Source organism: Herpailurus yagouaroundi, unplaced genomic scaffold, assembly GCF_014898765.1.
Source record: "Herpailurus yagouaroundi ecotype Mexico unplaced genomic scaffold, PumYag 29, whole genome shotgun sequence".
NCBI classification, from domain to species: Eukaryota; Metazoa; Chordata; class Mammalia; order Carnivora; family Felidae; genus Herpailurus; species Herpailurus yagouaroundi.
Genome location: NW_024412377.1, coordinates 104,197,112 through 104,268,641, shown reverse-complemented (window position 1 = coordinate 104,268,641; position 71,530 = coordinate 104,197,112). Strand labels below are relative to the sequence as shown.

The 71,530-nt window shown below is 38.6% G+C and overlaps 3 protein-coding genes across 4 annotated transcripts in view; all 3 read left to right on the top strand.

The window, feature by feature from the left end:
• The window catches only part of SLC30A5 (solute carrier family 30 member 5), a 35,581-nt gene extending 24,087 nt beyond the window's left edge, over window positions 1–11,494 (top strand). The window contains exons 9-16 of the mRNA XM_040451597.1: window positions 1–110; window positions 287–495; window positions 1,035–1,192; window positions 2,477–2,606; window positions 4,994–5,195; window positions 5,853–6,079; window positions 9,459–9,587; window positions 10,654–11,494. The exon at window positions 1–110 is cut by the window's left edge and continues 179 nt beyond it. Coding sequence (XP_040307531.1) covers window positions 1–110; window positions 287–495; window positions 1,035–1,192; window positions 2,477–2,606; window positions 4,994–5,195; window positions 5,853–6,079; window positions 9,459–9,587; window positions 10,654–10,824 — 1,336 coding nt within the window. The 3' untranslated portion in view covers window positions 10,825–11,494. The remainder of the gene's footprint in view (window positions 111–286; window positions 496–1,034; window positions 1,193–2,476; window positions 2,607–4,993; window positions 5,196–5,852; window positions 6,080–9,458; window positions 9,588–10,653) is intronic.
• A 13,365-nt stretch (window positions 11,495–24,859) lies between these two features.
• Window positions 24,860–34,625, top strand: CCNB1 (cyclin B1). Its single transcript, XM_040451596.1, has 9 exons — window positions 24,860–25,037; window positions 25,653–25,823; window positions 25,921–26,073; window positions 29,307–29,489; window positions 30,964–31,122; window positions 31,341–31,577; window positions 32,082–32,222; window positions 32,841–32,951; window positions 33,354–34,625. The coding sequence occupies exons 1-9, from the start codon at window positions 25,017–25,019 to the stop codon at window positions 33,459–33,461; spliced, it is 1,284 nt and encodes a 427-aa protein (XP_040307530.1). The 5' UTR covers window positions 24,860–25,016; the 3' UTR covers window positions 33,462–34,625.
• A 6,165-nt stretch (window positions 34,626–40,790) lies between these two features.
• On the top strand, window positions 40,791–66,073 carry CENPH (centromere protein H). Of its 2 annotated transcripts, XM_040451572.1 has the most exons (9): window positions 40,791–41,018; window positions 51,900–51,955; window positions 56,758–56,806; window positions 57,417–57,491; window positions 59,097–59,153; window positions 61,642–61,705; window positions 62,051–62,102; window positions 64,097–64,260; window positions 65,792–66,073. In XM_040451572.1, the coding sequence occupies exons 1-9, from the start codon at window positions 40,891–40,893 to the stop codon at window positions 65,885–65,887; spliced, it is 741 nt and encodes a 246-aa protein (XP_040307506.1). In that variant the 5' UTR covers window positions 40,791–40,890; the 3' UTR covers window positions 65,888–66,073. The 2 variants fall into 2 exon arrangements, with proteins under 2 accessions (XP_040307506.1, XP_040307510.1); XM_040451576.1 differs by lacking the exons at window positions 51,900–51,955; window positions 56,758–56,806.
• Window positions 66,074–71,530: the final 5,457 nt, after the last annotated feature.

The window sequence follows — 71,530 nt, the reverse complement described above, 5'->3', positions numbered from 1 at the left end:
ACATCCAATAACAGACCAGCTTCGAGCTATGAACAGAGCAGCACACCAGGAAAGCACTGAACACGTCCTGTCCGGAGGAGTGGTAGTGAGCGCTATATTCTTCATTTTGTGTGAGCACTTTTCCCCTTAGGAAATTTCATCTTATGGATTCTGGTGTGGAAGTCATTTACTTAATTTGGGAATTTGTTCAGTGCTTGCATTTAGTGCTGACAGGTACGGTGTTGGTTTGGTAGCTTAAGCTTTTAAAGCTTTTATAATGTTCATGGGTTTTTTTTCCTTTTTTTAGCTGCCAACATCTTATCATCTCCTTCTAAGAGAGGACAGAAAGGCACTCTAATTGGATATTCTCCTGAAGGAACACCTCTTTATAACTTCATGGGTGATGCTTTTCAGCATAGCTCCCAATCGATCCCTAGGTTTATTAAGGAATCACTAAAACAAATTCTTGAGGAAAATGACTCTAGGCAGATCTTTTACTTCTTGTGCTTGAATCTGGTAAGATTTTTAAATATTAATGACATACCTTAAAAAGTTTAATCTTTTAATTTTGATATTTCTGGTAGAATTTTAGTAATTACCAAAATTTTGATCATCAGGGGCTAAAACTATATTTTCTGTAAGTAATAGGAAGATTAAAGGATCATATTCAGACTACTTATGCAACTTTTGAGGCATTTTAGTTGCATCAGTTTAGTGTACTATTTCAAATCAGTAAATATAGTATCCTGTAAAGATTTTTATCTACTTCTTACAGGATCTCACTACAGACCACAGTGCTAACATTTTTGTAGCCTAGTTTATTGAGTTCTACAGTCATATAAATGAAACTGTCTCCTTTTAAATGATGTGTAAGATGAACCTATCTGATTTAGTATCTTAACAGTTTATATGAAATGAAATAAAATAGCAGTTATATCATCAAGTAAGGTTTGTGTAATAAACGGTTAAAATTGTCATGATTGCATTCTGATAAATGTATTGAAACAGTATTTCCCAACACATTCCTCCCCTATTTGTCTTTAAACATATTTTAGCTTTTTACCTTTGTGGAATTATTCTATGGAGTGTTGACCAATAGTCTGGGTCTGATCTCAGATGGATTTCACATGCTCTTTGACTGCTCTGCTTTGGTCATGGGACTTTTTGCAGCCCTGATGAGTAGATGGAAAGCTACTCGGATTTTCTCCTATGGGTAGGTACCTTGACCATCAAGGTGATGTAACAAAATGAAAAAATTCTCAGGGCAAATTCCATCTTAGGAAATAAAATTAAAAAAAAATTTTTTTCTAATTTATTTTGAAAGGGAGAGAGAATATGCCTGCATGCGTGAGTGGAGGAGGGGCAGAGAGAGGGGGAGAGAGAGAATCCCAAACAGGCTCCATGCTGTTAGCACAGAGCCTGATGAGATCATTACCTGAGCTGAAATCAAGAGTTGGCCCCCCATGCACTGAGCCACCCAGGCACCCCAGAAAATACAATTATATTACTTTTAATACAAATAATTTTTCAGAGCTTTTTTTTCTTTAATTTGAATTAAGAGGAAATAAACCAAGCATGATACTGAATGGCAGTGAGCTCAAGATTATACTCTCTGCCAAATCCATCTTACATGGAGGTAGCAAAAATTAGTTAGATTTTGAGCTCTTTGCCTAACAGTTTCTTTGAGACAATGGAATGTGCATGGTCATTCACATCTTTGCTGTTATAAACAGTATTCAAACTTTGAAGTGGCTATGCATGAAATGCCCTTTCATTAACTGAATTCATTTCAACTGAATTCATTTCAACAAATACTAAAATCCCTGATTTATATGATGAATTTTGATAAGACCCTAAATAGATTGATAAATTCAGCTCTTTTCAACTGTTTATATTCTGAAAGAGGGGCCAAAGATACAAATAATTTTGGTACAAAGCAGAATCTGTGTGTTGTGACAGAGGTACAGAGCCCATCAAAGGCTTAAAGGAGAGAGAAGTAACTTCTTGCTAATAAATTTAGGCAAGGCCTTGTATAAGAGAGAACATTGAAGAAGGACTTTGATAAATATTTAAAATTTTAACAAACATATACAGAAAGACTCTTTCAGCATTGGTGTGGTGTTTAAAATCTTGATAATTTTCTAGTCTTACTGATTATGTACATAATTGAAGATCTAGACTTATATATCCTCTTTTGTAACATAATAATGTTTATGCTTTAAAAATATTTGTAGGGGCGTCTGGGTGGGTTGAGCGGCCTACTTTGGCTGAGGTCATGATCTCACCATTTGTGAGTTCGAGCCCCACATCAGGCCCTGTGCTGATGGCTCGGAACCTGGAGCCTTCTTTGGATTCTGTGTCTCCCTCTCTCTCAGCCCCTCCCCTGCTCGCACCCTGTCTCTCTCAAAAATAAATAAACATTAAAAATTTAAATAAATAAAAATAAAATAAAAATATTTGTCATTTTCCTTTCTGAAAATATTTTTTACATTTCTAGGTATGGCCGAATAGAAATTCTCTCTGGATTTATTAATGGACTTTTTCTAATGGTAATAGCTTTTTTTGTGTTTATGGAGTCAGTGGCTAGATTAATTGATCCTCCGGAATTAGACACACACATGTTAACAGTAAGTCTCTTTTTTTCCTGTTTGATTTTCTACTCATAACCCCTTTAGCTTTCTCCATGCTAAAGTTTAACTACCTGTAATTATTGATGTAGGAAGGTTTTACTTTATTTTTATAATTTAAATTAACATAAGCTCTTGACCCTGTATTTACATTTACACTGCTGACTCTTAGAAATTAATCCTTTTCTCTCATATTTTAGCAGTCAGAATATTAGATGACATTCTAATACATAACAGATATCTTTCTGACTTATCCAGTGTTTTTGTATGAAGATGTGCTTTTATTTTTTTTTTTAATGTTTATTTATTTTGAAAGGGAGCAAGCATGGATGGGGGAGGGGCAGAGAGAGGAAGAGAGAAAATTGCAAGCAGGCTCTGGCTGTCAGAGCAGAGCCCGACGTGCGGCTTGATCTCACAAACCGCGACATATGACCTGAGCCAAAATCAAAAGTTCCACACTTGCGAGTCACCCAGGTGCCCCAAGATGTGCTTTTAAATACCTGAGGAAATTTGCAAAATGTTAGCAAATCAGAAAAATACTATCATTTTAAAGGCTTTATCTTACAGATTATTTACTGTTAGAAATTTTTAATGTTCTCCCTGTATTGCCATACCTTTATATGTGCTGTTTCTTGAAGCTGGCATGCCCTTCCCTCACATCTGCCTTTCCACCTTCCTCAAGACTTTGCTTGTTGTCTCAAGTGAGAGATTTTCCCTTAACTCCTGTCTTCCTTCCTCAGTTTCTTAGATTTCCCTTTCTCACTATTCGCATTGTATCTTGCTTTTTTTTTTTTTTTTTTAAGCAACATCGAGTTAACTCCTTTGTCATTCTTCCACAATTAAAGATGTAAGTGAAGTATCTTGGGGACCTGAATGGTTTATTATTAAGTGTTAAATTCTAGCACCTGGTTTGTAGTTATGAATCTGGTTGGTGGAAGTATATGTTAGTAAAATGCTTTGGATTACAGTTTGGAAATATATTTTGAATTTTAAATGCTCACATCCTTTAACCTTTAATATTTATTACAGAAATACTTGCACAGGTGTGTAAAGGTGCATGATTCATTGTGCCATTGTTCATTATGGCAAAAAAAAATCAATAAAAAGACTAATTAAATAAAGATGTTGTTTATAGAAAACTAGGTGCCCAGTAAGAAGAATGAGGCACATCTGTATATACAGGCATGAAAAATATTTGTAAGCTGTACTAAGTTAAAAAAAATTTTCCAAAGCAGTATTATAACATGATGCTATTATTGGTTTAAAAGGGGATTGATGTATGTATTTTAGTACATGCATAGAGTGTACACTATTCTCTTAGTGACTAACTCAGGGTTAGAATTATATGGGGGATTATACTTTCTATGTTGTTTTTTTTTTTCTGGTGAAATCTATACAAATGAAGTATTTATCATTAGAGGACAAGTAGTTGAGCTGATGGGGATCTCTTTATGCAGTATTTGATTTAATTCAAAGTTCAGTAACCATCTTCAAGCTCATAAAGCTAACTAAAATTTTAAAGTCTGACAAACAAATGAACCACAATAAGAAATACATAGTTTCCATATATGATTACTAAAGTAAATCTCTTCTCTTACATCCTTTGGAAATTGATTAGAATTATCTGTACCCGTTATTTTTATATATTCTTTTTATAAATCAAATGAATTTCTCTGAAGGAGAAATTGTAGACGTACATAAATTAAATAACACCCTTAACTATTACCCAAAATCATTTTGTAAGGATAATCAAGGATAAGTAACTTTATGTATCCTTTAGGATGTTGTTGTGGCATTATTAAATCCAGACAATGCCATTTATATCTTTGCTTTTCCATTATACTTTTTTTTTTTACTTTGGCAAATTTTACTGTATTTAAGACACAATAAGACTGTATGTATTTGGAATCTACTAGTTAGTAAATTATAATCATTGCCTTACAAACTGAAATTTACCTAGTAATATAAATGATATTTCAACTACAGTGTATACTTAAGCAGTACTTTCAAACTCTATTTAAATAAACAAAACAAAACTTTAGCATAATTATTTATTCATAAACCATGAACCAGGTGCATATTATTCTTAATCACTTGCTTAAAGCAAGTCCAAATCCTTCTACTTGCCAAAACTTTGGTTTTGGGAAGTTAAAAATGTTTCTTCTAAAATACTCAAAAATCTGATTTTTAAAAATTTTGGATTTCCAAACAAAACTACATTAATAAGTAAATAAAATTTCTGAATTTCCTTATTGAACTTTGTGAGGTTTTACCATAAATACTTTTAAAACCATAAACAGAAGAACATTTAGATCTGTAGTAACTTTTAAGTAACAAATTTATTTTTTTAACTACAAATTGAAGGTTTTCTTTTCTCCTTTTACTAGCCAGTCTCAGTTGGAGGGCTGATAGTAAACCTTATTGGTATCTGTGCCTTTAGCCATGCCCATAACCATAACCATGGAGCTTCTCAGGGAAGCTGTCATTCATCTGATCACAGCCATTCCCACCATATGCATGGACACAGTGACCACGGACATGGTCACAGCCACGGATCTGCAGGCAGAGGCATGAATGCTAACATGAGGGGTGAGTCCTTGCCAAATATTGTCCTACCTTTCAGTTGTGTTCTGAATTGACACTGTCTTACTTGTATTAAGTATTAGGCTTCTGGTACAGCTTTATTTTTGTAAAACAATCCGTGGTTAAAAAATAAATAAAGTCATCTGTTGTAGAAAATGCTCACATTGGTTCATAAATGTCAATTTTTAAACAGATTATTATAGAGTCCTTTTCCTGTGACATTTGCATAAATATTATTTGGAACGGGAACACTGAGTGTGTCATTATGAACTTTCACTACAAAAGAACCAGGAAATTTTTATTGTATTATAAATATACATGGGGGAATTTTTATCACTTACTGTGTTAAATTATATATTCTGATGGTTTAATAGAAGTAATTTGCATAATGTCAAAACTTGGCTCATGTGTGATTTCTAGGAAAACCACACCATCATAAAACTTAACACTCTCTGTTACCGTTGCCTACATTTTCCCTTTACCACTGGTCTGTGAATTGTTTGAGAGCAGTGACCTTGTTTTTGGTTGGTTTTTTTTTTTAAGTACCATCCCCTAGCAGAATTTCTGGTGCATAGTAGATACCCAGTATTGTTTATAAAATGGATAAAAGAACTAAATTAGATGTGCTTTAATTTTTAATGTTTTCATGTGTTTTACTTGCAGGTGTATTTCTACATGTTTTGGCAGACACGCTTGGCAGTATTGGTGTGATCGTATCCACAGTTCTTATAGAGCAGTTTGGATGGTTCATTGCTGATCCCCTCTGTTCTCTTTTTATTGCCGTATTAATATTTCTCAGTGTTGTTCCACTGATTAAAGATGCCTGTCAGGTTCTACTTTTGAGATTGCCACCAGAATGTGAAAAAGAACTACATGTTGCTTTAGAAAAGGTACCGTGTGTAATTTCTTTACTATATTTTTTCCTTTTATTGTTATTTTTTAATGTTTTGTTTTATTTTTGAGAGAGAGCATGTGCACGCATGCAAACAGGTGGAGGGGCAGAGAGAGGGAAAGAGAGGATTCGAAGTGGGGTCTGCCCTGACAGCAGAGAGCCCAATGCGGGGCTCAAACTCACAAATGGTGAGATCATGACCTGAGCTGAAAATGAACACCGACTGAGCCACCCTGGTGCCCCTATTTTTTCCTTTTAAAATAGCATTTGAAATTGAGTAAGTTGACCCAACTAGGAATGTGAAAAATATGAATGAAGAAAATACAGTCTTATTTAAAGGACATAAAAATAAGTACTGAATAAATGGAGACATTTTTCTTGGATGGGAAACAGTATTGTAAAGATGTTGCATTTCTTGTATTTAAATCTCAGTGCAGTTGCCTTTCCTTGGGATTTTTGGGTTTTTTTCCTTTTGTTTGTTTGTTTTATTTTGTTATCCAGTATTACTTGGAAGCTTATTTGGAAGAGTTAATGCTTGAGAATAACAAAAAAAACCCATAAATTACAGAATTAACTAATAGGATGCTGTTTGGTGATTATAAAGTTACGGAATTATCCAACACAAATAATAGTTTTGTTTTTGCACAACAGTAAACACATAAATCAATTTTTTTTTAATTGGTGGTCCAGAAACAGACTCAGGAATTTATGGAATTCAGTACGTAGCAAAGCTTGGCATTTTAGATCAGTGGGGAGAAAGGGTGGACCTAATTAATATTTCTACTTAGTGGAATATAAAAAGCTGTATCTCTTTACCACCAAATATCAAAATGTATTTCCAATGTACTGGATATGTAAAAGATAAAAAATAATGAAGGTACTAAAATAAAATAGAAGAATACTTTCAGGGCTACAGAGGTAGAGAAAGCCTTTTTAATAAGTTCGAATTAAAACCAGAAGCCAAAAAAGGACAGAAAAAAATCTATAGATTGGAGCAGTTAAAAATTGTTGATTGGCAAAAGACTCCATTAACAAATAAGAAATACAGAAGGCAGACAAGAGAAAAATATTTGCAGCACATATAAGCAACCAGAGACTTACTGTGCATAATTTTTTAAATTAAGAGAGTCTTGGGGCGCCTGGGTGCCTCAGTTGGTTGGGTAGCTGACTTCAGCTCAGGTCATGATCTCACAGCTTATGGGTTCAAGTCCTACATTCAGCTTGGAGCCTGGAGCCTGCTTCAGATTCTATGACTCCCTCTCTCTCTGCCCCTCCCCTACTCACATTCTGTGTCTCTCAAAAAATAAATAAACACTAAAAAATTAAAAATTAAAAAAAAAAAATCAAGAGAGTCTTGAGGCGCCTGGGTGGCTCAGTGGGTTGAGCTCCAGCTTCAGCTCAGGTCATGATCTCACAGTTCGTGAGTTTGAGCTCCATATCAGGTTCTGTGCTGACAGCTCAGAGCCTAGAGCCTGCTTCAGATTCTGTATCTCCCTCTCTCTGCCCTTACCCCTCTCATTCTCATTCTCTCTCTCTCTCTGTTAAAAATAAAAAAAATATTTTTATAAAACAAATTTGTTTAAAAAAGAAAGTCTTGTAAGAAAATGGACTAGAATATAAATCAGCAATTCACAGAAAAAACAAATACAAAAGAAATTTTTTTCAGCTTGTGGTTTGCCATATCATATTTTCTTTTAAAGGAGGCCTTACCCATTGTGGGGCTCAAACTCACTCAAGATAAGAGCCACATGCTCTACCAACTGAGCCAACCAGGCACCCTTGCCATATCACATTAAATCAGGATCTGCTGATGAAAAGTTGGCATCTTGAATATTAAAGGAATAGCATCTTAACCCACTGTTTTCATAAATAAAATTAGTACCCTCACCTTCTTGTTATTAGTGATTACATTATTCTAAAAGTGAAAAAAAGTTTTATTTCAAAATAATGTATGTCCATTATGGGAAAAGGAAAACTTCAAAATACAGAAAAGCACACACACACAAAATCACATATAATTCTACCACCTAGAAAGAAACCTCTTTATATTTTATTTTATTTTATTTTATTTTATTTTATTTTATTTTATTTTAATTTTATTTTAGTAATCTCTGCCACCAATGTGGAGCTCAAACTCATGATCAAGAGTTGCATGGTCTAGGGGTGCCTGGGTGGCACAGTTGGTTAAACGTCCAACTCTTGGTTTCAGCTCAGGTCATGATCTCACGTTTCAGGAGTTCAAGCCCCACATCAGATTCTAAGCTGACAGCACAGAGCCTGCTTGGGTTCTCTCTCTCTCTCTCTCTCTCTCTCTCTCTCTCTCTCTCTGCCCCTCCCCATTTGTGCTGTCTCTGTCTCTCTCTAAGTAAATTAAAAAAATATATTTAAAAAAAAAAAAGGGGGCACCTGGGTGGCTCAGGTGGTTAAGTGTCCAACTTCGGCTCAGATCATGATCTCACAGTTTGTGAGTTCGAGCCCCACGTCAGGCTCTGTGCTGACAGGTCGGAGCCTGGAGCCTGCTTCTGATTGTGTGTCTCCTCTCTCTGTCCCTCCCCTGTTCACGCTCTGTCTCTCACTCTCTCTAAAAATAAAATAAAATAACATTTAAAAAGAAAAGAGTTGCATGCTCTACCAACTGAGCCAGCCAGGTGCCCCTGGAAAGAAGCACTTTTAAAAATTGTTTTTCTATATTTTAGGTATTTTGAACATGGCAAAAAACTATTTTGTGCTACTTTGTAAATTTTTCCCCATTTAATTATGTCATATTGATAAATGCCTTTAATACATTTTTGATGACAGTGTCCTATTACATTATATGTGTTGTCTGTTTTTAACCAGTTCTCCATTACTAAGCATAAAGGATATCTTTTGAACATGTTTCTATACTAAATAATATGTGAATGTATGTATCAACATGAGGAAACCATTTAGTCCATTGAATGTATCCCAAAGTTTAGCATCGGTAAAGTACCTCTTCAAGAAGTGAAAATGGGTGTGCAACTATTATTCACTTCCCATGAATGATGGGAAGTGAATAATCATTCACTTCCCATGAATGATGCTGTCTTCCTCGGCATCACTCTGTTGGAAATATTTTACTTCAAGCGAGTTGTCCCTTTCCTTTCTCACTTCCTTGCTCTCCTTATTATCTTTTTTTTTCTTCTTAAGAGAGGGAGAGAGAGGATCCCAAGCAGGCTCCACACTTGTCAGCACAGAGCCTGATGTGGGGATCGATCCCACGAACCTTGAGATCATGACGTGAGCTGAAATCGAGAGTCAGACACTTAATCATCTGGTTCCTGGACCAAAAAGATTGCTTTGTGTTAAGTAAATTAGGCTTTATGTCCATTTATATCACCTCTTTTTTTATCTTACAGATACAGAAAATTGAAGGATTAATATCATACCGAGACCCTCATTTTTGGCGTCATTCAGCCAGTGTTGTGGCAGGAACAGTTCATATACAGGTGGCATCCGATGTGCTGGAGCAAAGAATAGTACAGCAGGTGATCAGCTTTTCTTTTTAAAGTAATTTCAGTTGAGTTAATTCATGCATAAATTTGCACACATCATAAATTACACAGTTCAGTAATCATTTGACTGTTCAAAAACATCAATCTTTTGGCTGTCTAAAGATAATATACCTTATTTTTTACATCTAGATTTGTTTTCTGCCCAAAAATGGTAAAAATTAAGTTTCAGTATTTAGAGCACAAGCTTAAGGTAATGTTAAAATATCACTTGTGATCCACCTTGGTTCCCAATAGGTTATCTAGAAATTAATTATTATAAATATAGCTCTAGATTAATAATAATCACAATAAAGTTGGCAAGGTATATGCTATGGTTGGAGGTAAGAATCAAAATAGTTTTTGTTTTTTTTTTTCAACGTTTATTTATTTTTGGGACAGAGAGAGACAGAGCATGAACGGGGGAGGGGCAGAGAGAGAGGGAGACACAGAATCTGAGACAGGCTCCAGGCTCTGAGCCATCAGCCCAGAGCCTGACGCGGGGCTCGAACTCACGGACCGCGAGATCGTGACCTGGCTGAAGTCGGACGCTTAACCGACTGTGCCACCCAGGCGCCCCTCAAAATAGTTTTAATATCCCTTTTCTAAACATACCAAATTGGAAACAAAAGCTGTTTTTCTTTTCAAATTGGAATGTCAGGTCAGTAATTTACAGGTCTTCTAAAAGATTATATTTAACATTTTACCAAGTAAATGATAAACATTACTTTGAGGATTATCTTTTTTTTTTTTTTATGTTTATTTATATTTGAGAGAGAGCATGGGCAGGGGAGGGGCAGAGAGAGAGACAGAGACAGAATAATGAAGCAGGCTCCAGACTCTGAGCTGTCATCACAGAGCCTGATGTAGGGCTCAGACTCACGAGCTGTGAGATCATGACCTGAGCCGAAATCAGATACTCAACTGACTGAGCCACCCAGGTGCCCCGGGGATTATCTTTGACTATCTGTGGCTATGAAAAAAATGTCCTATCAGATATTTGAGACATATGTACTAAATGCACTAATCTAAATGCTTTAAAATGTATGGGTTTTTATAACAGGTTACAGGAATACTTAAAGATGCTGGAGTAAACAATTTAACCATTCAAGTGGAAAAAGAGGCATACTTTCAACATATGTCTGGCCTAAGTACTGGATTTCATGATGTTCTAGCTATGACCAAACAAATGGAGTCCATGAAATACTACAAAGATGGTACTTACATCATGTGAGATAACTCAAGGATTACCTCTGGGGTATGGACAATGAAGATGAAATTGCTCGGTATTTATAATATTGCCAGAAGGAAGAAAATTGCACATAATTGTACAGAAACATTTTGCTGTATTTGAGACAAATTCTAAAGTTCCCTACTATTGGATCAAGGAATCTTTCATAAAGGAAATTTAAATACAGAATGAAGCATTAATTGTACAAGTAAAATAATTACTTGAATTACGTGTATAATGAGAATTTTAAAATTTGAACATGTGTCACATCATCTTCGAAAATGAACATATAATGATGGATTCTGGTGAAGACCAAAATTACTTCTGTGTGTTTACTTTCTGTCATAAAATATCTCCATTGTAAATAATGTATTTACATGTTTATTACAAAGACCCAAATGAAAAATTTTTAGTCAATTTTTTGCATAGCCCTAGGATAAAATAGGAATAAAAGTTCTATATTTATGGATTTTCTGTATATAAAACTGGTTTCTAATTATAACTTAAATCCATTACGTAAAAGCTGTATTGCCACTTTAAATGTAAACTAAATTATTTAGGAGAAACCAACCACTGAAATGAGACAAGCTGAAATGAGAATAGGGAATTAAAACATTATTGATGTATTGAAAACCAACCACTCTGTAAAATAAATTTTTTTTACTTTTGGTAATATTTGCAAATGAATAATTACTTTATTAGGGTAAAGAGTTTTACCAAGTTGTGTGCATATTATTCGATCACTTGTCTTCTTCCTCTGTAGTAGAATGTTCCATTTCTTGTAATGCATCTGCCATTCCAAGTTGCTTATCAAGCTGGTATCCACGCAGTGCTAGGGTTTTCATCTATTCAGTTAGCTCCATATTTTGTGGAATAGCCAGTTGAGAGAATCATAGATAATTGTCAATTCATGTTTGAATTTTCAGCCTTTAGACTAACGTAATTTTTTTTTTAAGTTCTGGAACATGTAGATCTATAAGAAATATCAAAGAAAAGGTAGTTATTTTAAAGTTTAGTAGGTAAATCTTGTCCACAAGTATTTGGGCACCATGACATCAAAATACTTACCCTGTAACTATTTTCTATAGCAATATCTAATTTATATTTTTTCATTTCCAGTTTAAAATGAATTTATAGTCTGAAAAGACTGTATGATAAATATATTATAATATATGCCGTTTTATGAACACCAAAGAATGTTGTTCAAAAGACACTTTTGAATACCTATTTATAAACAGGTGAATATTTTCATTCTTATAATAGGAATTTTGATAAGTAGGATGAATTAATTTTAGTATGGTTACTATTTTCTTATCTATACCATAATGGCAAACATGTATTGTAAATCATATTTTTATCTTACCAATTTTAATATGTGAGAGGTTTTAGAAATTTGTTATAAGTTATTTTGATATTCTTTGTCTTATCTTTACACATTTTCTGGTCCAGAATCTTCAATACATATTAAAATTTTTGAGTGGTGGGAAAATAATCGCATATCGATGTTTTAATGCAATTTTGGTTTGTTAAAAAAAAATTTTAAATAGATAGGTACAATAAATATTGCACCATTATCAAAATTGTCATTTCCCTTTGGAGGCATATAAACAGCAGGAAAGTTAAATTACTGTGATGACAGATAAGGTGAGAGAGAGGGCAGGGGCTGAAGGTTAAGGGATTGCAGATGGAAAGTAGCACCAGTGTTAAGAACACCAGGGTACTAGGTCTAGCTCATACAAAACCATGTGATTTGAGGTAAATTAGCTTCTCTCAGTATCTTTTTTTTCCTTATACGTAAAGTCAGAATAAAATTTCAAAATCGTAGGGTTATGAGGAGCAAAAGGAATAATGTATGAACAAATAATGTAAGGAAAAAATTTTCTTAATGAATTGAAAGTTGAAAAGGGTTAAATAAAGTTGAGGTTTTCTTACTATTTTAAATCTGCCTTTAAAGGTAGCTTTCAATTTGTCTGTTTTTTTCTATTAAAATCAGCATCCCAAGAGATTAACTACATGTTAAATGTATGAATAAGTTCAAAATAATACCCCAAACAGTAGCCTGTAACAGTTCATTTGCACCAAGAAGAATGGTTATGGTGGTTTACCACACCTACTAATTTTTTTCCCCTTCCCTTTATTCCAAGCATTGTTTTCCCTTATTACCAACTTGGGAGCTCATGATTTCCACTTAGAATTAACTTTACATCTGTTATAGTATAGATTTATTGTTCCTTTTACATAATAATTGATAAAACTTTTGGGGGCGCCTGGGTGGCATCCGACTTCAGCTCGGATCATGATCTCGTCGTATGAGAGTTCAAGCCCTGCATCAGGCTCTCTGCTTTAAGCACAGAGCCCACTTGAGATTCTCTGTCTCCTTATCTCCCTGCTCACTCTCTGTTTCTTAAAAATAAAAATAAAACATTTAAAAAAATAATTTAAAAAATTAACAAACTTTACATTTTTCTAATCATAATAGAATAATGAAGCTCTATATATAATTAAATATCTGTAACATAGGATTCGTTTTACTTTAAATTTAGATTATCATTCTCCCCTAAAATTTTAATGCAGAGATGTTTGTTTTTATTAGTTAATGGTCACATTGTTCAAAATTAAAGAGTGAATGGCAAAAAGCTTCACACCTGTCACTCAGATACACAGCTCTCCCTCCTCTCTAGAAATTACCACACTTGGGGCACCTGGGTGACACAGTTGGTTAAGTGACTCTTGGTTTTGGCTCAGGTCGTGATCTCACAGTTCATGAGTTCAAGCCCCATGCTGGGATCTGTGCTGACAACCCAGAGATGCAGAGCCTGCTTAGGATTCTGTCTCCCTCCTTCTCTTCCCCTCCCCGGCTGGCTTGCTCTCTTGCTCTCTCAAAAATAAATAAATACTAAAAAAAAAAAAAAAAAAGAAATTACCACTTTTCAGTTTCTAGTATATCCTTCCAAATACCTTATGAATGTGCAAATATATGTATGTATTATTTTTCCCTTAGAAATTATTCCATACTTGAAACATTAAGTAGCATCCCCACTTTTTTCCTCAGCTGTGTAGCAACCCTGTGATTTAGCAACCCTGCATTTTTTTAGATTGGTTCAAATGTTTTGCTATTACAGACTGCTGATATGAGTAGCTTTGCATGAATATTGTGCATATGAGCAAGTAAATATGTAGAATGTATTCCAACATGCAGGAGTTCAAGGTCAAAGGGTTTAGAGCTTGTATAAATGTGAAAAATATTACTAAATTGTACTCCATAGAGATTGTAACAGCTTACCCTTCCATCAGCAATGTTAGAGGTCTTAAAATATTTTAAGACCAGGGGTCCCTGGCTGGCTCAGTTTGTAGGGCATGTGACTCTTGATCTCAGGGTGGTGAATTTGAGCCCCATGTTGGGCATAGATATTATAAGTAAACAAACAAATAAATAAATCTCACCTAATAAGAATTCTAACAGTTAAAAAAAAGAATTTTAAGACAATAAAATTCTTAAAAATTTAAGAATTTGGGGGCAAACATTTCTTATAGCCCTAATTCATGTGCAAGTTAAATATGCAGAGATTATATATAGATGCTAAACTGAATTCGATTATAAAACCACTAGTGTTCATTTTTCAGAGTGACCTTTCAGAAGGAAAATTTTCTAGTAAATAATGTATAATAAAATTAAAATGGTAAAGTTGTATTTTTTTAATCAAATTTATTCTATGACTTACTTGTTCCTTATATCCACAGTACCGTTTCTGAGACAGATGATATTATATTGTCTGCATATACAAATACAGTGTTCTGTTGCATGTTTTTCTTTTCTGATATATTTGTTGAGGTACACTTAGGTACACAATGAAATACACAGATTTTAAGTGCTCAGTCCAGTGAGCTCACTCGAGGCAAGTGGGAGGGAACCTGAAACATGCAGCCGCTTTGGAGAACTGTTTGCCAATTTCTTTTAAAGTTAAACATATATCTCCCCTGTGACCCAGCAGTTCTGTTCGTGGGTATTTACCCAATTTACCCGAGAAATGGAAAGGTGTGTCCACAAAAAGACTTGTATAAGAATGTACCTAGTCATGATATCCAAATACCAGAAACAACCCAAATAGCCGTCAACAAGAAGATGGATAAATAAACTGAGGTCTATTCATAGTAGAACAGTACTAGCAGTTAAAAAAAAATTACTGTTCTAAAAATGTAGGTAAATCTCAAAAACATTATGTCAAGTGAAAGAAGCCAGATTCAAAAGAGTTCTTACTTTATGATTACCTGTATATGAAATCCAAGAGCATCTGGGAGAATCTGTTTCCTTGCTCATTCAGATTGTTGACTGAATTCAGTGCTTGTAGTTGTAGGACTGAGGTCCCTGTTTCTTTGTTGGTATCCCAGCTTCTAGAGGCCACCTGCATTCCTTGGCTTCCTCCACCTTCAAACCCAGTACCATGGGTCATATGCTCCTCACCTCAAATCTCTCGTTTCCTCTCCTACTGTTGTATCTTTCTCGGACCTATTTTTCTGCCTTTCTCTTCTACTTCTAAGGACTCATGTGGTTACACCAGGCCCATCCATGAAACATATTCAAAGGTATGTTCATATTCTCAGGTTGTAGCAAGGAAGTTTCTTTAATTTTTTATTTATTTACTTTTTTTTTTTTTTTTTTTTTTTTTTTGAGAGAGAGAGAGAGCAAGGGAGCATGAGCAAAGGAGGGGCAGAGGTAAAGGGAGAGAGAGAATCTTAAGCAGGCTCCATGCCCAGCACAGAGCCCAACGCCAGGCTGGATCTCACAACCATGAAATCCTGACCTGAGCTGAAACCAAGAGTCAGACACTTAACCAACTGAGTCACTCAGGTGTCCCAGCAAGGACATCTTAAAGGGGAGTGGCTCATTCTGCCTACCACATGGTTGGCTTGGGGAGACAGAATTTATTGAAAAAGGGGCAATGGGGCATCTTTTTGAAGTAATGGAAATGTTCTATATCTAGATCTAACATAGGTGTATATAATTGGCAAAATCCTTTAATTATAACTTCTATATTATTGCACTTTTGCAAGTGTACCTATAATTTGGTAGTGAGTATTCATTTAGAAGCTACTATATGCTAGGCACTGTCTAAACAGTTTACATAATCATCTCTGCATTTTTTTCTCCTCATACTCTGGTGTTATCATATACTAAGTTTGCTTTAACTGATCTAGTTCAATAATGCAGCCTGGTGGAGAAGATTTTTTCAGGTACATTTTGTTCCACTTTATTGCCATTTTCCACTTGAATTTAAAGACCAAGGAGATTTCCCCCTGCAACAAAGTATAGTACACACATCTATCAATGTTAATACCCACCTAGTTATAGGAAACATAAGAAAATAATAAATTCAATGGTTTATGGCTTTTTAGACATTCACTAAATTCATTCATACTCAACAAGAATTTGTGGGAGTCCTTCTTACCAAGACACAGCTATAGGGATAAAGTCATAAGCGAAACAAAGTCCTGCTGTAATGGAGCTGACTTTCTAATCGAGGAGACAGACCAATATGTGAAAAATAGTTTGTGATAGTTGAGAAAAGCAATAACTTACTGGCCTCTTATCGTGTATCAGATGGGCAATGTTCCAAGCAACAAATACAGAATTACCCCCACTTTCTTGATGAGGAAACTAAGGCAGGAAAAGGTTAATTTAGCTTGCCCCAAGTCATACACCTAGTAAGTGGTAAAGTCAACTTTTCAAACCAGGCACTCCGGTTTCAGGACTAACACTCCACTGGAGCACAACACAAGGATAGAGAGTAACATGGTGCTGGAGAACGGCCAAAGAGGATCTCCATGGAAGAAAACCTGAGAACCTGATTTAAGTAAGGAGGCAAACAATATCTAGGATTCTAGACTGTTCTACCCATACCCAGTGTTCTAGACTGAGCATCAAATGCAAGGCATCTGGGGCAGGAGGTGCTTAACATGCTAGAAGAAGAGCAGGAAAACCAGTGTAAAAGCAAATCAGGCAGGTGGTGTGGTCAGGACATGGAAAGCCTGTAGAGGGCTTGGAGGAAGGGACTTACTGAGCTGATAGGTTTCAAGAGGATCAGCGTGGGAGAGTGACAGTGCAACCTTGAGGAGAGTTAGAAGGCTCTTGCCCAAGCCCCAGTGAGAGAGGATGGTGATTTGAACTATGTGACATGTTCATTGCCTCATATTTGTAAGTTTGCCATTTAAAGTAAAAAAAAAAAAAAAAAAATCAGACACAAACCCTTTCTTCAACACACTCGTTACAGCAGAGAAGATAAGATGAAAATAACTATAATTCAAGATTTGGAGAGATTTGGTGCCACAAGGGAGTGGTAAAATTCAGTATGGAGAGGTCACTTTTAGCTGAAGCAGGTGTCATTTTGACAAATCTAAAGAACGGGTGGAAATAAGACGGCAAGGGGCTGAATTCCATCAGAGTGAACTGCATAAGCCCATTAGTATCTCAGTTTTGCACAATCATGGCTTTCGCCTATGAAATTCTTAAGCCTGTGATTAGAAGGTTCAAGAGGAGGGCGCTGAGGGTACTTGAATACCAGAGTACAAGTTAACCATAGACCTCTAGGTAATCCTATGGGGGCGTTATTGTCTAGCCCTGTGAAAAACGTTAGCTAAATGATACGTACTTTTCAAGTGGAGTGTCCCATTTGGGTTTGCTTTGATTGTCCATAGAAGCAAGATAGGAATGCGTAATCTGAAAGGCTGCAAATTGATACAGTGGGCTGGACACTGGCCTAGGAATCACCACAGCCGTGATCTAAGGGCTGGTCACTTGTTCTCAGATGTAAAATGATGGGGTTTGGATCCCGTGAACGTAAGATTATCCCTTTCATTCCTATGAAATTAAGGCACACTGCCAGCACAGAGCCTGACCTGGGGCTCAAATTCAAACCCTTAGATCATGACCTGAGCCCAAATCAAGAGTTGAATGCTTAACCTACTGAGACACCCGGGCGCCCGAGGACAATAGTTCTATTTTTTTATATAATGTTTTTAATGTATATTTTTGAGAGAGAGAGAGAGAAGCTTGATTGTGAGCAGATGGTGGCAGGATCGGGGAGTGGGGAAGAGGAGGGGGGGAAGGGAGCAGAGAGAGGCAGAGACCCAGAATCGGAACTCCCAGACTCCAGACTCTGAGCTGTCAGCACAGAACCCAATGCAGGGCTCGCACTCAAGAGCCATCATGACCTGAGCCAAAGTCTGTCACTTAACCAACTGAGCCACTCAGGTGCCCCAAGGCAATTGTTCTAAATTAATGTACGGGAACTTTTTTGTTAAAGGCACCTACCTATTTAGATAAAAGATGCATTAATGGCCTAATATGTATAAAGCAGAGTGGATGACGCAAAGAGGTCTGATAGGGCCTCTGTCCTTACAGTAAAGCAGTAGTTACTGAGCATATAAAAATAAGTGAATGAGGGGTGTCTGGGTGACTCAGTCGATTAAGCATTGACTCTTGGTTTCGGCTCAAGTCATGATTTCTGCGCTCGTGAGTTCAAGCCCCAAGTCAGGCTCTGCGCTGACAGTGCAGCTCCTGCTTGATGTTCTCTATTATATATATATACATATTATATATGTATATATATTGTATATATATGTATATATGTAATATATACATATATATGTATATATATTGTATATATATGTATATATACATGTATGTATATGTATATACATGTATATATGTATATATACATATATATATATACACACAATATATATGCATATATATGCATATATATGAGAAAGAAGAGATTGATATTGGGAAAAAGACGAAGGAAATATCACTCTGAGTTCAGAAGAGAAAGAAAACTCTCCTGGGAGATTAGAAAAACCTTTATGGAGAAGAAGGCATACATTGTTAATAGGAAAAATCAGTGAAATTCACGATGATTTTGAACTAGACTTGTCCTCATCCTGGCCACATGACAAAGCGGCTTAAACTCTGAGCTTCAGCTTCCTCAGGAGCATCACAGAGTTTTTGCAGGATCAGTGGCACCTTTCATCTACTCCCCACCTCTGACTCTACCCAACAGCTGATTGTAGAGTTCAGCTGGGCACCATTGCAAGACGTAACTTGTGCTGTAAAGCTTCTGCTCTGGACCAGCCCCCAGGTTACTTAGCCACAGTCTCAGAGCCTCAGGCTACACAGCTTTACTAGACTAGTCACTCCACAAAGACTGACTACTGTGCAGAGCAAGTCAGATCACAAAGGTAGTGGACTGCAGAAGAGAAGCCTGACTTCAGTTTCCAGGACTAGCACAGGCCTTCTCTCATTCTCCCTCACGCCTCTTTGGCCCTTCCTTTTCTTCATTCCCTTTTAACTGCCTCAGCCTTCTTGGCATCCCTTAACTCAGCACAGTAACTAAAGTTATTACAAGGACTGAAATTAGGCCTCGGAGGCACCTGACTCATCGGAGGAACATGTGACTCCTGATCTCAGGGTCGTGGATTTGAGCCCCATGTCGGGCATAGAAATTACTTAAAAAAAAAAAAAAACATAAACTTAAAAAATTTTTTAATGTTTGTTTATTCTTGAGAGAGAGAGCGACAGAGCCCGAGCAGCGGAGGGGCAGAGAAAGAGGGAGACACAGAATCCGAAGCAGCCTCTGAGCTGCTCAGGCTCCAGGCTCTGAGCTGTCAGCACAGAGCCTGACACAGGGCTCGAACTCACAGACCGTGATTCCTGACCTGAGCTGACGTCGAGTCGGACACTTAACCAACTGAGCCACCCAGCACCCCTCTTCCCTTTATTCTTAATGTTATATGCCAGCACAGCGTGTTATGGGATCAGTGTTTTGTTCATTTATTTTGCAGAGTGATCAGATGTGAATTCATGAAACTACGTTCTCTGGTCCTGGGAAGTTTTCTTGTATTGTTTATTTAACAGTATCCTCCGTGAATTTTCTCTGGTTTATTTTTCTGGAACTATTAGTTGTATATTAGACCTTGTAGAATGATCCTCTAATTTTCTTTTCTTTTCTATAGTCCATCTCTTTGTCTTTTTATCCCTTTTTTTCCCGGGAAATTTCTGTGACTTTCTCTTTCAAACCTATTGCATTTTTAATTTTTGCTGTCATATTTTTAAGCTTGCAGTGCTGCCTTATAAACTTACTTGTGGATGCATTATTTTTATTTTTCTGATGATATGGGTGGTAACTTTTTTTTTTATTTTTTAGCTTTCTACTTGAATTGCTTGTTCATTTGAAGTTTCTTTTTGTTTGTTTTGGTCTCTTTCTTTCAAGTTGGAGCATGTCCTCAAATGTCTGGTGCTCAATGGCTGGCTATTAATAGTTTTTGTTTGTTTATTTGTCTCTTATTTTATTTTTTTATACTTATGTATTTTTCAGAGAGAGAGAGACCACAGAGGAGGGGCAGAGAGAGAGGGAAAGAGAGAGCATTCAAAGCAGGCTCCACGCTCTCAGCACAGAGCCCAATGTGGGGCTCGAACCCACAAGCTGTGAGATCATGACCTGAGCTGAAGTCGAACATTTAACTGAACTGAGCCAGTTCAGTTTGTTTGTTCTTTAAATGTTTATTTATTTTTGAGGGAGAGCACACCTGCACATGTGTGTGAGTGGGGGAGGGACAGAGAGAGAGGGGGACAGAGGATCTGTAGCAGGCTGTGTACTTACAGCAGACAGCCTGATGCAGGGCTCGAACTCACAAACCATGAGATAATGACCTGAGCCAAAGTTGGATGCTTAACCAACTGAGCCATTCAGGCGCCCCTGTATATTAATGATTAAGAGTAAAACACTAAAATTGACTAGAAGCTCTGTGTCAGCATGCCAGCATGTCAAGTAATGAGCATCACTTTCAGGGTGACCCAGCCATTTCTTTGGGTAGTCTACCCATCAGTATTTTTGAGATTTTTCTTTTCTCTTGGGCAGGTCCACTCCCCAGAGAGGCAAGGCCTTATCTCATTTTGGAGGATATAAGTTCAGCTACCTGCATTTAGGGGACTGAGTGGAAGAAAGGAACTGGAGGTCTCGCCATTTGGCGTGGAGAATTTTACTTCGTCCTCTCTCAACTTGCCCAGCACCTGAATCCAGAGTTCCTTTAGTTCAGCCTCTCCAAACATAAACTTCCAGTCAGCTGGGACCAGAAAGACGCTGTGCTCTCACTGCACTCAAATGTGTAGGAGGGAATCAACTAATTCCGTTTCAGCTCCACCTACACCACCACTTTCATAGGCTCCTGGTACTCCCCATTCCTGAAACCTGCCGGAGCCTATAGCAAGATTCAGTTTGCTTCTTGGTTTCCCACCACTAGCTTAGATTTCAACTTTCTTGGGCTCTCTGGTACTTCCGTTACCACTTTTTGATTTGCTTTCCTGCTTCCAAAATGATGGCATTATTGTCTCCTCACCTATCCTTGAGAGTTACGCGTTTTACTGTCTTCAGGGAGAAACAGAGACTATGTATATTCAGTCTGTCATGTTAAACCACGGTTCCCTCAGTGAACCATCGCCTTCTGTTTTCTGAGACACCTCTGAGACAACACTGGTCTCCAACCTCTCTGATCTTATTGCCCAATTTTCTTAACGGACTTCTCCCATTTGGTTCAATTTTAAATATGGAGTGCCCCAGGGCTTGCTCTTGGCATCTAGGCTTCTTTACATTCCTTCTCTGGATGACCTCCTCTGTGTTAGGATTTAAATACCGTTTACAGCCAAAGAAGACTTAAGCTCCCTCCCTGGGCTCTGCCTAGTGGACCTCTCCTCCCCCATACCTTTAAGCATTCCAAATGTAGCAGAATTCTTGATCTCCTAGTCACAACCTGCCACCCATTAAAAGCTGCTCCTCTCTTAGTCTTTCTGTTTCAGTTACTCAGGTCAAAACCTGGGAGTTACACTTTACTTATTATTATTTAAAGTTTTATTCATTAAGTAATCTCTACAACCAATGTGGGGCTTGAACTCAAGACCCTGAGATCAAGAGTCGCATGCTTATCTGATTGAGCCAGCCAGGCGCCCCTGGGAATTACCCTTGACTCCATTTTCTCTCACTCCCAAGTATGTAAATCATCAAGACCCAGCAATAGTCTTTTTTTTTTTTAATAGATTTTTTTAATGTTTTATTTTTATTTTTGAGAGGGAGACAGAGTGCAAGTGGGGGAGGGTCAGAAAGAGAGGGAGACACAGAATCCAAAGCAGGCTCCAGGCTCTGAGCTGCCAGCCCAGAGCCCAATACTGGGCTCGAACTCACGACCCTGAGATCAAGAGTCGCATGTTCATCTGACTGAGCCACCCAAGCGCCCCTCCTACAATAGTTTCTTAATGGCTCCTCTGGCTGTTCTTTTCCTTCCTCCTGCTTCCCTCCTCCTCCCCACCTACATCCATTATCTCCACAGTAACTAAGGTAATCTTTTTGAAAGATGGATTATGCCACAGTTTGGCTTGAAACCCTCCAAAAGCTTACACTGCATTTACATGGCCCAGACTCTTTACCTTGCTAAAGACTTGTGTAATTTTATTCTTTCTAATTTCTTCAATCTCATTTTCACTCTATCCCCCATACTCTAGCTACACACTTTTCAGAATATGACAAATTCATTGCTATCCCTGGGTATTTAAAGGGCTATTTCCTCTATCTGGAATGTTCTCCTTCTTGTCATTTAAACCTCACCTTAACCTAGGAATTATGTCACCTTCTCAGACCATCCCTGACTACCAAGTCCAAGGTAGCTACCAAGTTACTCTATTTATATCACTTTCTTTTCATTCTCTGCCTAGCACTTGGTAGTATCTGACTTTTCTTTTTTTCACTTTGTTTATTTACCTGCTCTCTCTCTCTCCCTCTCTCTCTCTCTCTCTCTCTCTCTCTCTCTCTCTCTGTCTCTCTCTCTTTCTCTTTCTATCTCCCTCTTACTGGAATATAAGGTTTGTGAGAATGAGGAACTTCTCTGTTTTGTTCAGAGATATATTCCTAGCACTTAGAACAGGGCCTGGTATGTAGTCAGCCCTATTAACTTGGCCAGAGGAGAGAACATTGAGCTCATTGACTTCACACTGTATAGTTAGCTCACTTAGGAGGAAGACATACACATTTTTAAATATTGTAAAGAAAGGAGGTGATCCATGGTACTTAATGCTAATTAAGCAAAACAAAACAAACAAAACAAAACCCAAAACTAGCATATTGAATGAGTCTATAGGTATGTACATAGTTGGCAAGATTTCTCAACTCTGGCTCTACCAGACTATTGACATTTGGGCTGAATAATTATTTGTGTATGTGTTTGGGAGGGTGGGAGCTGTTCTATGCATTGTAGGAAAAGCTGGGGGAACTGTTCCAGATTAAAGGAAGCTAAATGCAACATCTGGCTCTAGACTGCATCCTCTACTGGAGGAGGGAAGATGCTGTAAGTGACATTATTAGATCAACTGACAAATCTGGAATATAAACTAGGTTGCATTTAATATTGTAATAAAGTAAACTTATGGGGCACCTCAGTTGATTAAGCTGCTGACACTTGATTTTGGCTCAGTTCATGATCTCAGGTTCAGGAGATTGAGCCTTGAGATAGGCTTTGTGCTGATAGCTCTGAGCCTGCTTGGGATTCTCTCTCTCCCTCTCTCTGTGCTCTTCACCTGCTCATGTGCATGCACATGTGCGCTCTTTCTCTAAAAATAAACATTAAAAACAGTATACTTATGAAATTGATAACTGTATTGTGGTAATATATGAGAATATCCTTTTTTCTTAGGAAATGCGCACCAAAGAATTAAGGGATAAAGGGCCGTAAGTATGTATAACTTATCATCCAATGTTTCAGGAAGAAACAAATTTTTCATAGAGTTTATTAATTTTGAGACAGAGAGAGAGAGAGAGAGAGAGAGAGACTGCAGGCAGGAGAGGGGTAGAGAGAGGAAGAGAGAATCCCAAGAAGGCTCTGTGCTGACAGCAAGGTCAATTTTGCAAATCCCGAGATCATGACCTGAGCCGAAATCAAGAGTCAGAGGCTTAACCAGCTGAGCCACCCACCCGGGTGCCCCAGGAAGAAAATTTTTATATATAGTGAGACATAGAGATATATATAGAAAGAGAGAAAAATAAATGATAAAGCAAATGAAGTAATATGTTAAGGGTACTTGAATCTGGGCAAAAGGTATATGTATGTTCTTTGTAATAATTTTGTTTGCAACTTTCCTAAATTTGAAATCATTTTCAAATAAAAAGCTAAAATAAAAGATTGGCTTTGGGAAGCAATTGGATTAAAGTAATCTGGCGGGTTAAAAAGCTGACAATATTGTTTTTAATGTTTACTTATTTTTGAGAGAGAGTGAGTGAGTGAGTGGGGGAGGAGCAGAGCGAGAGGGAGACACAGACTCCAAAGCAGGGGCCAGGCTCCGAGCGACCAGCACAGAGCCTTACGGGGGGCAGGGGTTCGAACCCACGAACCGTGGGATCCTGACCTGAGCCGAAGTGGGACGGTAAACCGACTGAGTCACCCAGGCGCCCCGAAGGTGACAATATTCTTAACATACAATTTGTGCTGTGGAAACTTCAGGGATCCAAAAAATAGCCAAAGTTTCGTTCCCACGTAATTCATTTTGTGATCCTGGGAAAGTCACCCAAACCCTCTCTGAGCTTCAGTTCCTCCACCCCAGGAATGAAAACAAATGAAAGATATTCAAATCAAATGAAAGAATGTATTTTAAAGCCTTTCCTGCTACAGTCCACTGCAGAAGAGGAAAGTGTGTAACAATAAGCAAGATTAGAGCCATAACTGCTTCTCAGTTTCTCCAACTCTTGCTGCCCCACTGGCACTTTTCAGAGGCCACCAGCCACTCCCTGGGCGAGCTCCCGCTGCGCTCAAGGTCTCCTCTCCAGGCCGCCGGCACACTGCCTGCTTGCCTCTCCAGGTGGCAGCACAGCTGCCAGAGAGCCGAGGCCTGGCCCCGCCCCCTCTCGAACGTCTCCGCGGGATCGCCCAGGAAACGCATTCTCGGAGGAACAGGCAGCCGCCAATGGGAAGGGAGCGAGTGCCACGAACAGACCAATGAGGAGGGAGCAGTGCGGGGTTTAAACCTGAGGCTGGGTACTGCTCCTCCCGGCGTGCTGCGGAGGAACGACTGTTGGTCTGCGGTGCGTTCAGGTCCCCGGCTCTTTGGTGGCTCCCGTGCTCTGCTTCTCCCCGTTGAGCTGCTGCCTGGTGAAGAGGAAGCCATGGCGCTCCGGGTCACCAGGGTGAGCTGCTGCGGACGATGAACAAACGCGGCCTTCCTGGCTTGCTGCGTGTCCTCGCATCCTCTGTGGCCTGCCGGAGGCTCTCGAGCGGACCAGGGCAGCGATTTGGGGAGGAGGACGGGGGCGGGGGGGATCGGTGGGCCCCTGGCTTGGTGGGGGAGTTAGGTGGACCGACGGAGAGAGGAAGAGAACTGGACCAGCCTTGGATAAATGCTTGCCGCGAGTGGGGAGGGCGATGGAGGGTCCACAGGAAACCTCTTTTAAAATGTGATAGAGGGCCCCAGAGCCGACACCCACCAACCTCATAACCCCCTTCCCGGAGAGAAAATGCCTGCAATTGCAGGCTTTTCTGTTTCCTTTCAAATGTAAATTCGTGGAATTTTAGGGTCGGCCGGGACTAAACCGACCACCCCTGAATAGATGAGTGAAGAGGTTCTGGTAAGAAATTGACATGTCACAACCGAAGGGTAGATCCTGAACCCCGGTTTTCCTTGGGAACCCTTTTTTTACAGCCAACTTTTGTCCTGAGAGCCTCTCTCTTGCCCCACCTTAATTGACCCTTGACTTACTCCGCTCTGATTGGGCCAGCTCTGAAAGTGGTCTTGTTTCTTTCAGAACACGAAAGTTAATGTTGAAAATAAGGCAAAGATCAGTATGGCAGGCGCAAAGCGCGTGCCTCTGGCCACTGTTGCAGCCTCCAAGCCGGGACTGAGGCCAAGAACAGCCCTCGGAGACATTGGTAACAAAGTCAGTGAACAGCCACAAGCCAAATTGCCTCTGAAAAAGGTAACTATCTCTTCCAGATCTAACTTCTCTGTAAGAGTCCACCTTACAGCTGTGACCCTTGATGCAGAAACAGTTCATTTTCTTCTTTCATCCACAGGAAGCAAAAACTTTGGCTCCTGGAAAAGTTATTGCTAAAAAAATACCAAAACCTCTGGACAAAGCACCCGAGCCTGTGTCTGTACCTGTGCCAGAACCAGGGCCAGAACATGAGCCTGTTAAAGAAGAAAAGCTTTCTCCGGAGCCTATTTTGGTAAACTTACTTTGGTTTGGTTGTTTCTTTCCCTCATTTAATAATAACGTGGAGGGGCGCCTGGGTGGCGCAGTCGGTTAAGCGTCCGACTTCAGCTCAGGTCACGATCTCGCGGTCCGTGAGTTCGAGCCCCGCGTCAGGCTCTGGGCTGATGGCTCGGAGCCTGGAGCCTGTTTCCGATTCTGTGTCTCCCTCTCTCTCTGCCCCTCCCCCGTTCATGCTCTGTCTCTCTCTGTCCCAAAAATAAATAAACGTTGAAAAAAAATAATAATAATAATAACGTGGAATCAGTGTTTGAACAAATAGTAATAATAGTAACATTTATAGAGTGCTTAGCAGGAGGTAGCCTCTGCACTTCAAATGCATTTAACTCCCCCAATCTTTAATTTTTTTTTTTTTAATGTTTATTTATTTTTGAGAGAGAGAGTGTGTGTGAGCGAGGGAGAGGCAGGGAGAGGGGGAGACACAGAATCCGAAGCAGGCTCTGGGCTCTGAGCTGATGCGGGGCTCAAACCCCCTCATCATTGTACAAAGCCTGATGCGGGGCTCAAACCCACAAACCCAGAGATCATGACCTGAACCAAAGTCAGACGCTTAACCACCTGAGCCACCCAGGCGCCCCATAACTCACCCAATCTTTGTATGGACTCTCTTACTTGTATTACTACCTCTACTTTTTAGATAATGGCTTAGATAATGGCTTAGAGAAGTATTGGGTAAATTTTCTAGAGTCACACATCTGATCACACATATGGACTTAAACCCAGGCCATCTGGCTTCAGAACCTAGGCTCTAAATCGTTTTGTTATACTGTCTCCCCCCTCTTTTATTTATTTATTTATTTATTTATTTATTTATTTATTTATTTATTTTAAGTTTATTTGAAAGAGAAAGTTCTCTCAAAGGGGCAGAGAGAGGGAGAGAGAATCCCAAGCAGTCTCCATGCTTTCAATGTGGAGCCCACTGCGGGGTCAAACCCTCGAACTATGAGATCATGACCTGAGCCAAAATCAAGAGTCGTTGGAAGCTTAAGAGACTGAGACACCCAGGAGCCCCTCCCGCTCTTTATTAATGGTATTGATTTATCATATGTGCATGGACCAAAGATTTTACTGTCTTTGGTACAAGCCATCTGACCAGAATTAATTGACTGAAACAGATGATCTTGAATCCTTTTATTCCCTTATGTGGCCACTGAATAATTAATAAGCCTGTAACACTGGAATATATAAAAGTGTAAAGCAGGGGCCCCTGGGTGGCGCAGTCGGTTAAGCGTCCGACTTCAGCCAGGTCACGATCTCGCGGTCCGTGAGTTCGAGCCCCGCGTCGGGCTCTGGGCTGATGGCTCAGGGCCTGGAGCCTGTTTCTGATTCTGTGATTCCCTCTCTCTGCCCCTCCCCCGTTCATGCTCTGTCTCTCTCTGTCCCAAAATAAATAAATGTTGAAAAGTGTAAAGCAGAAAAAAATGTAGATTTTCAGAGTAGATAAAATGAGTTAACATTTGGCCTCAAAAACTAAAATTAAGAACTTAACTAAACATCAGTCATGTAAATATATCCACTCCTTTGAAGGAGAAACAGGGCACCTAAAAGGGGCTTTGCTGAATTTACAATGAACTGCATTTAATGAAGCTCTAATTTTATAAGAATACTTTTTTTTTTTTTCAGTGTTTATTTTGAGACAGCACATGAGAGAGAGCAGGGTAGGGGCAGAGAGAGAGGGAGAGACAGTGAATCCCAAGCAGGCTCTGCACTGAGAGTGCAGGGCTCGATGTGGGGCTCGACCATAAACTGGAGATGACCTGAGCCAAAGTCGGACGCTTAACAGACTGAGCCACCCAGGTGCCCCTACAAAGGCATCTTTAAATTAAAAAACAAAAAGTAGGTGCCCCTGGGTGGTTCAGTCAATTGAGCATCCCACTCTTGATTTCTGCTCAGGTCCTAGGATCTGCCAGGGTGGTGGGATCAAGCACAGGCTCCACTCCTAAATAAAAAATTGCATGCATACAAACATACATACATACATACATACATACATACATACATACAAAACAAAGTAGTTAAAACCAGTTGAGAAAATGATCTGTAAAAGTCATTCAGCCTAGCCTCTTATATCTAAGGGTGGGAGATCTGAGACTGTTGCTTTAGTATTAACATTCTGGACATGATACAAGAAACCTATAGCATGTACAGTCATACCAACTATGTGTGGTTTCCTTGAAAGTCCCATACTGATGGTCTTTGCTGTCCCACTTATTTAAAAAAGGCCTTTCCTACCCTCACACTCTTTTAGCTAGTAATCTTTTCATCTTTCAAAACAGCTCAAACGTCAACTCCTGAAATTTTCCCTAACTTTCCCCACCCCTGTTCTTAGACTCTTATCTCCTCATTTTATTTTACTTCTGTCTTCTAAATTCAAATCCCTTTGGGGTGCCTGGGTGGCTCAGCCACTTGAGTGATCGACTTTGGCTCAGGTCCTAATCTCACTGTTTGTGAGTTCAAGCCCCATGTCGGGCTCTGTGCTGACAGCTCTGAGCCTGGAGCCTGCTTGGGATTCTGTGTCTCCCTCTCTCTTCCCCTCCCCCACTCATGCTCTGTCTCTCTCTGTCTCAGAAATAAACATTAAAAAAATAAATTAAAAAATAGATAGATTGATTGAAATCCCTTTGAGGACACTGTAAAGACCATGTCTTGCACAGGGCTTGACTAGAAGAACATGATCAATGAGTGTTTGAACAAAGGGGAAACTGGAGCTTGAAGGAAATGGTTAATGATAACGAATGAACTCTGTTAGTCCTTGGTAGGCAGGACAGACATTGTGTTTTCCTGGGCAGTGAGAAGCAGTCCGTGTTTTGAAATGAAGACAAAAGACTCATTCATTTGGATTGACTTCACATGACACTGATAAACAGATTTGTTATTTACTCATTTCCTTTAGAAGAAAGTCTAACATGTGATTTTGTTTGCTTTTTCTCTGTTTTACCCATTCGTGTCGAGGTTCTACTGATTTCAAAGTGGCTCATTCTGTTTGGGCATTTCACTTTTGTATTAATCATGTCCTAAAGAGAAACTGAATAAATCTGAAAAGAAACTAATTTTCCTTTAAGGAAATGAACTGTGAATTATATGTCTCTTTAGCAGTTGGTCTGTTGAATTGGTACCAATAATTGGGCCTTCATTCCCGGATGGTATGCTTCTCTTTGCTATTATTTCAAAAGGTTTCTCTATTTCAAGGTTGATACTCCGTCTCCAAGCCCAATGGAAACGTCTGGATGTGCCCCTGCAGAAGAATATCTGTGTCAGGCTTTCTCTGATGTAATTCTTGCAGTGAACGATGTGGATGCAGAAGATGGAGCTGATCCAAACCTTTGTAGTGAATATGTGAAAGATATTTATGCTTATCTGAGACAACTTGAGGTCTGTATTACTTCCAGAATATTTGTTTTTTCTAAATGGTGCTTAGCTTTATTAAAGATATTTTACTTTGTTTACAAGAATTCAAGCAGGATGTAAGTAGCGTTTCTTAACAGATGCCACTTGGAAATTCTTCTTCGTGGGGTACCAAAAATCAAGTCCCCAGACAAGCCAAGGATATCTTTTGTTTGCCATTTGGACAGAGAAAATTGAAAGTGACCCTGGGTACTGCCCGAATGGGTTTTTTTTTTTTTTTCTCTCTTTTTCAAAAAAAATTTTTAATGTTTATTTTTAAGAAAGAGAGTGCAAGTTGGGGAGGGGCAGAGAGAGAGGGAGACATAGAATCTGTAGCAGGCTCCAGGCTCTGAGCTGTCAGCCTAGAGCCTGATGCAGGCCTCAAACTCAACGAACCATGAGATCATGACCTGAGCCAAAGTCAGATGCTTAACCAACTCAGCCACCCAGGTGCCCCCAGAACCCTAATGAATGCCCATAGGTTAAGGATGGGCAATACCCAGGCTCTGTGTTTGAGGATTAGAGGCAGGAGGTAGGCCGTAATGGAGAATATGCCGAAAAACTATAACCACCAGCAACGCAAGGCACTTTGGGTCCTTGTGGCTGATGTGCATGTAACACCAGGGAAATTTTTCTGTGTCTGAGAGTACAATAAAAAAGTTTTTGGTTTTCTTCCACTTCATATCACTTCTGAAACTTCATATTAGTGGCATATGCCCTCTGCTCCTCCTGCCCACCAAAACGAGGAAGCATTCTGTATGCTAACAAAAAAGCAAACAAGCACATTTGCCCAGTTGTGTGTTTATAAGGCATTCTCTTCTTTCAGCACCATTTAACATCTTTTCTCTCTTGTCTGGTTCTTCTGGGCATCCAAAAGATTTTCTATACAATTGTTCTGTAAGAAGACTGCCTTGCCAGGACCAGGCTTCCACTTTGGGTTTCATCTCCCTTTTAAAGTTTTCTAACTTTGGTGGGGTGGGTTTAGCAGATGTATGCGTTGGTCCTTGATGGTTCATTCTTTTTACCTATGGTGTGTTGAGGGTTTAAATCCTACAGCAGGAGAGTGGTAGCATATAGGTTCCAGCTGATCTGGAAAATAGCTGGTGCTATTTTTCTCTACTTCATAAAGCTCAGGTTCTGGGTTTATAGTCTTAAGTGAAAAGATCTGAGATGATGGCAAGATATCTTGGGGTTGAAGTGGTTACAGAGTGTGGGCAGGTAACAGTGATGGTAAGTTGAACTTAGTGAGATCTGCCAATATGAAAAACCTGTCAAACTGCCCTATTTAATGTTTGCTTTCTTCCTCAGTGATAGAGCTGATTGTAGTGACAGTATGAAGAATTAAGTTGACACCTGTTAGAGATTCTAAATGCTCCATTACTGTTCTGTGATGACTAATATTTCTGACCAGAAATGTCACAGGGAGTCTTGCTTCTAAAGGATAATCAGCATTCTTTTGCAGGAAGAGCAAGCAGTAAGACCAAAATACCTCCTGGGTCGTGAAGTCACTGGAAACATGAGAGCCATCCTAATTGACTGGCTAGTACAGGTTCAAATGAAATTCAGGTTACTGCAGGAGACCATGTACATGACTGTTTCCATTATTGATCGGTTCATGCAGGTGAGCATAATTCAGTACCTGAGGGTTCTCCATTCCAGGGTTCTAGCTGAGTCCTAAGAAACAAACTTCTCCGGCTAACATCTGTCTTGTGGGGTAGAGTGTCATTAATTGAGATTTTGCTATTAGAATGTTTTTTCCCATGTTCCCTTCATAGCTATGTTGTCTCTTTTTTTTCAAGTACATATTAGTTGTTCATCAGGTTGGAATTCTCATTGCAGAATAATTGTGTACCCAAGAAGATGCTGCAGCTGGTTGGTGTCACTGCCATGTTTATTGCAAGTAAATACGAAGAAATGTACCCTCCAGAAATTGGTGACTTTGCCTTTGTGACTGACAACACTTACACCAAGCACCAAATCAGACAGATGGAAATGAAGATTCTAAGATCTTTAAATTTTGGTCTGGGCCGCCCTCTACCCCTGCATTTCCTTCGGAGAGCATCTAAGATTGGAGAGGTACAGATTTCTTGGATAATCTTTAGTATGGGACATTATGAAATATTGCTAATCACAAAGATCTGATTCACCTGACTTATAACTCTACATGAGGAAGACATCAAGATGTTCTTTATTTCCAGGCAGGCTATGTATTAATGTTTTCATTGAGGCTTTCCATGGTTAGTTGAATTTGACAGTTTAAAAAAAATTTTTTAATGTTTATTTTTGAGAGAGATGTAGCATGAGTGGGGGAGGGGCAGAGAGAGAGAGAGAGAGGGAGACACATCGGAAGCAGGCTCCAAGCTCCCAACTGTCAGCACAGAGCCCGACGTAGGGCTTGATCTCACAAACTGTGAGATCATGACCTGACCTGAAGTCAGATGCTCAACCGACCGAGCCATCCAGGCACCCCAGCATTTGAGAGTTTATAGACAAATACTTGTAATTATAGTTAAGGGTATACTGGTTATTGCCATAACAGAATTCTGACAAAAGCTCAGAGACCTGTGGGTTTTGTTTCAGGTTGATGTTGAGCAACATACTTTGGCCAAATACCTGATGGAGTTAACTATGCTGGATTACGATATGGTGCACTTTCCTCCTTCTCAGATTGCAGCAGGAGCTTTTTGCCTAGCACTAAAAATTCTCGACAATGGTGAATGGGTAAGCTCTTCCCGCAGACTTACATTACCCGAAGCTTTTAAATTTTAAGTGATGTTTGCGCTAATACTGGACCGTTTTCATTAAAGGACAATTCAAATGATTTCTAAAAATAGAGCATCGACTGAGAGAATGATTAAAAATGTTATCTTGTTTACTATGTGTTCATAAGATATTCCCACTTCGTTACCTAATTTCACCTTACACAGATGAAGACTCTCAGGCAGGTCAAATGACATGCTAGAAGTCCATTCATACTCCCTGATTCTATACATATTTCTCCTATGTGCCATGTGCTACCCTAGGCCTGCGAATTAGGCATGCGAATGTTGGTGTCAAACAATTTGGAGCCCAGCTTTGGAGGGTACACTAGTCAGCAATTAAAGAAGTTTAATGAGGTTTGAGCACATTAGTGTATAATAGGTTTAATAAGTACAGGGTCCTGAAGAAGCATGAAAGAAGAGTATTTGGGGAAGAAGGCATCTTAAATTTATCTTAAATTGTACTTATAATCTGTCCTACAGAATCCCTCTTCCTACCCCCTACACTTGACTAACTTACAGAAATTTTCTGAGAACCATTCTTCATGAGCATTTCTAACATTAACTTTTGTTGCCGTAGACACCAACTTTACAGCATTACCTGTCATATACTGAAGAATCCCTCCTAAATGTTATGCAACACCTGGCTAAGAATATAGTCATGGTGAATCGTGGGCTTACAAAGCACATGGTAAGTCAGGGGCATTGTAAGATGTTGGGAGGACAAGTGAAAATACTTAAGACTTCAAGTCTGTAAATGAATAGTTTATTTTCAAGGAGTTGATTTTTTTTTATATATATATAATGTTATTGTTTTAAGTGTATTAATACTTGAGAGAGAGAGAACACCAAGAGAATGAGGGGGAGGGAGAGAGAGAACAACAAGCAGACTCCACGCTGGCAACGGTGTGGAGCCCAACACAGGGCTCTGTCCCACGAATTCTGAGATCCGTGACCTGAGCCAAAACTGAGGCGCTTAACCAACTGAGCCACCCAAGTGCCCTTGGAATTATTTTAAGTGACTCTCTGTACTATTGGGTCTCACAATGTTTTCCTTTTTCCCTTCATTAATTATTATGCTTTTGTCTTCCAGACTATCAAGAACAAGTATGCCACATCTAAGCATGCTAAGATCAGCACTCTAGCACAACTAAATTCTGCACTAGTTCAAGATTTAGCCAAGGCTGTGGCAAAGGTGTAACTTGTAAACTTGAGTTGGAGTACTATAATAACTACAAATAAAATTGGCACCATGTGCCATCTGTACATATTATATGTTACGTTTACTTACTTTTAATAAAGTTTGTGGTCCTTTTTATTTCTTACACCTTAACTCATTTGAATGTGGCTACTTCCTACTCAAGGGTAACCAAAAAGGTGTGTTAAAGATACGATGGGGAATATAAAAAGTGCTTTCAGTTTATTGGGACCCAGCACATATATATAATTGTTACTTGTGTGGTGTTTGTTTTATGTACCTGGCTTTGCATTCTTGTATGAATTACTATGGTCATGAAGGCATTTAAAGCCGTTCTCTAGGGCATACTGCATGTAAGCCCAATTATCTTGGAGAATATGCTGCCTTATTCTGTCAAAGATCTGCCACCTTACCCCTAGTCCTCCTGTTTTCTGTTTCTTGTGGTGGTTGCTGCCATAATTCTAAGTAGTTTTTACTTCTACCACTATTTCTTAAACTATCAGCTTTTTTATTTGCAAAAATAAGAACTTTATATTCTACACTTTTTCACTTTCTTGATTGATCAAATAAAAGCAGATCCTCAAAACATAAAAGTATCTAAAAAAAAGTTAATTTACTCCCCACCCCCTACTCTTATAGCTCAATCCCATCCATCTGAAGGCACCAACAACAGTTTGGGGTGTATCCTTCTTTGCTTCTATAAATACAAATATGCTTATAAATAAGTTGTTAGGGGGATTTCTAAGAAATGGAATCATTCTATATATAAGCAATTCCTTTTAACATGCATAGGCCTTACCTGTGTGTGGGCATTTCCATTCCATAATATGGATAAACTATAGGTTATCCATTCTGTTGATCTTCAGATTGCTTTTCCTCTTTGCTCCTACAGATAAACCTGTTGATCATTAAATACCATGCTTTCCTTTTTGTAGTCTGGGTTCTCCAGGTATGTGCATTCTAAGTTTTGGCAGGTGCTGCCAGATGACTCTCAAGTGTCATCAGCAATGTACAAAAGTGCTGGATTTCTCTGCTTCCTTGCCAGAACCGAAGATAATGATTCTCCAATTTCTGTGAATTTGGCAAGAAATAATCTAAGTTGTTTGCTGTCCTAATTTTTTAATTCTGATGGCTCGGTTGAATAAATTTTTGTTGATTACTTATCGATATGTAAGGTTTTTCCATTTTGTCATTTGTCTTTTGATTGTTTATGCTCTTTTGCCATGCAGACACTGAAGTTTTTATATTGTCAAATCTTGTGTTTTTTTTTTTTAATTTTTTTTTTCAACATTTATTTATTTTTTGGGACAGAGAGAGACAGAGCATGAACGGGGGAGGGGCAGAGAGAGAGGGAGACACAGAATCGGAAACAGGCTCCAGGCTCCGAGCCATCAGCCCAGAGCCCGACGCGGGGCTCGAACTCACGGACTGGGAGATCGTGACCTGGCTGAAGTCGGACGCCTAACCGACTGTGCCACCCAGGCGCCCCTCAAATCTGGTTTTCTACAGTTGCTTTTGGATTTTCAGTCTTAAGATCTACTCCATCTCAAAACAGTAAACATGTAAAATTTGGAGTTTTCCCCATTTATATCTAATCCCTCAATAAACTTTATATGGCATAAAGTAAGACTCTTCCAGATGGGTGCCCACTTATGCCGGTGTCACATGATCAAGATTATCCTTGTCCAGCTGAATTGAAACAATTCCTATCTATTTCCTAATTTTTTTCCTGTGATAAGTGTAAAACTATTATATTATCTGGTAAGGTGAAGCAAGCACTATTTCTCAGATATTTGGGGGCAGTTTCAAACATAACAAAGTTCTGTCCCGTTACCGAGAAGCTCCTTTGAGGTTTTGAGTATACATCATGTCTTCCCATCCAGAAGCATTTTTCTCCAAGATCTGTTGCATGCCCTCCAATGGAATGTTAGAATTTTAGTTCTAGAATTACTGTACTTGTATTGTCAAGTTTATTGCTGGTTTTGTGGGGGTTTTCTCACTACTGTGAATACAATCTATTTCCCACTAATTTTATTGCTAGTTGTAGTTTGCTTACCCAACTGACATCAGTTTTTTTATTCAATTTGTGTTTTTTGTTTTGGTTTGATTTTTTACTCAATTTGTTTTAATGGAGTTCTCTAGGCCTTAAATCCATAGATTTTGTTTTTTTTCAGTGTTTATGGTATTTATTGTATTAGAGTCTCCAAAATAATCATAATAAACAGATCCCAGCCCTCTATTTTGTTCCTGGATTAGACATCTAAGTATTTGTATTTACTCTTTTTGCTGTTAGGCTTTAAGTACTCTTTATGTTTTAGATTTTTTTCTTTTATTTCTGTTTAGAGTTAAGTGGCAAGGCTGTGGAAATTCATTTGCTTTTTCAGCTTTAGTATTCCACATTAGAGTTTTCCTAAAGTGGAATGAATTCTTGCTCATGATACATGGGTTTAATCTGTTTCTTTGAGAAGATTTTGTATCTTATTTGGTAAACTGGTTCAGTCTTGTTATGGTTTTCTAGTTTTTCTCTTACTACCTTTAAGTTGGATCAAAGACATTTACATTTTTACATCTCATAATTGAAAATTACTCGTTCATTGAAAAAAATTTTTTTAATGTTTTTATTTTTGAGACAGAGACAGAGCATGAGCAGGGGAGGGGCAGAGAGAGAAGATACAGAATCTGAAGCAGGCTCCGAACTGTCAGCACAGAGCCCGACGCGGGTCCCGAACCCACAGACTATGAGATCATGACCTGAGCCGAAGTCGAACGCTCAACCGACTGAGCCACCCAGGCACCCCGAAAAATTTTTTAATTAAACTGTAAAGTCCTGGGGCACTGGGGTGGCTCAGTCAGTTAAGCATCCAACTTAGGCTCAGGTCATGATCTCACAGTTTGTGAGTTTGAGCCCTGCGTCAGGCTCTGTGCTGACAGCTCAGAACCTGGAGCCTGGAGGCTGCTTCAGATTCTGTGTCTTCCTCTCTCTCTGCCCCACCCCAACATGTGCTGTGTCTCTCTCTGTCTCAAAAATAAATAAATGTAACCTGTAAAGTCCTTTGGCCTGGATCTGCTTAGAATGGTATGTTTTACATTGCCAGTGTTTTTTAGGAATTACCTTCCCTCTATTAATAGGAAATAACTATTCTAGATTCTTAAAATTATAGTCGCATATATAGTTTGTGTCTCATCCTTGATACTTTTGTTTTCTAACTGGGCTTGACTGGAGGGTTTTTATTGGTGTTTTGAGAGAAGGGGTTTTGTGCTTGCTTCGGCAGCACATTTACTAAAAGAGCCAGGTTTGGTGTTACTATTTCTGCTACCTTTGTTTTGTAGTTTTAGTTTTTTATTTTTTTAACTTTTTAAGTTTCTTTGAGAGAGAGAGAATTCAAAGCAGGCTCCGCACTGTTACCGCATACCCACACACGAGGCTTGAACCCAAGAACCAAACCATGAGCTCCATGACCTGAGCCAAAACCAAGAGCCAGAGGTCACTGTAATTTTAGCTTTTACACCAATTCTCACCATCTGTTTTTCTTTTTCTTTTCTTTTTCTAGTTTCAGTTAAATACTCCATGTATTTTAGTGGTAAAATCCTTGATGCATTCTCCTTTGAGACAGCTTGTTTCTGAAGCCCTCCTTTTCATCTTTTTCTGGTCATTAAAGTTTCTTTTGCAGTCCTTCCTTGATCTGGAGATTATTTAACTGCTCATTTTCCTTTTAATTTTTTTTCTTTTTTTCTTTTCTTTTCTTTTTTTTTTAATTTTTTTTCAACGTTTATTTATTTATTTGGGACAGAGAGAGACAGAGCATGAACGGGGGAGGGGCAGAGAGAGGGAGACACAGAATCGGAAACAGGCTCCAGGCTCTGTGCCATCAGCCCAGAGCCTGACGCGGGGCTCGAACTCACGGACTGCGAGATCGTGACCTGGCTGAAGTCGGACGCTTAACCGACTGCGCCACCCAGGAGCCCCTCTCTTCTTTTAGATAGAGTGAGCAGGGGAAAAGGGGGGAGGGAGGGAGGGAGAGAATCTTAAGCAGGCTTCACATTGAGCACAGAGCTGGGCGTAGGGTTAGATCCCACAACCCTGGGATGATGACTTGGGACGAAATCAAGAGCTGGTTGCTCTACTGACTGAGCCACCCAGGCACCCCTTAACTGCTCAACTTCTAAGTAGTTTTCTTTTTTTTATTTTTTTTATTTTTTTTAATATATGAAATTTATTGTCAAATTGGTTTCTCTAAGTAGTTTTCTTTTGGAATACTTTGGAATTGTTTGTGTGGTGATTTTTAATTTCATTGGAAATGGAAGTTTTTAAAAAGACTCTGAAGGCACGTTTTCTCTGTGGGTAAGTACTTGAAAGACTTCCGTAAATATTCCAAGGATACAAGAAAGAATTGTTTTCTGATAGGGGGCAAAGTTGTAGGTACTTATGTAGGCAAATATTAAACTACAGGTGTAAAGAAAGAAAAGTATGTGTGTGTGATGGGGGGATATATACATGTTTGCATATATTTTTCTTTCTCAGAGCCACTTCAAAGTAAATATAAAGAAAAAAAATTTTTTTTAACATTTATTCCTCTTTGAGAGACAGAGCATGAGTGTGGGAGGGGCAGCAAGAGAGGGAGACAGAATCGGAATGAAGCTCCAGGCTCTGATATGTTGGCACAGAGCCCAACGTGGGGCTTGAACCCACAAACCATGAGATCATGACCTGAGCCGAAGTAGGACACTTAACCAACTGAGCCATCCAGGTGCCCCTCAAAGTAAATTTTAGATGTCAAGATAAGATCACCTTAAAATACTAGGTCATGCATCTCCTAAGAATTCAGTCATTTTCCTAAATAACCACAATCTTTATCATGCTAAGACAATTAACAACTTCTATGTGTAATATGCAGTGTGTATTCAAATTTTCTCCATTGTCCCAAAATGTTTTACAAACCTTTTTTTTCCAATTTAGGTTCCAACTAAATTTGTTTCCATATACATGCTTTTTGTTTTTCAAGACATAGACATGAACTGTCTAGTCCATTTGTGTTATAGAATGTCCCTCATTTTAGATTTCTTGTCTGATTAGTTTTTTTTTTTTTGTCTGATTGTTTTTTTTTTTTTTTCAACGTTTTTATTTATTTTTGGGACAGAGAGAGACAGAGCATGAACAGGGGAGGGGCAGAGAGAGAGGGAGACACAGAATCGGAAACAGGCTCCAGGCTCTGAGCCATCAGCCCAGAGCCCGAGGCGGGGCTCGAACTCACGGACCGCGAGATCGTGACTTGGCTGAAGTCGGACACTTAACCGACTGCGCCACCCAGGCGCCCCTGTCTGATTGTTTTTTGATAGTTAAATTCAGGTTTTGCATTCCCCAAGAATATATGTGATTTGTACAACGTATGCATATTGGAGTTAAATATTAGTTGTTACACTACTGAAGATATTGTGTTTGATCATCCAGTTAAGGTGGTAACCACCTGATACAGCTTTGCTGTAAAGGCGCTGTTCTCTTTAGTTTTATTATTCATTAATATTAACTTTGAAACCTACACCTCACTAGAATGATATGATGTATTACCTAATTGCATTATCCCTTCTATATTATTAGAGATTCTCTAAAGAATAGCTCCACACTCACATCTGTCCCTTTTTGTTTTACTATGGATTAAAAAAAAAACAAAAAACAAAAAACCTTTGTTATAAACCATTACCATAGTGCTTCTCAAAGTGTCATCCCGAACCAGCAGCATGAACATCACCTGGGCATTTGTTAGAAACATAAATCATAATCAAAACTTGGGAGAGACACCAAGCAATCTTTTTTTTTTTTTTAATTTTTGAAATTCCAGTATAATAGTGTTACTTTAGTTTCAGGTGTACAATGTAGCGATTCAACAATTCTCCACATTACTCAGTGTTCTGCACAGTAACTGTGCTTTTAATCCCCTTCACCTATTTCACCCATCTCCCCATCCACCTAGTAGTCTGTTTTAAACCAGTCCTCCCCATGATTCTCATTCCTGCTCAGATGGAGAACTACTGAATTGTCTTTGTCCCAAATTTGGCCTTGGACACCTGATAGGTTTAAAAGGATGAGATTCATGTGAGATACTGGAAGACGTCCAGGGTAAAGCCAAAGCACAAGATTGTTTTTGTATAAAACAAATAATGGGGGGTGGGGGTGCCTGGTTGGCTCAGTCTGTTAAGCGACTTACTCTTAATTTCGGGTCAGGACATGATCTTATGGTTCATGGTTTCCAGCCTGGCATCCGGCTCTCTTGCTGTCAGCACGGAGGGCTTCAGATCCTGTCTCCCCCTCTCTCTGCCCTTTCGTCTCTCTCTGCCTCTATCTCTAAATAAGTAAACATAAAAAAGGAAAAAAATAAAGGAAACCATGTTTTTCCAGGAGTTTGTGGGTAGGAGTGGCGAACCTAACGTCGTATTTACATTCCTGTCTTTGCACTCAATGCTGGTAGCTGTTACTTTGATAATGAAGAGGACGAAAGTAGAGAGCACTGTGTGATCAAGTGTAACTGAGCGGAAACTAGTTATACGAGGGGAATGCTCGGCTCCCTTGTTCAAAGAGGTCTGAGTTGCTGTGCTTGTGCTACAAGGCTAGAGTGTCCCTTACACGACCGACCCTAATGAAAACTACCAATCAATGGGGCGTTTTACGTCCCACATTGTATCCATTAGCCGCTCATTTAGCTGCCCAGCTAAAAAAGCTTGATTGCAAGCTGATAAATCGACAAGGTGGCACTTGGGGGCACAGGACTGTTATAAGAATGAGTCTTACGGATAGTGAAATTTCACGCTGCAAGTCTGGGGTTCAAGGATATGCACTGACTCATAGCGGGCTTTAAGTTATCTCTGAACTCTAGCCACTGTTCTCCGCCAAATGAGGGAGTCTGGACACTATGAGCTCAGATGGAAAGTCTACTTAAACAACCTTCCGGTGTTTCCCTTTCCAAGCCCGCGAATGTTAAGGGAGTACCAAGATGGGTTAAAAAAAAAAACCAAAAAAAACAAAAAACATACACACACAAAAAAACCCCACAAAACTGTCTCGAAGATCTCCTGTCCCAGAGCCAAGGATGAAAGACCATTTATGTCGGAGTTTTCCAGCCTGTTCCTGGGCGCCGGGGTGTGTCCCAAAGGGCTGTAGCCCAACTCTTAGCCCAGCACTCGACAGAGCTGATGCTTAAAGTTCAACTTTTCTTATTAGTGATCTGTAATGGTTGCAAATACTAGCCAGGACTAGAGAAACAGAAGTAACCACGGCAACCAGGGGACGGGACGGAAGGGGTGGAGCCGTGGGGCGGAAGGGGCCGGACGGGAAGCGACGGTCCTCCGGCCCTTTCCGGGAGAGAATTTAGTGGCGGGAAGATAAGCCTCTGAGGCTGCATCTTCCCGTCCCAGGCCGTACCTCTCAGCGCCAGTCAGAATGGAGATGCAACCCAGGGAACAAGCGGCCACCGAGTCCCCGGACTCCGGAGGCGGGGAAGGCAGGCCACCACAGGTCGCCGGCGCCCAGGAGGCACGTCCCGAGGACCGCCTAACCCTGCTGCTCAGGTTGTTCCCTCTGGCTCGCTCGGCCGCATCCAAGTGGGCGTCGTGGGTGAGAGCTCCATCCTTAGCTCTCAGAGCCCCTAAGGCTGCGAAATCTGACTCGGTCGCTTCGTGGCAGTGTCCTCGAGTCATTCATGTAAACGCCTTAAGCACCGTTCTTAATCTTAGAAACAGAGGGAGATTACACCTTCCTAGTAGAGATGCAGTGGGGGTTAAATGAGCTACTCAGAGGCAAGCGTTTAGCACAGAGACCAGGGCCCTTAAGGCCTTCGGAGCTGTAATTTCCTCTCCTTTTTTCGTGCACTCACGTCCTGGGCTCCCGATTTTCCAGCGCGTAGTGAGATACATCTAAGGCCTCAGCTACTTGAATAAACGTTGTCTTTCCTCTTTGTTTTTATGGTTATGAGCCTTTTCAGTCTAGAAGCCTCATTTGTTATATTTCTCTACCAAGAGGATGATTGATGTTTATACGTTTCCACCAAGCAGTTGCTACGGGAAGATGTGATGAGAAAGAATATCAGTCCGGTGGGCAAACAATGGCACAGGGCCAAGTCTACTCTACTGCCTGTTCTGGTGTGGCTTCTCAAGCTAGGAATAATGTTTATGTTGGGGCGCCCGGGTGGGCTCAGTCGGTTAAGCGTCCGACTTCAGGTCAGGTCATGCTCTCACGGTTTGTGAGTTGGAGCCCCGCATCGGGCTCTGTGCTGACAGCTCAGATCCTGGAGCCTGCTTCCGATTCTGTGTCTCCCTCTCTCTCTGCCCTTCCCCCGTTCATGCTCTGTCTCAAAAATAAACATTAAAAAAAAAAAAAAGAAGAATGTTTATGTCTTTAAGTAGGTGGGACAAAAAAATTTCCTGGAGGAAAATTTAAAAACACGTGAAAATTATTTGAAATTCTAATTTCAGTGCCCTTAAGAAAGGGTTTATTGGAACAACTTTTCCTGCTACAGGGTATGAGTTGAGTAGCTCCAGCAGAGACCTTATGAATCACAAAGACTAAAATGTTTGTTGTTTGGCCTCTACAGAAAAAAATTTGTTCTAAACCCTAACAAGAGTTTTTTGTTTTGTTTTGTTTTGCTTTAACTCCCCAAAGCATTGTAACTATTTTAGATTTACCACTGCTTTGAAAGGTCTTGGCTACTAAGCCTCACAACCTCGCTTTAAAAATTCCTTCATACCTACAATATAAAATGCTAAAATATTAAACATAAAAGATCGCCTTTTGGGGCGCTTGGGTGGCTCAGTCGGTTAACTCTTGGGGTTTCACCTCGGGTTATGATCTCATGGTTCTGAGTTCGAATCCTGAATCCGGATTCTGCTTGGGATTCTCTCTCTCTGCCCCTTCCCTACTTGCTCTCTCTCGCTCTCTCTCAAAAATTGATCAACATAAAAAAAGAAGAGATCAGGGGCACCTGGGTGGCTTAGTCCGTTAAGCGTCCCACTTCAGCTCAGGTCATGATCTCCCAGTTCCTGAGTTCTAGCCCTGCGTGGGGCTCTGTGCTGACAGCTCGGGGCCTGGAGCCTGCTTTGGATTCTGTGTCTCCCTCTCTCTCCGCCCCTCCCCCGCTCATGCTCCGTCTCTCTCTTCTCTCAAAAATAAATAAACATTAGGAAATTAAAAAAAAAAAACAACAAAGAAGAGATCACCTTTTGTATCTCAGGTAAAAGGAAACTGTTCCTACAGTGTCTTAAAATGCTAGCCTACCTTCTTAACCTATGAGAAATCGTTCTTTTCATTTGGAACTTTAAATCTAAGGAACTTATACCATGGAGATTTAGAAGTCTGTCTAATGTTACTTAGCTACTTATGTAGGTCTCAAAGTCACAGAGCAGTTTCAGAATTATGAAACTACCATGTAAATGTAAAACATGTTGTTAAGTATAACTTAATAACTAGTTAGCATCTTACCCATAGCTTTTCTACTTATTTTATGTATGATCTTGAATTAACTACAATCATAGGACAACTGAGAAACTATATGAATTATCTATCCAAGGAGTAGTATCTTTGTTATTTTTCTCTGTCTCCTAAAAATGTTACAGTCTGTTTTTAAACTCATTACAGTGTTTGCAGTTTTCACCATTTTGATCTGTTTGTTTGTGTGGCCCATATTTATTTCTTCAGTGTGGCGTATTAAGAATAAATTTAAAAGTCAAACTTCTAACTTTTATTCTTAGATGCTGTTTCCCCACTGGATTCCATTTTGTGTTTTGTGTCTTATTCTGAGGACTTTTTTATTTTTTAAGATTTTAGTTTTAAACAATCTCTACACCCAACATGGGGCTTGAACTTACCACCCCAAGATCAAGAGTCCCATGCTCCACCACCTGAGCCAGCCAGGCACCCCATAAGATTTCGGTGTAGTTGACACAGTGTTGCATTAGTTTCAGTTGTACAACTCACTGATTTGAAGTTTGTACATTATGCTGTGTTCACCAGGAGTATAGCTACCATCTGTCCCATGATATCACTATTACGATATCATTGACTGTATTCCTCATGCTCTGCTTTTTATTCCCGGGACATACTCATTCTGTAACTGGAGGCTTGTATCTCCCTCTCCCCTTCACCCATTTTGCCCAACCCCCACCCACCTTCCTCTTCTCTGGCAACCATTAGTTCTCTGTATTTATAGTGTTGATTCTGATTTTTGTTTATTCATTTTTTCCCTTAGATTGCATTTATGTGTGGAGTTATATGGTATTTATCTTTCTCAGTCTGACTTATTTCATTTATAAGTCATTTATAATGTCATTCATTTATAATACCTTTTTGGTCTCAAATGGCACGATCTCATACTTTATGGCTGTGTAATACTCAATACTGTGTGTGTGTAGGTATATATATACATACACACATTTTCCTTATCTGTTCATCTACTGATGGACATTTAGGTTGATTCCATGTCTTGGTTATTGTAAATAATGCTGCAGTAAACAGAGGACTGCATATATCTTTTGGAGTTAGTGTTTTTGTGTTCCTTGGTTAAATACCAAATGGAATTATTGGATCATTTGTTATTTATTTATTTATTTATTTATTTATTTATTTATTTATTTATTTATGAGAGAGAGGGAGTGTGAGCAGGGGAGGGGCAGAGAGAGAGGAGGGAGAGAATCTTAAGCAGGCTCTATGCTCAGCACAGAGCCTGACGTGGGACTTGAAATCATGACCATGAGATCATGACCTGAGCTGAAATCAAGAGGTAGATGCTTAACAGATTGAGCCACCAGGCCCCCCTCATCATGTGGTATTTCTATTTTTTAATTTTTCCGGGAACTTCCATACTGTTTTCCACAGTGGCTGTACTAATTTACATTCCCACCAACAGCACACGAGGGTCCTCGCCAACACTTGTTTCTTGTCTTTTATTTTAGCCATTCTAACAGATGTGAGTGATCTCATTGTGGTTATGATTTGTTTCCCTGATGATTAGTCATTTTGAGCATCTTTTCACATGTCTGTTAGCCATCTGTATGTCTTCTTTGGAAAAATGTCTATTCAGGTCGTCTGCTCATTTCTTAATCAGATTGTTCGTGTTTTTGGTATTGAGTTGTGCAACTTTTTTGTATATTTTTGATATTAACCCCTTATCAGATATATCATTTGCAAATATCTTTTTCCATTCAAGTAGGTTGTTCTTTTTTTTTGATGGTTTCCTTTGCTATGCAAAACTTTGTATTTTGATGTAATCCCAATAGTTTATTTTTTAAAAATGTTTATTTATTTATTTTGAAAAAAGAGAGTGCATGCTTGCTTGCACACGTGCAGGAGGGGTAGAGAGAAGGGAAGAGAGAGAACCACAAGTAGGCTCCTCACTGTCAGCACAGAGCCTAATGTGGGGCTCAGTCTCATGAACTGTTGAGATCATGACCTGAGCCAAAGTCAAGAATCCAACACTCGGTTGACTGAGCCACCCACGCGCCCCAAGTTTATTTTTATGTATGGTGTTAGGAAGAAGTCTAGTTTATTTTGCATGTAGCTGTCTGGTTTTCCCAGCACCATTTATTGAAAAGACTGTCTTTTCCCCATTGTATATTCTTGCTTCCTTTGTCACAGATTAATTATCTATATACATGTGGGTTTATTTCTGGGGTCTCTCTTCTGTTCCATTGATCTATTTCTCTGTTTTTGTGATAGCACCATACTGCTTTGATCTCTATAGTTTTGTCGTATATCATGATATCTGGAATTGTGAAAGCTCCAGGTTCATTCTTCTTTCTCAGGTTTGTTTTGGCTATTTGAGGTCTTCTATGGTTCCCTACAAATTTTAGTATTAATTGTTCTAGTTTAATGAAAAATGCTGTTGGTATTTTGGTAGGGATTGCATTGAATCTGTAGATTGCTTTGAGTGGTATGGACATTTTGGCAATATTTTAAAACGTTTTTTTAATGTTTCTTTTTGAGAAAGAGATAATGTCACCGGGGGAGGGCCAGGAAGAGAGAGTGGGACAGAGGATCTGCTCTGTGCTGACAGCAGACTGCCCCATGCAGGGCTCAAACTCATGAACCTTGAGATCATGACCTGAGTCGAAGTCAGGTGCTTAACTGACTGTGCCATCGAGGCGCCCCTTGGCAATATTCTTTTAATAGATGAACATGGACTATCTTTACCTTTGTTTGTGCCATCATCAAGTTTCTTTCATCAGTGTTTTATAATTTTCAGAGTACAGGTCTTTCACCTCTTTGGTCAAGTTTATTCCTAGTTATTTTATTCCTTTTGGTGCAGTTGTAAATGGTGTTGTTTTTTAAAAATATCTCTTTCTGTGACATTGTTAGTATATAGAAATGCTACTGATTTCTGGGTATTAATTTTAAATACTGCCTCTTTACTGAATTCATTTATTACTTCCAGTAGGTGTTTTGGTTGAATCTTCAGGGTTTTCTATGTATAGTATCCTGTTGTCTGCTAATACTGACAGTTTAACATACTTACCGATATGGATGCCTCATTTCTTTTTCTTGTCTCATTGCTATGGAGAGGACTTCCAGTACTATGTTGAATAAAGATGGGTCAAAGTGGACATCCTCATCTTGTTACCTTAGAGGAAAGCTCTCCGTTTTTCACCATAGAGTATGATATTAGCTGTGGGTTTTTCATGGAAGACTTTTATTATGTTGAGGTATGTTCCCTCTAACTCTAATTTGTTGGGAGTTTTTATAATGAATGAATGTTTAATTGTGTCAAATGATTTTCCTGCTTCTATTGAGATGATCATATGATTTTTATCCTTTGTATTGTAGATGTGTATGACATTTATTGATTGGCAAATATTGAACCACCCTTGCATCCCTAGAATAAATCCCACCTGATCATGGTGAATGATTTTTTAAAAATGTTTATTTATTTTAAGAGAGAAAGAGTGTGTGTGTCAGTGGAGGAGGGGGAGAGAGAGAGAGAGGGAGGGAGAGAGGGAGAGAGAGACAGAATCCCAAGTGGGGCTCGAATTCACTGACCATGAAATATGACCTGAGCCAAAACGAATAGTCAGACACTTAATCAACTGAGCCACCCAGGTGCCCCAGTGAATGATTTTTTTTTAAATTTATTTTTGAGAGAGAGAGAGAGAGGGAGGGATGTGGGAGGAACAAAGAGAGAGGGAGACAGAATCCCAAGTAGGCTCTGTGCTCACAGCCTTGAACACCGGGCTTGAACCCATGAACTTAACTGACTGAGCTACCCACGTGCCCCCATGAATGATATTTTAAAAAAAAAAATTTTTTTTAACATTTATTTTTGAGACAGAGAGAGAGCATGAATGGGGGAGGGTCAAAGAGAGGGAGACACAGAATCTGGAACAGGATCCAGGCTCTGAGCTGTCAGCACAGGGCCCAATGGGGGGCTCGAACTCACAGACCATGAAATCATGACCTGAGCTGAAGTCAGAGGCTTAACTGACTGAGCCACCCAGGCGCTCCAGTGATATTTTTAATGTATCGTTGTATGTGGTTTGCTAATATTTTGTTGAGGATCTTTGCATCTGTGTTTATCAGGGATATATTAGCCTGTAATTCTTTTGTGTGGTGTCCTTTTTTAAAATTTTTTTTTTTTTTTTTTTTTTTTGAGAGAGAGAAATAGAGACAGAGCATAATCGGTGGAGGGGCAGAGAGACAGAGAGAGAGGGAGACGCAGAATCCGAAGCAGGCTCCAGGCTCCAAGCCATCTGCACAGCGCCCCTTGTGGGGCTCGAACCCATGAACCGCGAGATCATGACCTGAGACGAAGTTAGATGCCCAACCAACTCAGCCACCCAGGCGCCCTGTGTGTGTGGTGTCTTTGTCTTGTTTCGGTATCAGGGTAATGCTGACCTTGTAGAATGTATTTCAGAGTTTTCCTATCACTTCTATCTTCTTAGAATAGTTTGAGGAGAATAGGTATTAACTCTTCTTTAAGTGTATGGTAGAATTCACCTTTGAATCTCAATCTAGTCCTAGACTTTTACTGTCTGGTGGTTTTTTGATTAGCAATTCAATTTTGTTATTGTAATTAGTCTGTTAAAACTAATTTCTTCCTTGTTCAGTTTTGGAAAATGGTGTGTTTCTAGGCATTAGTCGTTAGATTGTTCAGTTCGTTGGCATATAATTTTTCATGGTATACTTTTATAATCCTTTGTATTTCTATGGTGTCAGTTGTTACTTTTCTTGATTCTGATATTATTTATTTGGGTCTTTCTCTTTTTTTATTGATGAGTCTGGCTAAGAGTTGTTCAATTTTGCTTATCTTTTCAAAGAACAAGATCTTGGTCTCATGATTTTCTCTTTTCTGTTTTGTTCAGTTTTTCTTTAGTCTCTATGTCATTTATTTATGGTCTGATCTGTAGTATTTCCTTTCTTCTACTTACCTTGGGTTTTGTTTGTTCTTCTTGTAGTCCCTTTTAGGTGTAAGGTTAGATTGTTTATTTGAGTCTTTTCTTGTTTCTTGAGGTTGGCCTGTATTGCTGTATACTCCCCTCTTAGAAATGTTTTTGCTGTGTCACAAAGAATTTGGACCGTTGTGTTTTCATTTTCATTTGTCTCCATATATTTTTTTTATTTTTTCTTTTATTGCTTCACTGACCTACTGGTTGTTTAGTATCATGTTGTTTAGTGTCTTCGTGTCTGTATTTTTTCCAGTTTTTTTGTATTGTGATTTATTTCTAGTTTCATACCATTGTAGTCAAAAAAGATGCACAATATGATTTGAATCTTCAATTTATTGAGATTTGTTTTTTGACCTTATCTATGATCTCTTCTGGAGTATACTCCATGTGCACTTGAAAAGAATGTGTATTCTATTGTTTTTGAATGGCATGTTCTATATATGTTGTTTTGTCCCTCTGGTCCAACGTGTCATTCAAAGGCATTGTCTCCTAATTGATTTTCTGTTTGGATAATGTATCCATTGATGTAAGTGTAGTGTTAAAGTCCCCCTACCATTATTGTATCACCATCAATTTCTCTTGTTGTGTCTGTTAATATTTCTTTATGTATTTAGGTGCTCCATTGTTGGGTTTGTAGATACTTAAAAATGTTACATCCTCTTGTTGGATTGATTCCTTTCTGATTATGTAATGCCCTTCTTTGTCTCTTGTTACAGTCTTTGCTTTAATGTATTTAAGTTTATTTTTATTTGAGAGAAAAGAGAAAGATAGTGTGAGTAGGGAAGGGGCAGAGAGAGGGAGAGAGAAATAATCTCAAGCAGGCTCTGCACTATCAGCATAGAGCCTGACGTGGGGCTCAAACCCACCAAACAGTGAGGTCATGACCTGAGCTGAAGCCAAGAGATGGAGCATTCAAACAACTGAGCCACCCAGGTGCCCCGAGTCTTTGCTTTAAAGTCTTTTTTGAAGAAGAAAAAACAAGTCAATTTTGTCTGATATAAGTATTGCTACCTAGGTTCTTTTGGGGTGAGGGGAGGCTTCCATTTTCATGGTGAATGTTTTGCCATCCCTTCACTCTCAGTGTATATACATCTTTAGGTCTGAGGTGAGTCTCTTTTAAGGCAGGACATAGATAGATCTTGTTTTCTTTTTAATCCATTCTGCCATTCTCTGTCTTTTGATTGAAACATTTAAGCCATTTGCATTGAGAGTAGTTGTTGATAAGTGTGTACTTATTGCCATTTAAAAAAAAATTTTTTTTGTTTATTTTGAGGGAGAGAGAGGGAGGGGGGCAGAGTGCAAGCAGGGGAGGGGCAGAGAGAGAAGGAGACACAGAATCCGAAGAAGGCTCCAGGCTCCAAGCTGTCAGTACAGAGCCCCAGGCGGGGCATGAATCCACGAACCGCGAGATCATGACCTGAGCCGCAGTCGGGCGCTCAACAGACTGAGCCACCCAGGCGTCCCTACTTATTGCCATTTGTAAAATGTGTTTTCTGGTGTGGTTGTAATTTTTCTGCAAAAGACCTTTCTTGCTCTCTTTCTTTGTAATCGGTGAGTGTAGTGTTTGGTTTCTTTCTCTTTATTTTTTGTGTATCTATCATAGATTTTGGGTTTATGGCTACCATGAGGTTCCTATATAACATCCAAATAAATAGCAGTCCGTATTAATTTGATGTTCATTTAAGTTCAAACATATTCTGTAAAAAAAAAAAACCCAGGAAACTGTGGAAGAAAAAATATTTTCCCCTTCTCTACCCTTTTTACTGTGTTTTCCACATTTTATATATATCTTGTCATATTTTACATCTTTTCATGTATCGTTTTCTTATATCTTTTTTGGCCATTTCTTTTCTACTTAAGGAAGCTCCTGTAACATTTCTTGTAACACTGGTTTAGTGGTGATAACTTCTTTATTTTTTCTTTTTTGGGGAAACCCTATCTCTCCTTCAAATCTTAATGATAACCCTGCAAGTTTAGGTTAGTTTTTTCTTTTCAGTACTTTGAATATGTCATGCCACTTGTTTCTGGCCTGCAAAGTTTTTGCTGAAAAATCAGCTGATAGCTTCATAGGTTTTCCTTTATAGGTACTTTTTGTTTTTCTCTTGCTGCTTTTAATTCTGTCTTTATCTTGTTAAAAAAATGTTTATTTATTTTGAGAGAGTGAGAGAGAAAGAAAGAAAGCATGAACGGGGAGGGGCAGAGTGAGAGGGAGAAAGAGAATCTCAAGCAGGCTCTGCGCTGTCAGCACGGAACCTGACATGGGGCTCAAACTCATGAGCTGTGAGATCATGATTTGAGCTGAAATCAAGAGTTGGACACTTAACTGACTGAGCCACCCAGGCATCCTCTCTTTATCTTTAACCTTTGATATTTTAATTAGTATGTGTCATGGTCTGGACCTCCCTGGGTTCATCGGGTTTGGAATTCTCTGTGCATCTAAACTTCTTTTCTCTTTTAGCTGTTCTGTTTGCATGCTTTCCATCACTGTGTCTTCCAGATCACTGATACATTCTTCTGCATCCTTTAATCTGTTGATGGCCTCTAATATGCTTTTTATTTAAGTTATTACATTTTTCAACTCTGATTGGTTCCTTTTAGTATTTTCTGTGTCTTTATTGAAAATCTCACTGGGTTCTTCCACTCTTTTCTCCAGCCTGGTGAGTATCTTTATGATCATTACTTTAAATTCTTTTTCAGGCATATTGTTTATTTGTTTTATTGAGTTCTTTTTCCTTTTGGAGCATATTCCTCTGTTTCCCCATTTTGCTTGACTTTTTGTGTTTGTTTCTATGGATTAGGCAAACAAGCTACTTCTAAACTTGAAGGAGTGCACTTGTGTATGGTGTCCCCAGTGCAGACTGTGTGGTTGGTGACTTTTGCCGGCTGGAGCTGGAGCTATGTATGCTAGTTTCTCTTCCAAATCGTAGCACGTGTCCATCTCTCTTCCTGCTGCCTTTTTGTTCTCTTTATTGTTGGTTTATTCAGTAGCTGTTCACTCAGCCCTTAGTTCTTCAAGAGGAAAAGGCATTTAATGGATGTAACTTGATTCGGCACCTGGGTGGCTCAGTCAGTTAAGTATCCAACTTCGGCTCAGGTCATGATCTCACAGTTCGTGAGTTTGAGCCCCGTGTCGGGCTCTGTGCTGACAGCTCAGAGCCTGGAGCCTGCTTCACATTCCGTGTCTCCCTTTCTCTGCCCCTCCCCCATTTATGCTCTGTCTGTCTGTCTCTCTCTCAAAAATAAATATTAAAAAAATTTTTTTTAAAATAGATGTAATGTGGTGTGTTCTGTGGAGGAGTTGAGTTCAGTTTTTCTATGTTGTCATCTTGAACCAGAACTCTTTGTGCCCACTTTATTATATTTTTCTTTTTCTTTTTTTTTTAATTTTTAACAAACTTTTAAAATATTTATTTATTTTTGAAAGAGAGAAAGAGAGACAGAGTGTGAGCAGGGGATGGGCAGAGAGAGAAGGAGACACAGAATCTGAAACATGCTCCAGGCTTTGAGCTGTCAGCATAGAGCCCAATGCAGGGCTCGAACCCATGAGCTATGAGATCATGACCTGAGCCCAAGTTGAGGTTTAACTGACTGAGCCACCCAGGTGCCCCTATTTTTTACTTAAGTAAGATTTGTGCCCAGCATGGAACCCAACATGGGGTTTGAACTCATGACCCCGAGATCAAGAGTTGGACACATAACTGACTGAGCCATCCAGGTGCCCCTGTTCAGGCCCACTTTAAATAAATCAGGCAAAACTAGAAGACTTATTGCTGAGTTTATTTACATTCATTAAATGCATAAACTGCTGGAAAAAAATGAGTTGGTTTATCCTATATTAATGAATAAAACCTCAGTAAATATATGACCGTCTGGGGCACCTGGCTAGCTCAGTCAATAGAGCATGTGACTCTTGATCTAGTGGTCATGAGTTCAAACTCCATATTGGGAGTAAAGTTTACTTAATTAAAAAAAAAAAATACACACACACATATATTACTTTCTCTTCTCTTTATCTGTTTTTAGGCTGAAAGCACAAACTAAACAGCAACTCTTGGAATATAAGTCAATGCTTGATGCGAGTAAGTATTTTCATTTTCAAATAAGATTTTGTGAGCTTGATGATGAATAGTATTCTAGAGAAAAGAATATCAACTTTACAAAAAGTCATTTATTATAGGAACAGGAGTGGCAGCATAATATAGTGGTATACTATGTAAGAAGGCAAAAAACAAGCTTGCCCCAGCCCTTGGGAACTTGTTAGGGGTTCAGGAAATCGATTTTAAAAAGTAAATAACAATGCTGGACAATTAAATTCTGTTGATCAGAGAATTGGGAAATTCCTGTGGGAAGGAGTCCTAGAACTTGCTACCATCAACAACTTGGAGATTAAATTAGCAGATGAGATGATTGTTAAGCAAGTGATCTAAGATCTATACTTTGAGAAACTGGAATATAGAGATGAGAGGCAGAAGGGAGATCAGCTTAAAGACATGAATGACAAATTTTCAATTCTAAACATTGAACAAATTTATTTATTTTTTTTTAATTTTATTTTTTAACGTTTATTTATTTTTGAGACAGAGAGCATGAACGGGGGAGGGTCAAAGAGAGGGAGACACAGAATCTGAAACAGGCTCCAGGCTCTGAGCTGTCTGTCAGCACAGAGCCCGACGCAGGGCTCGAACTCACGGACCGCGAGATCATGACCTGAGCCGAAGTCGGCCGCTTAACCAACTGAGCCACCCAGGCGCCCCAACATTGAACAAATTTAAAGTTATCTTTTAAAACCATTAATCCAGAAGTCTTAGCCAGCAAGAGATTACTAAAATAATAGTTTAGCTCTCCTGAAGTACTAACCATTCTTGCCACCTGATTTGTAAGCCCTTGGCTTACAAAGATAGGTTTTGGTAAATCTTTCTTTCTCTGTGAAATGGGCTTAAGGAATAAAACCAATTGATACTTTAGGTTGAATCAAGAGTTTTGTTTTTTTGGTTTTTTTTTAACGTTTGTTTATTTTTGAAAGAGAGAGAGAGCATGAGCTGGAGAAGGCAGGGGGATGGGCCGAAAGACAGGGAGACAGAATCCGAAGTAGGCTCCAGGCTCTGAGCTGTCAGCACTGAGCCTGATGTGGGGCCCGAACCCACGAACCACAAGATCGTGACCTGAGCCAAGTTCAGATGGTTAACCAGCTGAGACACCCAGAGGGCCTGAATCAAGAGTTTTGAAGGGGCACCTGGATGGCTCAGTCGTTTAAGCTGCTGACTCTTGATTTCGGCTCAGATCATGATCTCACAGTTTTGTGAGTTCCAGCCCTGCATTGGGATATCAGCACGGAGCCCATTTGGGATTCTCCCTCTTTATCTCTCTATGTTTCTCTTTCTGCCCCTCTCTCTCTGCCGCTTTCTCTCTATGCCACTCATGCTCTCTCTGTCTCTCTCTAATAAATAAACTTTTGAAAAATTTTACGGAAAAAAAAGAATGTGGAAAACCTGAGGGACCACATAGATATCTTACTTCACCTGAATACATGATTGAACTTAGGAACTTTTCAGACTCTGCTCAATTTGTTTTATAGGTCCATAGATCTGAAGGTAGTTCTCGTGTATTGTCTGTCTGATATTCCAGGCTTTCTAAAAATATATTTTTTGTTTATTTATTTTGAGAGAGAGAGAGTGCGAGCAGGGGAGGGGCAGAGAGGGAGAGTGAATCCCAACCAGGCTGTGCATTGTCAGCGCAGAGCCTGGACATGAGGCTCGATCTTATGAACCAGGAGGTCATGACCTGAGCCAGAGTCAGACACTTAACTGACTGAGCCACTCTGGCACCCCCTTTAATTGTATTATTAGTGTTATTGGATTTGCATTCTTTGTTTATAAATGCAGGTTTTCTTTTCATGTATCCACCTATACATATAGATTTATATGTAGGAATCACTGTATCTGTGTATATAACTAGCAAGTATTTTCTCCCAGTTTGTTGCTTGCCTTGTTTTTTAACTATCTTTTGAGGAACCAAAGGCATTAATTTGATGCAGTGCTTTTTATCAAGTTATTTGGTCTTTTGTGGTGTATGATTTTAAGTCCTGAGAATCTGTGACCACTCCAAGGTCATAAAGATTTTCTCCTTTGTTTTGTTCTATGAGGCTTTGGGTTTTAGATTTAACATTCAGTTCTGTGGTCCTTTTTGAGTTAATTTTTTTTGTATGGTATGAGCTAAGAATCAAGATTCATTTTGTTTTTTTCCCCTACAGAAATCTAGTTTTTCTAGCCCCGTTTGTTCAAAGACTTTCCTTTCTCCATTATTTATGTGTAGGTTTATTTTGGGTTTCTTTTCTCTGTTCCCTTGAGGTATTTGTCTATGCTTACAATAATGCCACAGTATCTTCATTACTGTGGCTTTATATAGTAAATCTTGATATCACTACTGTAAGACTTCTAGTGTTGTTCTTCTTTATCAATATTGGTTTGACTATTCTAGGTCCTTTGTGTTTCTCTATGCATTTAAAAAAATTGTTTTTGGGGCGCCTGGGTAGCTCCGTCGGTTAAGCGACCGACTTCGGCTCAGGTCATCATCTCACGGTTTGTGAGTTCGGGCCCCGCATCGGGCTCTGTGCTACCAGCTCAGAGCCTGGAGCCTGCTTCTGATTCTGTGTCTCCCTCTCTCTCTGACCCTCCCACACTCATGCTCTGTCTCTCTCTGCCTCAGAAATAAATAAACATTAAAAAAAATTGTTTTTAATTGTTTTTATTTATTTTTGAGAGAGAGACAGAGTGCAAGCAGGGGAGGAGCAGAGAGAGAGGTAGACCCAGAATCCGAAGCAGGCTCCAGGCCCCAGGCTCCAAGCTGTCAGCACAGAGCCCGACGTGGGGCTTGAACTCACAAACCATGAGATCATGACCTGAGCTGAAGTTGGAGGCTCAACCGACAGAGCCACCCAGGCGCCCCTCTATATGCATTTTAAAATCAGCTTGTCATTTTCTTTCTTTGTTTTTTTTTTGAAGTTTATTTGTTTTGCGAGAAAAAGAGAGATTGTGAGCTGGGGAGGGGCAGAGACAGGGATAGAGAGAGAATCCCAAGCAGACTCCAAACTGTTAGTGCAGAGCCTGATGCATCCTGAACCAAGCCAAAACCAAGAGTCAGATGCTTAACCAACTGAACCACCCAGGCATCCCCAGCTTAACAATTTCTACAGAAAAAAAAAAAAGTATTAGAATTTTGTTTGGGATTTGATTGGGCTCTACAGATCATACTGGGGAAATTGTATTAGCCGTATTGATTCTTCTAATAACCTATATATAATGTATCTTTTCATTATTTTCAAGTGTTCATTGTAGAGCTCATGTACATATTTTGTTAAATTTATCCTTAAATATTTCATGTTTTTGAAAAAAATTTTGCAACGTAATTTTATCTTTTAATTTCTAGTTGTTTGTTGCTAACAGATAGACATAGAGATGTTTTTTTTGATATTGCATTGCTTATGTTAATATTTTACTCCTTTTTTTCTCCATTATTCTAAAACCGGCCTCTTCCATATGGTAACCGCTAGTCCATGTGACTATTGAGCACTTGAAATGTGATTAGTCCTTGGGAGGAGCTATAAATGTAAAATACAGAAAAAAAATTGTAAAATATTTCATTAGTAATTTTAAATTAATTACATGTTGAAATGCTAATATTTTAGACCTATTGGGTTTAAATAAGTTATACTGAAATATTTTTACTTGATTTATAACATGGAAATGAGAAATTTTAAATTAAATTTAGGGAAATTGGGAGGGTGGTAAAAGAATAAGTTTTTGGGGGGCACCTGGGTGGCTCAGTCAGTTAAGCATCTGACTCTTGATCTGAAATTAGGTCCTGATCTCAGGGTCATGAGTTCAAGCTTCATGTTCATGAGTTCAAGTCCATGCCCAGCATGGAGCCTACTTTTTTTTTTTTTTTTTAATTTTAAATTCACATCCAAGTTAGCATATAGTGCAACAATGATTTCAGGAGTAGATTCTTTAATGCTCCTTACCTATTTAGGCCATCCCCCCTTCCCACAACCCCTCCAGTAACCCTCTGTTCTCCATATTTAAGAGTCTCTTATGTTTGTGTCCCCCTCCCTGTTTTTTATTATTTTTGATTCCCTTCCCTTATGGTCATCTGTTTTGTATCTTAAAATCCTTATATGAGTGAAGTCATACGATATTTTTCTTTCTTTCTTTGACTAATTTCTGCAGTATAATACCCTCTAGTTCCATCCACCTACTTGAGAATGTCAAGATTTCATTCTTTTTGATCGCCAAGTAATACTCCATTGTATGTATGTGTATATATACATGTATATATGTATGCCACATCTTCTTTATCCATTCATCCATCGATGGACATTGGGCTCTTTCCATACTTTGGCTATTGTTGATAGCTCTGCTATAAATATTAGGGTGCATGTGCCCCTTCGAAACAGCATACCTGTATCCCTTGGATAAATACCTGTGAGTTGTATGGTAGTTCTATTTTAGCATGGAGCCTACTTTAAAAAAAAAATTAAATGTTTGGTTCGAGTCTCTGGCTTCCATTATATTTCTGTTGGACAGCACTTTTTTTGAAGAAGAAGAAGGGAGAGGGGCAGAGGGAGAGAGAGAGAGAGAATCTTTTTGTTTGTTCCTTTGTTTAGAGAGAATGCAAGCAGAGGAGTGGGGCAGAGAGAGAGAAAATCCCAAGCAGGCTCCATGCTCAAGGTGGATGGAGCTCAATGCAGGGTTTGATCCCAGACCCTGGGATCATGAATTGAGCCTAAATCAAGAGTCAGATGCTTAACCAACTGAACCACCAGATGTCCCTGGACAGCACTCTTCTAAACTGTTACTAACTTCAAAAAATTATTTATTTGTAGGTGAAGAAAAAACTCCAGAACAAATCATGCAAGATAAGCAAATTGAAGCGTATGTCATATTTTTAAATTGTGTGTGTGTGTTTTTAATTTTTATTTATTTATTTTGAGAGAGAGGGAGAGTGCAAGCAGGGGAGGGGCAGAGAGAGTGAAAGGGAGAGAGAGAGAATTCCACTCAGGCTCCATGCTGTCAGCATGGAGCCTGATGTGGGACTGGATCCTGCAACCTGTGAGATCAGGACCTGAGCTGAAACCAAGAGTTGGAGGCTTAACCGACGGAGCTACCCAGGTGCCCCTCAATTTTGTTTTTTACTAAGATGTGATACTATTACCCATCTTACACCATTGTCTTCTTTTTCCTTTTATTTTTCCAAGTAATTTTTCATGCATGTACTGAAAAGTTGTTGATATACGGTATGTTCTTACGTTACATTAGTGATCCCATTAGCCCTTTTGGCATTCCCCCTTTACAACATAATTAGTAAAGTATGTCAGAGGTATCTGTTTATCAAATCTATAAATGCATCAATGTGGGGGTCTGTAGAATATTTTTATCAAGAGAGAGTCATTTTACTTTTTAAAAGGCTTGCTTTATATATTTATTCTAATGGGGAATTTTTTTTTATATTGCTGAAATTCTTTTGTTCATGCTTCTTTGATAGTAAAATTGAAGACCTGGAAAATGAAATTGAAGAGGTGAAAACTGCTTTTGAAATAAAAAGGCTTGCATTACACAGGTAATTATTAAATTTTTGGTATAAACATCGTGAACTGAATGCAAAATCGGTATGATTTGAGGTAGAGTTAATATTTTAACTAGTCTAAATGATTAATCAAGTGAAATGATCATCAGATAATGGTCACACAAATTTTGAGCCCTGAGAGAAAAGTTAACATCATTCATTAATACCTTCATTAGAAGTAGTTATATAAGATTCAGTTAATAAGGAAATATCAGACAAGGAAGTAGAAGGGTGAGCTTAAATCCCATTCAGTGTTTCAAAGGATTATTAGATTCCATTACTGCGGTTAACTATTAGTCAAGTAAAAGAATTGTCATCAAGTTTAAATAAATAAATATATATAATTTTTTTTTAATGTTTATTTTTTTGAGAGAAAGAACATGAGTGGGGTAGGGCAGAGGATAGACTGAGAATCCCAAGCAGCGCCTCTGACAGCACAGAGCCTGAAGTGGGGCTCAAACTCACAAACTGTGAGGTCATGACCTGAGCCAAAAATCAAGAGTTGGATGCTTACCCGAGCCACCCAGGCGCTCCTAAGTATATTTTTCATATAGGTTTGCCTATATGAAAATTCATTCATTCATTCATTCATTCATTCATTCATGTTTTAAAATTCATTCAACAAATATTTGAGTGCTTACTATGTCTTAAGCTTTATAGTAGGTGTTGGTATACAGCTATGAATAAGGTAAATAAGCTTTCTTATAGATTTGTGATCTGAATTAATAATTCCACTTAAATGAATGACTTTAAATTGTTTCCTTAGATTTGTGGCCTTCCCAGATGAATTTCTTATACATTTAATTGAAAAGTAGTTAAAGTCCTCTTAATCATTTCCAGCAGTGAACATTTTTCCCTCTTCTCAAGCTGGCTCATTGTATAGATAATATATATATATATATATACATATATATATTTTTTAATTAATTAGTTAATTTTAAGTAAGCTCTATGCCCTACATGGGACTTGTATTCATGACCCCAATTCAAGAGTGCATACTCTGCCCACTGAGCCAGCCATGTGCCCTAGATCATATTTTTCAAGATGACTTCAGAACTAGTAAGAGATCTTATTTTAATGAGTCAAATTATTTTGTGTGACATACATGAGGAAATGACCTAAATATTGCTAAGTTGATTGCATTTTCATTATTATTTATTTATTAACTGTTTGAATTTAAAAATAATTTATGGAGTTTGTTTGTATATAGGTGTATTTTAAAGTTTACATTCAAGTATGGCTTTATATTCCCTTTCTCCATTTCAGGCCTGTGCTAATCTCTGTAGTGTGTTAATGCTTAATGCTTCCTGCTGGCCCTTCGCCAAGGTGAATGGCTGGGAGAGCAAACCTCAGGCTGATTTCAAGTGTCATCAGCCCCTCAGCATAGTAGTGCACAGCCCTAGCCATCTTGTCATTTTCACTTCTGTAACTTATTTGTCAAAGTATTTCCCTTACAGTAGTGTTTTAAAAACTACTTTGGTTTAGGTTACATTTAAAGGAAATCAATCTTTAACTTGTAATATTTAATTTTTTTCTTTTCAATGTACCACAAATGTTATCCATGTTTTATAATGCAAGCTTTTTTCCCTTGCATTATAGGATGCAACTTTCGGCTGCACTTAAAAAAAACCTGGAGAAAATTAACCCCCAGACTAGGTACGTTTTTTTTTTTCTTCTGGATTTGTTAAGGATGAGAATAAGAAGGGACATTGGCATAATGACTTTATTTTTGTGGAAAAAAAATTTTTTAATGATTTTATTTATTTTTGAAGGAGAGAAAGAGAGCGACAGCATGAGCAGGAGGGGCATGGTGCAGAGAGAGAGGGAGGCAGAGGATCCAACTCGGGCTGTGTGCTGACAGCAGACAGCCCAATGTGGGGCTCGAACTCAAAAACGATGACCTGAGCTGAAGTTGGTTGCTTAACTGACTGAGCCACCTAGGCACCCCAGTTTTGTGGGCATTTTTTTAATTTACCATCAATGCCAACCACCTATATCTGAGGAATAAGAAAAGTGATGGAAGTTTTGTGCACCCTCTTCAGCATTATCCTTTTTATAGTCCTGCCAATATTTTGTTTGTATTGCAGCCCTAAGAAGCAATGGAGATTTTTAGCCAGAAAATCTGAAAATTTGAAGGAAGGTTTTGGAAGTTTATTTTTGTTCAGTGTTTACTATAAAACAGGAACAGGGTTAATGTCATTTAATCCAGTAACCCGATGAGATAGGAATTATATGCCTCATTCTTCATTGGCAGAAATGAGTTTGTATGTGTTAAACTATTTGCGAAGGAATATAAAATAAAAACTCTGGCGGTCAAGGTTCTCTATGATCTTGTCCTATGTGTCTGGTCTTAGAGGCCTTACCTGTTCTAAAAATCTTGTGATAAAAGATCCCCTACCATTAGCACCATAAAAGTGCTGGATGTATTTGAGCACTTCCCCTTTTTGGGTGTCTTAGTTCAGACTGGTAATGCATTCTCCCATATTCCCTTTAACTCCAGGATTTCATAAATCCTAAAATCTGAATTTAGGCCCTCCTTGAAAGGAGAGCTTTAAACATTCTTGAGTTAAAGAGGTACAGGACATATTGACACCCAAAGAGGACAGAAAGACCAAGTAGGCTGTGATAGTGCCTTTAGCATGTTTTGAAGTTTACAAACCAGTATAGCTATAATTAGTAGAAAATGAGCTTAGCTTTCCCAGGTCTCTGCAAAGATTCCCATTTTCAGCCTCCTTAACAAACTCCTTCTACAGTGTTCTCAAATGCCTGGCTGTTTATCAGAACAATTAGTATTATCACAGAGATCACATTCCTGGTCCCATTCCAAACCTTTTGACTCAGTCTCTGAAGATAAATGAGGGTGGTGGGGGTGATCTGGTGATCCACAAAGGACTGTGGCACTTTGAAGTATAAGAACCATTGTTCTTACCCAGTCTTACATTATACCCTTTGGCTCCAGCCATACCAAACTAGTTGATCTAGGTAATTATTTCATGTCCTTTAAGATTCCAGGGTTTCCCTTGTTGTACTCTGTGCTTAACTCTCAGCAGTTCATATTTATTGCTGGTTGTAATGGCACTGTGCTATAGTTGTGGATTGATTTATCTCTTTCAACAGATTTTTTTCCTCTCTGTGTTTTATTCTGCTTTACATTCCTGGTGCCTAACACAGGTTTTTGTTGAAGACATGAGGGTAAAAACACAGCTTATTTAGTGAAATTATTCTTGTTGATGCTATAATGATAGATACATGTCTTTGTACATTTGTCAAATCCATAGAATGTATAGTACCAAGAGTGAACCATAATGTAAACTGTGCTTTGGATGATAATGATGTGTTAAATGTAGATTCATTTGTGATGAACAGATCTTTCTTTATCCTGGGGGATGTTGATCGTCAAGGAGGCTGTGCTTGTGTCATCGCAGGGGCAAATGGGTCCCTTCCTTCAGTTTTGCTGTCAGCCTAAAACTGCTCTAAAAAATAAAATGTATTTATTTTAAAGCAGCTTATTAGCAAGTTATTAGGGCTTTTTCTCCAAAATAGATTTTTAGAAACATTCATACATGCTTAAATTTAATATTTTTTTGTCTGTGATTACAGATTTTTCTAGGGAAATGCATCTCTAATTTTATTGTTTTTATTATTTTTTTTGCATCTGTAATTTTTTTTAGTTTATTTTGAGAGGGAGTGAGCAGTGGGGGGTTGCTGTGGGGGGGGGAGGGAGGGGGGAGGGGGGCGGGGACGGCTAGGGAGGCCCTGGGAGGAGGAGGGACAGAGGGGTAGAGAGAGAGAGGGAGGAAGGGAGGAAGGGAGGAGGGAGAAAATCCCAAGCAGGCTCCAAACCCAGCATGGAACCCGACATGGGGCTCAAACCCATGAACTACGGGATCATGACCTGAGCCAAAATCAAGAGTTGGACACCTGACCCAACTGAGCCACCCAGGCGCCCCTGCATCTTTAATTTTAAATACAAATTTAGTTTATATCAAACTTTTCCAGGTTTATTTTGTTAAATGATGACTTTCTATGAAAGTATACAGTAAATTTCATGAAAGGAAATAGATAGTAATTGATGTGTGTTCATTAATGAGATTTTTTTATTTTTAATTAAGGTTAACAAGTCATATTTTTTATTCCTTTTCAGTGTGCTCATGGATAACATGAAACACATATTAAAGCTAAACAAATTAATCATGAAGTCACAGCAGGTAACTGCACTTTGGGCTCTTTACACATTCTCATGATTTCAGTAACTTGATGCTGGCAACTGTATTGTGTATCGTTATATAGGATTTCCGAGAGGTTACTGATATGATTGGAATTCACAGTCCTTAAGTTTCCTCTTTTTCATAACTCAGTTATTTCTGACATTGTGGCTAATTATCTACTTGTAATTTAAGCTACTGTCCTTAGTCTCTTTTCTGTATGGAAATAAAGGGATCGAGAGCTAGACAGAGGTTTGGAAAAGGAGAACTAATAGATAAAATTCAATGATGTAAGTGTTACAGGTTTGTTCTTAGGTAATGTGCCTTAATCTTTATTTCTAACAACAGGAATCTTGGGATTTGGAGGAAAAACTGCTTGATGTTAGAAAGAAGAGATTACGTATGTAGAACAGTTTGTTTTGGCTTTCGTTTTGTTTTCTTGTAGAAAACATTTTCACTTACTATGGAGATTGATAAGGCCAGTTATCTCAGCCATTGAGAAATTTCTTAGCTTTCAAATTTTCTCATAATTTTACACATGGCATTTAAAAAAAAAAAATTTTAGTTTACTTTTGAGAAAGAGAGAGTGCATGCAAGTCCAGGAGAGAGGGGCAGAAAAGAGATGGAGTCAGAGAATCCAAAGCAGGCTCCAGGCTCTGATCTGTCCATGTGGAACTCGACATGAGGCTCGAACTCAGGAACCTTGAGACCATGACCTGCCCTGAAGTTGGATGCTCAACCAATTGAGCCACTCAGGTGCCCCTACACATGGCATTTTTAAAAGTAGTAGTCAGGGGCATCTGGGTGGCTCAGTTGGTTAAGCATCTGACTCTTGGTCATGATCTCAGGTCATGATCTCACAGTTTCATGAGTTCAAGCCCTGTCTCGGGCTCTGTACTGACAGTACAGAGCCTTCTTGGGATTCTCTCTCTCTCTCTCTCTCCACCTACTTCACACCGTATCTCTCAAAATAAATAAATTGAAATAAACTTAAAAAATAAATAAATAAAAGTAGTATTAAAGTGTATTTAGCTTGATTTTTTTTTTTTTGTTTTAGACCATTAAATCACAAAATTAATACATTCTCAGGGAAAAAAAAAATGATACAGAAAAGTATAGTGTGAAATTCATAACCTCCTTCCTATGTGACCACAGTTGAGCATATATCATTCCAGCATTTTTCCCTGCTCATATAAACATATTAATATGTACTTAATTTTTTAATATACATATACATTATTAAAAAAAAATTTTTTTTCAACGTTTATTTATTTTTGGGACAGAGAGAGACAGAGCATGAACAGGGGAGGGGCAGAGAGAGAGGGAGACACAGAATCGGAAACAGGCTCCAGGCTCTGAGCCATCAGCCCAGAGCCCGACGCGGGGCTCAAACTCACGGACCGCGAGATCGTGACCTGGCTGAAGTCGGACGCTTAACCGACTGCGCCACCCAGGCGCCCCAATATACAAATACTTTATTTTAAATGATCGGTTGATACATATGATTCTACAGCTTTTTAACTTAATGAACATGAATGAGATGGCTTTTTGTATTAAAGTTATTGAAATGTTTATTTCAAAAGTAATACACATTTTCAGAATTTAGAAACAGAAAAGTATACTTAGGAAAAGTAAACTATCAAGAGATAATCATCTTCAGTGCTTATTTCTTATCAAAGTAGGCCTCATTTTATTCCATGTTGTAAACTGCCTTTTTCACTTAATAGTATAGGCATAATTTATTTTTAAACATCACACAAATTTGCCTGTTTGTAAGTTATCTCAGGGTCAGAAGTAGTCTTGGTCATCTGATCTAATCATCCTTTGGATGTTTAATGTTTTTTCCATTGATCCCAACCTACTTTTGATCCATTAATGTCAAGGAACCAAGCTCCTGGGACACACCCATTTATGTTTTCAAATCGTTTAATTCTTAGAACATTTCAGGAACTACACTAAAAGGTTGCTGATATTTTTATCTCTGGAGAAGAGAATCTTTTCGGTGAAAATTTATCTTGTTGCTATGTCATTTATGTAAATAAAGGAGGCAAAAATATTTCTTCATGTATATCTCTGTCTATTCTTTTGGCAGCCCAGTAGAAGTCCACTTAACTTGATGCCCCTTCAAATATATGTAGACAGCCATCGTTGTCATACATACATACTGTGAACATTTCATGGAGGACATTGCTAAGTGTAAAATTAAAATATTGGTATTTTGTAGCACAAAAGTCATTTTCAGATCAAAATGGAACTGCACCCTAAAATGATGCTTATTACATATTTTCTCTTGACTGAAATAGACAGGAACTGTTCTGCTTCACAGTTTTTCAGGATTCTTGTTTGTAGTTGTTAATATGTAGTGTTTTTTTGTTTTTATTTTTAACCTAATAGAATTAAAACAAGCTTCAGAAAGTAAGCTTTTAGAAATACAGACTGAAAAGAACAAACAGAAAGATGATTTGGCCATTATGGAAAATTCAGACAAGATAAAGACCGTACAACAAAACCTACAGACGGAGATACAAGTTACTACAGTGATTCAACATGTGTTCCAGGTAACATTTATATAAATTAGGAAAGGAGGTAAAGAACTTTTTAAAAATGATTGTTTCTCTTATTTTCAGATTTGCTTTCAGTTAGTCTTTGACCCTGAAAAAATCATGAATTTAATACTATATACTAGTCTGCTTACATATTTTTGGAATTTATGTGTATTTAATACTTAAGGCTTTGATTTTTTTATTATGTTTAATCTTAGGCACTTACATACAAGTGGAATGATTTTAGCAGCTCCGTGAAGGCAGAATGGTATAATGGTGGAGACCATTAGACTTGAACTAGGGAGAATGGGGAAAACATGGATGGGGGTGATGGGAATCTAGAATTACGATACTGACTGCAGCTTAATAGTTCTGGACCTTGAACAAATAATTTAAGGTTTTTTAAACATCAGTTTCCCTGTTTAGAAAGAGAGGTTGTGAAAACTGAAGACGATAATTCATGTTAATCTGTTTAGTATAATGTCTGGCTAAACTAAATTCTCAATAAGTGTTGGTAGTTATTATCATGTCACCTATTAAAAACTTTTTTCACCTCTTAAATTTTATGTGTTCCTTTATTAACTGCCTATTATGTGTCAAAGCAAATGCTTATTATGTTTAAAGCATATCCTTGTAGAATATGAGTTCTTGTATCTGAGCATAAGAAATTTGTCCTCCGGTCTTAAACCTACGTTTTAGTAACAGTGGGTTACTTGATTAGGAGTTAAGGAAGTCCCTTAGGCTATCCTCAAGTGGAGGATTGCATTATAAGGACAGGATTATTTTAATTTTTTGGGGTACATGTTCCTTCCTACTACATTGAGTCTTCTGTTATTTTGCTTTTCTTAAGTTTATTCATATACTCTTAATTAAGTCTTATTTAATGAAATCATTGCTTTGTTAAGCAGAACATAGTTGTGGCTACCTTAGGAGCTCCTGCCCCTAATGGGTTTACTTCTATTTGAATGCTTACTTCCACTTGCCTTTGTAATTTAATTGGATTTATAAACACTAGCCCAAGAGCAAGAAAATACTATAGATAGACCAAGTTTTATAATTCTGTACAAAACAATATCACATTTATATTCTAAAATCTGTTTTAACAGGATTTCAATTAGTAACTTGCTATCACTGAGCCATAGTTTTAAAATAATAAATAGGGCATAACAGTTTATGCTTAAGCTATTTTTCACTGTAGAAGTGCAAAATGACTCTGAATCGGAGCTGCAGTCTTTTTCCTTTAATCTAGAATACCATTGTAAAACTCCTTAGCAGGTAAAAACTATCCACAAAACTGATGAAGCAGAAAAGTTTGTTATAAACATTGTAAATATTCCTTAGCATTATGGGGATCAAGGCCGAAGTCTTACTTAAAGTGGAAATTAATATACAAGAATGTATTTTTTTCATAGAGTAAATGCTGACACCTAGTTTGGTAAATATTTCAAAACATCGTTGAAAGCAGATTTTTAAAAAGCTTGTTAAATTTTCAAAAGTACTTAAAAATTTAATGTAAAAATTTTCTTCTTTTTTTTTTTAATTACAGAACCTCATTTTAGGAAGTAAAGCCAACTGGGCAGAGGATTCTGCCTTTAAGGAAATTGTTCTACAGCTTGAGAAGAATCTCACCATGATCAAATAAGAATTTCTGTTTTATTATCTTTTGTTTCCATCTTTCATATATCATTTAAATAGCATATTTCAAGTAATTTTTTTTAGTGTTTTTGGAACTATTCTAATACTGCAAATTTTTTGTAACTTAACACTATAATATGGAATCTATTGTTTTAAATATGATAATTAAAGTGACTGGCATACTCCAAAAGAATCTGAAGATTTTAGTCTTGCAAAGTTCCTTCCCAAAAGACATCTAATCTAGCTTTCCACTCAATGTAGGCATTTTTTTACAACATTCCTGGCAATCCCAACTGTCATTTGGAATTTCTTTCTTCTTTCTTTCTTTCTTTCTTTCTTTCTTTCTTTCTTTCTTTCTTTCTTTCTGTAGTTTCAAGTTTTTATTTAAATTCTAGTTTGTTAACACACAGTGTAATATTAATTTCAGGAGTAAAATTTAGTGATTTATCATTTACATACAACATCCAATGTTCATCACAAGTGTCCACTTTAATACTCATCACCCATTTAGCCCATCCTCCCAACCACCATCATTTGGAATATTTCTGTGCATCTGTCAGTCAACTAAAATATTAGAAATATTAGAAAATGATATCCACTTCTTGGGTTTTTTTCCAACTCTAAGTTGTATTTTATTCAGATAAATCTCATTTTATATTTATCTCCCCACAGATTCTTTTTTCTCTCTTTTTTTTAATACACAGATAACATTGACAAAACATTGTGTAAGTTGAAGGTGTACAGGGGGCTGATTTGACCACCATGGCATTAGCTAACATCTTCATCGTGTTACATAATTATTTCTTTTTTCTGTGGTGAGAACATTTAAGATCTAGTCTCTTAGCAACTTTGAAGTATATAATAGAGTATTGTTAATTGTAACCACTATAACCACCCACTAATGCTGTGCGTCAGATTTCCAAAAACTTACCCATCTTCTAACTGCATGTTTGTGCCCTGTGACCAACATCTCCCCAAGTCCCCGACACCCCATCAACATCTTTAAATAGAGATGCAAATAAAGCACCTCAACCTTGAAAAATAAAACAAAAAAATATCCAGAGTGTAACTGTTGTGGTTGTTGTAGAGTAATTGTGACTTTTTATAAAACAAAACAAAACAAAACAAAAAACCATTCATTTATTTATTTTGAGAGAGAAGCAAGCAGGGGAGGGGCAGAGAAAGAGAGGGAGAGAGAGAATCCTAAGCAGGCTCCTCGGTATCAGCATGGAGCCTAACATGGGACTTGATTCTACAAATGGTGAGATCATGACGTGAGCCAAAATCAGATGCTCAAACTACTGAGCCACCTGGGAGCCCCAAGTGTGACTCTTTGTTTTGTTTTGTTTTGTTTTAATGTTTATTTATGAGAGAGAGAGAGAATGAGTGGGAAGTTGAATGCTCAACCAACAGAGCCACCCAGGCATCCCCCAATTGTGACTTTTTAAATTTTGTATTTCTATATCATGCATTACTTTTATAAGTTAAATAATAAAAAGAGCAAATGTTACTTTGTATTATTAAAAAATAAAACTTGCTGGGGCACCTGGCTGGCTCTTAGTAAAGCATGCAGCTCTTGGTCTTGGGGTCATGAGTTAAAGCCCCACATTAGTTGTAAAGATTACTAAAAAACATGTAAATAAACTTCTAAAAAATAGAACTTGGCCTCTTGCATTAGCATCTCATTCCTTTTGTTTTTTTTTAAAGAGTGGGCAGAGAGAAAGAGAATCCAAGCAGGCTCTGCAATGTCAGCATGGAGCCTGATGCAGGGCTGGAACTCACAAACCACAAGATCATGGCCCAGGCTGAAATCAAGAATCAGACTCTCAAGCCACTGAGCTACCCAGGTGACCTCCATTTGATTTTTTGAAAACTCTAATTGAGGCACCTGGGTGGCTTAGTTGGCTAAGTGACGATTTTGGCTCAAGTTATATTTTTCTTATGGAAAAGCATTATTCTGGAAAATGCCTTCCTGATAGAAAGACTTATCATCATCTGAAAAACTTTCTGTATTTTCCTGGGATTTTATTATCCTGTGTGTTCCCTTCCAAAGTCCAACTCTGAGAGAGAAATTTCATTAGTCAGTTTTTCCTGAAGTGCTGAATTGTAACAAACATTGATAACGCTCTTAGGTCCATAGTTTGATAGCTAGATGACATGAGGAGCATTCACTATATGAAACATTCCATGGTTTATGTGACCAAGCAAAATTGCAGAAGCACATTTAAAGTTTCTACTTAGAAGTGTACGGTATTTCCACCAAGGCTCTCTTCACCATGCCAGACATCACTGAGACAGGAAAGTATACTCCCACAGCAAGGGAGTGCTAGGTTTCAGAGCTGGGGGTAGAAAATGGGTATCTGCTGGAAAGAGTACAGTATACCACAGTCTGCCATCTTGGTCTTAAATATTAACTTTCCTTGTGCATGTAAAAGGCACAACATTGCCCAAGGAAATAAAGTTAATAGTGTCATCCAGTCATAACAGTTTCCAAGTTCAGGATCTCTTGATAGTCTTTCCCATCGGGTCCAGATGTGACTTTTCATGATCTGGAGATCTATAAACTGAAAAGACAAATTCTTTTGTTTTGCACAGTCAGCAAACAATAGTGGACAAGGTTGGCAATTCTGAAATCCTGCTCGGCAAATGATAGGAGGTGCTCCTTCCTAAGGAGAGGGAACATGTTTTGATTAGGCTTTTGTGCTGCTCACTGGAAGAAGTTCCTTTCTTGACTCTGCCCTTTGCTATGTTCTCCCTTTGCATTACTAACATTGGCCATATCTGAAGAGGGCATTAGAGAGTGTCCTGAACAGCTTTCTCAGTTGGGGATTCAAATATTTTACTTTTACATCTGTCAGTCTTTAAATTTGGACCAGTGTTTTTTTGTTTTTTTGTTTTTTAAGTTTGTTTATTTTGAGAGAGAGAGCAAGTTGGGTAGGAGCAGAGAGAGGGAGAGACAGAGAGTCCCAAGGAGGCTCTGCACTGTCTGAGCAGAGCCCAATGGGGGCTCGTACTCACAAAGTGTTAGATCATGACCTGAACTGAAGTCAGACTCTTAACTGACTGAGCCACCCAGGTACCCAGTGCTTTTGTTAATGTAGATTTTAAATGTGGTTGGTGGTGGTCATAGTTGTTTTGGTTGGTTGGTTGATCCGTGTTAAAGATCAGCAAACTGTGGCTTACCAGCTGCCTGTTTTTGTAAATAAAGTTTTATTGGAACAAACTATGCCCATAGATTTACATATTATCTCTGGTTGTTTTCTCTCTACACTGGCTTAATAATTGAATTGAACTGAGTAGCTGCAAGAGATTATATGTCTGGCACCCTATTTTTCTTACAGTCGACTGACTTAAAGAAACCTGTTGACCTGTAGACCATTTTCTATTATGATTTGTCTGATTGCTTCCGAGTAGTTTACGTAGCTTGTTTGACCTCTGTATTCCTTTAAACTAAAACTTAGATCTGCTTTACTAAATGTAGTTTCAATTTTTTTTGTAGTTTCAAACTTCTTTAAAAAAAATTTTAATGTTTTTATTTCTTTTTGAGACAGAGAGAGACAGAGCATGAGCGGGGAGGGGCAGAGAGAGAGGGAGACACAGAATCTGAAGCAGGCTCCAGGCTCTGAGCTGTCAGCACAGAGCCCAACGCGGGGCTCAAACTCACAGACCATGAGATCATGACCTGAGCTGAAGTCGGATGCTTAACCAACTGAGCCACCCAGGCATCTCTCAAACTTTTTTATCAAGAAAAATTACAGTTGTGACTGGGTACTTCATATTGCATTACATCAGAAGGCTGTTATTCATGGTTTTGCCTAAGAGATCTACAGCCAATATCAGGAACAGGGTATACCGTACAAGAAAGGAGTCAAAGGCCCAGAGATAGTAACGTTAAGAACATACATAATACAAGGGAGACCTGGATGGTTCAGTCAGTTGAGCATCTAACTCTTGATATCAGCTGAGGTAGTGATCTTGCAGTCATGAGGTTGAGCCCTGTGTTGGCTCCACGTGCAGGCCATGGGGCCTGCTTGGGATTCTCTGTCTCCCTCTCTCTCTCTGCTCCTCCCGTGCTCACACACACACACACACACACACACACACACACTCTCTCTCTCTCTCTCTCTCTCTCTCTCTCTCTCTCTCAAAATAAATAAACATAAAAAAAAAAAAAGGAAGAAGAATACATAATACAAGAAGTAGAGTCAGCTGGTGTGCTCCAGGTCCATGAAAATAGTCAAATAATAGAATTGAGGGTGTAGACAAAAATCAGAGAGTCTGAATGGGGTAAGTAATCAAATGATTTGATTACAGATCTGATGGTGGCTGATAGAAACCGAGCGGCAGTAGGAAGAGAAGACAGGATTTGGGGGTTAAGGCAATTTGCTGCCTTCACTTTAACTACTTTTATCATCTTCATCCTAGAATTAATCCAGAAGTGAGCTGGATGAGAATTCTGTGAAGGAGTATGAATGTCAACACTTAGAAAAGAATCCACAGTAGGGGGCACCTGGGTGGCTCAGTTAAGTGTTCAGCTCAAGTCAGGATCTCATGTTTCCTGGGGTTCGAGCCCCACCTCCTGCTTTGAATTCTATGTCTCTCTCTCTCTGCCCCTCCCCCGCTTGCACTCTGTCTCTCTCTCTCAAAAATAAACAAACATTAAAAAAATAATAAAAATAAATAAATGAGCCCACGTTAAAGAAAAGTCATTATTTTCCTGACTCCCCCAAACAAAATCCATACCAATGTGACCATTAATTTGCACTGCATTTGACATTTTCTGAATTTGTCACCAAGTATTCCCAGGAAACTGTTGTGTATGTGAGGAGTTGGAAAGTTTATTTTTTTAATGTTTATTTCTGAGAGAGAGCACAAGTCCTGGAGGAGTAGAGAGGGAGGGAGACATAGAATCCAAAGGAGACTCCAGACTCGGAGCTGTTAGTGCAGAGCCTGACGCAGGGCTTGAACCCCTGAGCCGTGAGATAATGACCTCGGCCAAAGTTGGATGCCCAACCAACTGAGCCACCCAGATGCCCTGGAAAGTTTATTTTTAAAACTTTTTTTAAAATAAAAATTTTTAATGTTTATATTTATTTATTTACTTATTTATTCATTTAGAGAGCATGAGCAGGGAGGGGCAGAGAGGGAGACACAATCCGAAGCAGACTCCAGGCCCCAAACTGTCAGCACAGAGCCCATTGCGGGGTTCGGACCCACAAACCATGAGATAATGACCTGAGCTGAAGTCGACGCTTAATTGACAGAGCCACCCAGGTGCCCCTGGAAAGTTTTTTTTTTTAATAAAGGCTCTAAATCATGGCACTTCTTTGTCCATATTCATTTCTTAAACACAGTCATAAAGGAAAATGAAAAATGTTTATTTATAAAAGTAACCCAGAAAGTCTGTGTCTTTTAAATGACTTCGGAATGAGAATCTGATGTAGATATGTACATAGAAACTTGCTTTTTCTCTCTGTACTAGATATCTAAGCTTCTGCTGCTTTTGAGCTTTCTACCTGTATTGAGGTCATTGACAAAGTTGTAAGATAGTTAAATGTACAACATGATTTGATATACATCATGAAGAGATTCCCACAGTTGGGTTAACACATTACCCCACATATTTACCTTTTATTTATTTATTTATTTA

What these genes read in the sequence shown, in the direction of transcription:
- CCNB1 (XM_040451596.1), top strand. Translation starts at nt 25,017, where the DNA reads ATGGCGCTCCGGGTCACCAGG. An exon ending in TGGCGCTCCGGGTCACCAGG is followed by an intron (nt 25,038 to 25,652) that starts GTGAGCTGCTGC and finishes TGTTTCTTTCAG; the next exon opens with AACACGAAAGTTAATGTTGA. An exon ending in GAGCATCTAAGATTGGAGAG is followed by an intron (nt 31,578 to 32,081) that starts GTACAGATTTCT and finishes GTTTTGTTTCAG; the next exon opens with GTTGATGTTGAGCAACATAC.
- CENPH (XM_040451572.1), top strand. Translation starts at nt 40,891, where the DNA reads ATGGAGATGCAACCCAGGGAACAAGCGGCCACCGAGTCCCCGGACTCC. An exon ending in AAAATTAACCCCCAGACTAG is followed by an intron (nt 59,154 to 61,641) that starts GTACGTTTTTTT and finishes ATTCCTTTTCAG; the next exon opens with TGTGCTCATGGATAACATGA. An exon ending in TGATTCAACATGTGTTCCAG is followed by an intron (nt 64,261 to 65,791) that starts GTAACATTTATA and finishes TTTTAATTACAG; the next exon opens with AACCTCATTTTAGGAAGTAA.